Below are 72,089 nucleotides of genomic sequence, written 5' to 3' on the forward strand. Positions count from 1 at the left end.
TTCCTCTTTCCCCAATAATGGTTCCAACATACTAATTCTTGACTTAACAGTTAGTCACAAATAGTTTAATCTAATTTTTTAAACATTCTATATGTATTAGTGTCTACTAATGACAATTAATAGAATTAAATCAATAAAGATAGTTTGAACAGATATTGTTGTAATATCTGTCGATTTTTTTCATCAATGCGTCTTTCCGTTCATCACTTGTATCGTGTTGTGCACAGTTAAACAGAAATGCATATAATGTACAAAAGTGAAAAAAATACTTGATTTGTTGTTTGAATTGCTACGTCCTTACTGAAAATCAATGCGACTTACAACAAAACAAAAGTTACAAGAAGGCAAATGAAAATCACAATACCTGTGAAGATAATCAATCACAAAAAAGGTGACTAAAACGAATTAATTTGATGCTGGTGGAGTAATTAGGGAACTTACTTCTACATGAGGTAGACGTTGTTGATGTTGTCCGAAACGACAATGAATGCTCCTTGGTTAAACCATCTGGATCAAAGCCCCTCAAATGCCCTGGTACGCCCGAGAGTAGGGAGAGTAAGTTCTCTTTCAAAATGCTCTCACACGGCCACGCATATACAACCACTACCGGCGAAATCCTGCTAACTGCCTTCTCGCGGAATTACTGTTGTTTACGAAATTGAGAGGACCAAAAAGCGAATGTCTGGCGCCTTAACTGGGTTGGTGTATATGGGTGATCCACCTAGGGGAGTTGGAAAACCCTTATTCCAAACCAATGATGCACATGGGCTCCAGTGGTGCATGAACCAATTATTGGTCAACGGCTACCATGGGACTGCATCTCCTGACGTTGTTCCGCCACATTTTGGATTAGACCTTTCGGTCAAAGACTCGAGTTATGGCCCCCTAAGAAAACCACCTACTTTGGTTTGGGCACCCGAACAGTATCTCAGTCTTCACACAAATCGAATGGATTCTGTGGCGCATATATATTTGGTGTCCTCTTGTACCAATGTTGATGTATTTAAATAGTAATAATAATACTACTAATGATAATAATAATAAAACTCAATATCACCAAAATGATCCACTTAAACTTCATATATTTTACATTATCTCAGAATAAAATATTTCCATAATAACCCATGGAATATAAAAATAAACTCACATCTTCAGTACTATAATTTGTAAGCTCTGTATTATATCTTAGATGTATATGTCTTTAGATGCATTTTCCTGTAAATGCTCCAACATCAATATTTCAGTCATTTCAGATATATAAACGTTAGAAGTACTCTCCCACAGTCGATAACACATTGATCGAAATCCGATTCAGATTACGTGGTTTAGTGATTAAGAGTTTCAATCCAGTAAACGACAAGCTACTGTTCCATTTATTTAACTGATATTTTACCATTTTCAAAATGTGTATGTGTTTTTCATTCATTAAAACAATATATGTATGATTTTTCTCAATATTATTTATAATACTATAATTTAACTGTATTTTGTTCATTAGGATTTTTCTCTATACGATCGTGTTCTTTTTTTTTCAGAGGAACAGCTTTTAAAGAAGGTGTTATGACTTATCCAGATTTTGTTTGGTTTCTATTGGCTGAAGAAGATAAACATCATCCTCGGAGGTAATCACTTATGTTATACCTAACTATACATCAAGGATTTTTCCAGTTAACGTTTTATAAAACAAATTGCTTTCTTGATATTTGAAATAAAATTTCTAGTTTATGCAGCATATATATATATATATAATGTTAAAATAGTGGGATGTCTCAGAACATTTACCTTGTACTTTTTTAGAAGTGCTGTGTTTTCTGAGCCTACTGGTATAGTCATAAATCTTGAATTGTCTTTCTAGACAATATCATCTGAACATATTTCAAAACGAAGGAAACTACCAAAATGTCCTCGTAATTGGCTAACAAACAATAACTTGTCCTGTTAACATTTCATTTGTCTCTTTTTCAGCATTGAATATTGGTTTCGATGTATGGATCTAGACGGTGATGGTCTGTTGTCAATGTATGAATTAGAATATTTCTATTCGGAACAATTAGCTCGAATGGAAGAAATGGGGATTGAACCTATATCATTTGAAGATTGTTTATGTCAATGTTTGGATATGGTGAAGCCAGCACTTACCGATAAGATTCGACTATCAGATATGAAGCAATGTCGTCTATGTCATATATTTTTTGATACATTCTTTAACTTACCAAAATATTTGCAACACGAACAACGTGATCCATTTGCTAATTTACGTGTAGGTTTTACTAAAATCTTTTGTAATTAGTTTTCTAAATAGTTGTTCTTAAAATTTCATTATTGTAAAATAATGAGTTTAATTCTGATGACAAAATTATTTAGTTACTCAGTCAGTCAGTCAGCTACAACGTAGCACCAGGCACATATATGCATCGGTCCAAGTTGCCATACCTCATTAGCACAATAAGATTGAACACTAAATTCATAAAAGTAGTTAATTCAGTGGTAGTAATATATAAAAAAAGATTGCATATAAGGATATAATACAGGAAGAAACAATTAGCCCGTAGAAACACAGGTGTAAAGTAATTTTAATCTCACGGTTTAAGGGAAGACAAAGAGTGTATACACCTACACCTTTGTGATCGGTTCTGAGTCATGTCACCTAGGGTCTCCAACCATTGGTTACGATAGTCACGCGGACCCCAAACAAGTAGTCTGCATCTACCAACATGGCTCAGGCTAGAAGTTAGTAACTTCAAGCACTGATGTCACGTTTTCGTTTGGCCGCCTCTTAAATCTCTTCCAACCATCTCCAACAATAGTCAGCATAGCGCGTTGTGGTAATCGGTGTTCAGGAATACGTAACACGTGGCCCAACCATCTCAGTCGATGAAAATTCATCACCTCCAACTGATTTACCATCATTCCCCAATACCCTGTGTCTAACCTCACTATTACTTACCCGGTGATCCCAGCAGATGTGAGCAATATTTCTAAGACATCTGTTTTCAAATACTAGTAACTTACGAGTATCTTCTACTCTTAATGGCCATGTTTCGCAGCCGTAAAGTAGAACAGAGAGAACTGCTGCACAGTATACTCGTCCCTTAATTAATAGGCGGATATCTCGCCTTTGCCATAGGTGACGTAAGTTGGCAAAAGCCAAACGAGCTTTCTGAATCCGTGTAGAGATTTTGTCAGACACTAACCCATTAGGGCTAATCAGACTGCTCACTGATTTTAACCCTTTTTATCCATGTGAAAAATGTTTTTTTAGGGTGACCAATTTGTCAAATTATGGCTTATAAGTCTCAATCTAATCTTATATTCTTCCCAGTTTGAAGTTGTACAGTTTTTTGTCTCATTTCAATCTATAGCTTTAAGCTTTGTCTATTCAATCAATATATTATAACATGTGTCTAATGGTTTATTATCTTACACATATGTTTTGCTCCATGTGGTTTATCTACCTAAAACAAACAGTCAAATACGGTAGTTTATTTATCTTGATTGAATGAGCCTTAAATTACATTAATATTAAATACTGACCAGTATACTAGTAGACTAGACAATATTAAATCTATGTATGAATTGGTTGTTGATTTGCATCTTATCCAATAATGTGAACTTTGTTTTAATGATCTATTGTGTAGTTGTTATCAGTAGTTCAACACCTTGTGCGTCATAGTTTGAAATCATTTATTACTTTTTTATGAAGGTGCAGATATATCAATTATTTTGAAACTGTATCCTATGTGTTTGGTTTTGTTTACTATCACTGATTTTATGGTTTCGTAATTGTTTGCCTTTTATCCTAGCATTATTTTTCTCGGTATGCTGTTGATGATGTAAAGTGTGACAAGTGTAACCGATCCACTCCTGTGCCACGTTCAATGTCACTATTGATTGTTAGGTCTATCACCACGTTGAGTCATTTTAGTCTAAGACTAAGAATTTTGTAATGATTTGATTTTAATTTACAAGATTTTCATATAGATTATTCCTTGTAATGATGTCTGTGGTAATCAAAATGTTTGGTGTTATATTACTTAACCACAGATTCGAACTCCTCTCCTCTCCAGTTCAGTTTTAACAAAAGTATAGTATCACTAATACTCATATTAGAGTGTGACTCAAAGCCAATCAAACAAAGCTTTGTACATTGTAAATGAGTTGACTTCATGAAATGAAGAATCATACAGTTCAAAATCAAACGCTTATATGTAATCCATCTCTATAAGGTGAACAACAACAAAGACAAACTTTCTAATATTTATGTTTCTTCAATTTGCTTAATGAATACATCCCAGCTAAATAGTTTCCAATTAGTGATTTAAATCAATTAACTAGTACATCATCACCATAGTAGTAGTATATCATTAGTGATGATAATACTTTCATAAAATATAAGCCAGAATATATTTTTATTTATTTTCAGATGTTCACAATAATAAATGAGAAACAAGTTAGTCTGACTTTTCCACTATGCTATAATCCATAACAGTTATATATATGATAGAATTATTTCAACATTTTGTTGTGATGAAAGAAACAACTGCTAATTATTTTTATAGAAAAAAAAATTAATAAATGTTAATATTTACTGATTTCGACTAAAAAAAATTTTTTTTCTCATCTCATAACAGGATATTGAAGAAGGGCTCAATGAACTATCTGACTGGGATCGTTATGCAGCTGAAACCTATGAAATGTTAGTCAATGTTGAAGGTGGTGGTAATCCAGATGATGGAGTTGATGATGATGAAGACGATGACGAAGAAGAGGATGAAGAAGAAGATCAAGGTGGAACAGTAGATGATGAAGAAACTGTAAGTAATCAATTACAGAAAAATAACGACAGTAACAATGTAACTTCTCCCACCGCAAATGTTATTTCATTAGTAAATAAAAATGACAAAATCAATCGAAAAGATAATGTTGGATCATGTGGATTGGCTAATAAACTTGAATCAATCAATAGTAGTGAATTGATCAAATTGGAATCAACTGTTGGAGCTGGGGAGTGAGTGAGTGAGTCTTATGTTGAATATTTACCTGTTGTTATTATTTTTTTGATTAATAAAATAATTACTTAGGTAGAAAAAACAATTATTTACGACGGTTGTTTTGAAATTCATCAACTTAATTACGTCTTTATGTGAGATTTTTTTAATCCATGTAAGTTAGAACTATTTTAACATTTTGATAAGTCTAACTGAACGCCTAAATCGGTTTCCTTAGCTTCTGTAATAACCATAGGTCAAATTTACATGGCAACCTGAGCACCGGAGAAAAAGCGCGAAGTGTTAAGTGAACGCTTTACTCCAAGGTTAGTATTTATAGTGTTCCAGATGGCCTTGGGCTTCTGGAGCCATACTAAGCATAGCAGCAGGATAGGTAATCATGCAATCAGAAACGCTACACGTGACTCTTTGCTTTCTGGGTGTTTCCAAGACACTTCTATTCAGCGCTAATTAGATAAAATAATTCCCAGCGAAGAATACTTTGTTTTGTTAACATAATTTAAAGGAGAGAATTGTGGATTTGATTTTATGCTGTTTTCCAGGACAATTCACTCTACTCTATGATTTGAATTTATTGAGTTTCATAAGGGAAAGTTATTTATAATCCATTCATGATTTTTTTTCAGTTATGAGGTACCGATTCTAAACTATTATTCTCCTGAAAGTTATCATGTTAGTTCACATAAATCTGGTCCTTAAATTAGTTTATTTTGTATTTCAAAAATATTTAGTGATTCACTTTCCCTATCCCTCAGGCCGTCTACATTTACAAGTTAAAGTTGGGGAATTGAAATTGATAAAAAATACAAGAAAATCAGCATTTGTGTAGGAAGTCGGGATATATCATCACATCAATTGAATTTCCACCAGCAAATAATTTTTTAATAACCGAGTGGCAAGTAAATATTTGTGTACAATTGAAGGTGAGGGGTTGTTCCACTTGTTTTTTTCTCATTTTGTATAAAAAAGCATACACATTCACTTTTTCCATCGTTTAATATGTTTTCCACATTCAGTACTTGATTGTTTCTCTTTTGGTCTTTATTGACTATCATTTTCGGTTGGTTCCATAGCATGCTCAATTTCTTTAAGATATTTTAATCTCTACAGTCCTATACATCTTACTGTAGGTTTTTCTGTCTGTGATAACAATTTCATTTTCAAGGAGAGTTTAATTTCTTTCAACGTTGATTTAAGATATTTAATGGGTATTATATGTCAATCAATTTAAGATTGTCAACAAATTCTTTCAATTCTCTTAATTAAAAACATTTCATTTACATTCGACTTTAGTGATCAGATTGTTGTCTTCGACTTTCTATCGTTTAAGATTTTTAAATTTGTGTGTACTTATTCTTAATGATTGTGTGTATGAACGATTAAGAAATCCAAACTAGAGGTGACGAAAATGTTGTATCACGTTTACGTCTGACGCTGATTCTGTAACAACAACAGCGAACGGGAAAATAACAGGGTTTATCATGCTCATTTTGGTCTTGTATTTAAATCATATGTATTCACCACAATAATCTACCTGAAGATTTCATGATATCATTAACATCGTGAATTGTATAATTATCTAAGTTGAACTATTGTAGATAAAAATGACAGTCGTATTCAGTTCTGCATGTACAATCTACAAATAAACGCACATATACCAATGAATATGTTGTAGTATACAGATATTAAACATCCAACTTTTTTATATTACCTTCTTCAACTGTGTTCGCAACACTTACAATTTCGTCATCGTTATTGCTTGAGTAATTTTGATGACATTTGATCTCTATTCGAAGTAACTAATTGCTATTCGTAAAAAAGTTTAGCCAGAAAGCCCATACACACAGAATCATTTAAAACATAGATGTTTGTGCCTTGAATAGACACTTTGTCTTCCTAATTGTTTTTTCTCCCAAAAAGTGGATTCAAGTCTTCCCTTTCATTTTTTTGCTCGTTACTTGTTTACTGGTCACAAAGCAGACACGTACATAGTAAATAAATCTGAGAAGCTACCTTTTCTGTATTTTGAAGTATGTTAACAGTTATTATTCGTATTTACTATTATTATCATAAGCCCATGACCCAATTTTCCTATCAGACTTCTTCACAAAATTATTAAAATAATTTCTCAGTGCTTTCATCTTTGGGAAAGTAAATATAATGAAAGTTTTGTTTACTTATTTGTTTGTTTTTCTTGACTGGTTGGTTACACTCCTATTATTCATACGGATGGATTATAAATAATATACTAACGATGGAGTTTGGCTGTATAATAGTTAATCATAAACAAAGGGGAAAGCGTACGTAGAATTTTCAAAGATTCCCATTAAGTTCCCAGTGAAGTCACAAGAAATCAGCGAGAAAAAAACGTTGACCGATCGATTTCTAAGGTAATATCTAAGAAAATAACACCTTACTTTTCTTAAACTTGATTGCACGATTGTCAGATTTTAATATTAACTTCAGTGTCCTTCCTCGAATTTTCTCGGACCTCAAGATCACCTGTGACCTCATATGTACCCGACGATGAAATCATAAACATTGATAAAGCTAAGATTGCTACCAAAAATATACACTAGACTGATTCTGGGCATGAAAGTCAAGATGGAATCCAGCATATGGACTTTAAACTATGGCATTAAGAAAAAAAGAATGGGTGTGGTAATAGCCACTAGATAAACATGGAAAGATATAGCTGTGAAACGTAACTACTAAAACACAGCAAGGCAGACTAAGTATGTGGCATGCTGTACATATCCAAAACTGGTTAATACAATTGTAACTGAATATTGAATGACTTGATAGAAAACTGCCATCTAAGTGGCTAGCAAAATAAACAAAAAATAAAAGGAATAATAAATCTCTCATATAAATTCGCCGATATCAATTGAGATAGAATGTTTGCAACTGTAAAAAGGGGAGACACTACATAGATGATCACACTTTAGATCTAAGAGGACAATTCTCAAGAGACTATATAATCCCCCTTGAATTTTTCGTTGGACATATAAAACAGTAAGATAACTTAAAAATCAACCAAAAACGTGTCACACTAAACACGAACGAGACGCTAAGCCAACAGCAACTCCAGAAGCGTGTAAAATTATGACAAAATAACCTGCATAAATACTCGTGCAAGAGGTGCAGAAAGACATTATCTGCTAAAAGCAAGGCATAATGAATCATTACTATGTGGTCTACTGCAACCATGCTGAACGGAAACCCAAAGAAAAATGGGTATTGCGCCCCGTTAGTTGTGTTGTTTCAATGTCTCTCCAGGACAGCCAATCCGACGTGGCTGGAAGGGGCTGAAGTATACATAAGATTACCGATCTACGAGTAAACAGCCGAGTGTTTTGCCCCTTGTGCAACCACTTCAAAACAAATAGTGTATTTAGTACAAGCCAGTGAGTAATTCCTTAATAGTATTACTAACACATAAATAATATGGCTCAAAGCCAAGTGCATAAACCTGCAATGCTTAGAAAACGAATTTCGATACATATTACACAAGAGGTGTATGTCTATACTGATAATATAAACTAGACGATAGATAAGTGGTCATTTCACTGAAACAAGAGGAGTGAAACTTCATATTCTCCTACGATTCCAGAGAAAGATCTAATTATTTACCAAAGAAATAATTGTAGTTGGCCTTAAAACAGATTTACTGATTAATTATATACGATTAGTTAGCTGTGTATTGAATACATTTTCCAATTGAAAATATTTAGTAGCATGAAAAAAACTGTTCATAGTCGAATGAAAATTCATTTGTGAGTGCATAGATGACGAAATTGCAACACTGACAGTTCATTTTTATTATTGTAATGTGATAATGCAAGATCCCGAAGTACAACACTGAGAACATCAATCAAATCACACTTGATGGAGGAACTCTGGAAGAGTTGGACACTTTTTCATACCCGGTCAGCATAATCGATGAACAAGGAAGAGGAAAGGATTGGCAAAGTAAGGAGCAAAGAACACACTTCTCCGAGAATTGAAAGCCGATATCAAAAGGATGAATAGCAACTGGAAAGGATTATCTAGGACAGAGTTAGTTTGAGAATGTTGGTGGGCGGCCTATGCTTTTCCATGAGAGGCAACAGGCATAAGTCAGTAATGTGACAATGAAGTTTCTCAGGCTTATGTAGTTATCAATAACTCATTAAGTTTACTTGACTAATACTACATTTCATATTATAGTAACCACTATGTCAAATTATTGATAACAATGAAGCAAAGTTGTTAGCATTATTTTAATTGATAAGAATGTCAAACCATCACAAGGCAAGTGAAAAAAGGTGGAACTTATTACAGTATAAAAATAAAGAACTAAATATTATTTGTACTTACTGAAAAGACCTACAGATAACCCTGCTTTCCTGATGTTAATAGATATCAGTCCTTTTCTGTAAGGACAACGCTTTTCTGATTCATATTTTTCACAACAACCTATGCTGTCATTTAATTGATTCTATTCAATTCCAGTTTGCTAATTTCATTGCTTCCCAAGGTCATGTATTATTATTACTACTACATATATCGAGTTGTTTTACTTTAAATTTGTCTTCCTGAATATCAAACTTGTTGAGAATCATTGTTGAAGTATAGTGTGTCAAGATATAGTGATCAAGGACTTGACTGGGCAAATCGCAGGTGACATACGAAATTGATTTTTTCCAATCATCCTAAGAAGGTGTAGTTGTTTGACTTAGTAAGTCGTTTGTATCTGTTGCTTATAGAGGATTGAATTTATAATTTTTTCAATATGTGTTCACATGGTATGTCATTGATTAATAAATGTCAACTACTATTTAGTTAGTATACATGCAGTCGATACAGGTCAGTCAACCAGTCTATGGAGTTCGCATTAGAAGAATTTCAATCATTCATTACTAGGAATTACTGTAGACCCTAATAAATTCAAAGTTTAATAGTATCGAGCGTAAGTAGAGTACATATACAATACTATTCAATATTTTGGATTGATTCGACTGAATTGAATTAAATACAGTGGGACTTAATTGTTGTAAACCAACAACCTATCTACATCTCTGAACTATACTTTAAATTAAAGTAACAGAATGAAAAAAGTCTTCACCATTTTTTTAAACAGTTTAGAAAACTGAGTATCTAGAAAATATAAATGAATATATTTCTATATACATTGATGTAATTTAACAAGTAACCATATACATTTTGTTAAAATTTCATAAGTTATCAGTAATTCAATAATTAATCAAATAATCAGATCAACCATAAATTTCTTGCTTGAACTGCTTCAATACGTACATATCGATTGGGATCATCAACTAATTGATCTAACAATGGTAGAATATTTACATCACGATGACGATTAATCAATTGTTCTGGGAATAATTTTATAATGTTGCACAAACTACGTGCGATAATCAAACGTAAACAAGTTGAAATATTGATATTTTGTTCATTTCCTTGATCAAACATTACAGTATCGTTATTCTCCTTGAATAAATAATAAGTAAAGAGGACAACGTCATTAAGTGTTGACAAATAAATGTATCAGAATGAAGTGAAGTGATTGAAAAAAAATTACAATTTATGTTGATTGGTTAGAAACGAGCACTAGTCCCTGCTTAACCTCAGGTTTAGTTCTTTATGGTATGCGCGAATAAAAGTATGTCATATAGAATGCTTGAGAGATGTAAATACTTGTCTAGTATTACAGATAATGTTATTATCAATGAGCGGTTAGTATAGTGTTTTTACGGACTTACCGCTTCCAAGCATTTAGCGTTGAAACGAAATGTATAGGCAAAGTTGTGTCATTTAAACTAGTGATCACCTGGTATATTTGATAGTGTATCAATTAAAAGTTTCCTGTTGACAAGTACACGTTATTGGTCAGGAAATTGTTTCCTTCCCTAAAGATTATATATATATATGTATATATATATATATATCATAGATTATATATCATAAATTAGTATACTAGGATAGTATTCATCTTATTAACTATCATCATTCAATCAAAGAAAAACACACCTTACTAATGTTCAAAATATTGACGATTTATAGCTTCTTCACTTGAAATCGTACAAATAACCTAAAAGTTATATGCTTAGTGATTTTATTAATTCGTACGCTATGGTTTGAAGATATCAATGAACGAATACTTACGGTGTACATATAGTATCAGTTTTTGAAGGTCTACTTTCAAATATACAAGGTAATACAGAATGGACTTTTCCTCTGGGGGCTAGAAGGTAACTGACATTGTCACACACATACTATATGATTGGACTATTACAAAGAAGTTAATTTTTCTAATAAAATCAAACTTGTTTCATTCAAACATCTAAAAATATTCTGTTGAAACTGGTTTCATCTGCAACAAGGTAATAAATGCATAAAGAAATGTGGTAGAGAAAGACAACTAGAACAAACCTGATCACTATTGGAGAAATGGATTAATTTTGGCAATTTCTCCAATAGATCATCAGCTTGGTTTTCTGAGATAATGTTGCATAATTCAAAGTTTTTTGTCAAATTATCACTTAAGATTATTGATATGAACTTCAAACCAGCTAATTGACAGTGGACATTAGATGATGTAGTAGCGAACAAAGCAGATGGTATTGTCTAAATTAGAATGTAAAAGAAGAAATCGATGTGACATTTTAGGAATGAATACACAAAGTTTGTCAGTGATAAACTTATTGATTATATATATGAATAGATCACTGCAGACAATTTTGAGGCAGGTAATCAAGAATATCCTTTCTGAACTCATGGTTAATACATATATATTTTTAATAACCAATTATTCAATCTGCTTTAACGGCATAATTTTCTCAAAAGAGCCTTGAAATCTCTCCGTTCTTACGGAGATGTTGATTTCATAGTGTTTAGTTCACTCTCTAAGCATTCTAAATAAATGTCGTTTAAGGTACTATTGAAAATCAGGGAGCACCTTGGTGGAGCAATTATCATCATTGGGATCGGAAATATCGTCGAGTTATATAACAAATTGTACAACTGAGCGTTGGTCCAGTAGTTTAAATAATTAGGGGTTCGCCGTAAGGCCCGAAAGTTATGGTTTCGATTCCTAGTGGAGTCATGAGTAAATAGAACTGTGAAGTTTTATACTAGGATGAAACAACTGTCCAGTGTTCTCTGGTTTTCGGTCGTACTTTTAATGAGATGAAACTGTGAGGAATAAAAATTACAGCGTAAAAATATCTACAAAACTCTCCTCAAAAGAAATAAATAACTAGAGATACTACTAACTTATTAGTGATAACTAAGAGCCGCGAAATCCTAGACAAATAAAGCCTTAATGTAACTAATTTCTAGTAAACGAGGTAGCTTAGCCAAACATGTCACTAGCATGTTAATTTTAAACTGTCCTAGTATTGTAATGAAAAGTCCAGGTATATGGTTGATTACTCAACATAAATGTGCCATAATTTTATAATGTAGATTAAAGCAGTTTATACACTTGCACGCTTAAATAATAAATATATTCAGTTCAAATATTGCTGATGTGACTGTAAAAAGTTTGGATAAGACGAGTATTTTACTTTACTCTTACTGTCAACTATTACTTATTAAGAGATGAGACAAAGGTTTGAATTATTCTCAGTGAATTAGATATATTCGCAACTCAATAGAACTGAATTGAAAGATTAGTAAAAAAATAGAAATTTAGTTGACTGTCAAAATTAATCAAATGGATATGAAAAAACTACACTGTCACAAGCTGAAAGTGAGACTATTTATCTCATGACATTATTGTTGAGATGATCCTGAAAATTTCTCGCAATAGACATAACAAGCTCAGGAAACATTAAGAAGCATCTTATCCAATCAGCGTTTGATTAGGAGTTTTGCTAGAAATATCGCGAAAATGAAAAGTCACATGTAGAATTTTTGATTGGCTAATTACCACACTGCTACTATGTTTATTAGTATTCTAGAATTTTCAGGAAAACCCAAGGACTTCTAAAATACTATAAAAACCCTATATTTTCTGTACATAAATGAAACTTTGGAGTAAAGTGCTTCTCGTATATTTTGCGCCTTTTCTCTCGTGTTCAAGTCTCTGAGTAGTTCTAGCTTGAGGATTACGAGACTAGCTTAGGATCCGAATATAGCGTTCAATCAATAAGATCTATCAATTATGAATTGGATGACGTTGAAAATCTCAACCATTGTATTTAAATTACGAGTCTGAAATTAACATATTTTCTGTGATATAATTATGCTGTGTACTACTGTCGTATGTGAAATAGTGTACAGAATTAAGAAAGAGTCATGAACAAGCCTCAAACATCTTATCCAGTAATCTTTAATTCTTTAAATGAAATTAATTCATAATAAAATACAATGTTATATGTAGTTTGATCAATTCAAGAAAGAAAAAAAAGATCAACACTGAAAATGAATACACCACCAGAAACATGCTTACTTTATTTACTAACTGTTCAGTGAGATATTCATTAGGCAATCGAACAGTCATGTTCAAATAAAACCTTACTATTGAGTCTAATAACATGTAAAAAGTGGAATGGAATGGAAGAAACAGAAAAATTATTGTTAGTGATATTATTGTTATCATCATTATCGAATTATATTTTTTATTATTTAATGTTATTGGTTATTTTCTGATTATATTTCATGTTTCATAGTTTGCATTACCGACTGATTTTAGTTAAACGACTATTGAAAACCTAGTACTGAACAGCCGTTTCGTTCTAGTATGGAACTCCTCAGCAGAGCACATCCACGAACTTAGGACCTACGGGTCTTACAGAGAGTGCTTAATCGTTGGATGACTGGGCTGGCATCTAATGGTTTACTTGCTTAACCTCAATCATTTCGAGATATTGAGAAACTGACTCTAAGTGCCAACTCTCTTACAATCGGTATGGGTGAGTTCCATCGGTCACAGGTTCTCAGGAATATATATATATATATAATACCTCTTTCTGACATAACTTTAACCATATTTCACACTGTGTGGAATTTCCCACAAAGTTCCATGACATATCTTACTGATCAGTACGAACAATGATGATATATAGAACGAGACAGTATATATAAAGTGAACAAACGTAAAATATGAAAAGCGTACACTGAATACATTATCTGCACATGTTTCATCAGTATTCATTTACATGCTTCATGGTTCTCTCAATTATGTTCTCTTCAATTCAATCTTCTGCTGACAGGCAGGTTTTATAGACTACTTATATCTGTCAGCATAAGTAGCATGCACCACGTATATACCAGTTTTCTTACGAAACAGTTGACATTAAAAAAATAAAATCATAACGTCTGCTTGAAATTTCCAAGTACCTACAGATATAAACGAAATATTACATGAATCACTTACTTCGAAACGATTTGAACAAGTTACTTTTTTCAAAATCTACTGATTGAGATCTAGTTACATTGATCAATAAATTAATTAAATTATAAATAGGTTCATGAATACATTCCAAAACATTTTGAATATACGAATTTGTAATACGACAATTATTGAAACTATTTAGACAGCAATCAGTTGATTTCATCCCTAAGTTTAAAAGTATTTGATCAGCTTGTTTAAAACAATCGATTGAATAGAGAATACGACCATGTGATGATGATAAACTTTTCGCAAAAGTACAAATCCAATTATCATTACCATCATTGTGATAAATTGTGTTGAAATCAAGAAAAACTGATTGTATAAGAGAATGACACCACTTCTTATGATGAGAATAATCATTGTTATTATTTTCGACATTAGCAGCACCATGAATACTAACATTGAATGTAGCCAATAGACCACGAATTGACCATAAAAGCCAAAAACAAATGAATGTATGGAAATCAACAGAATTATTCTGTTCTGTTATCGACCAAAAATAGTTTAAAGTAGCGGACAAATGATTAGTAATATCTGTACAGAGAGGAAAAAACAATTAAGAAAGGATAATCAAAATGACACTAGGAAATGAATGAGGTTTGTATTTGTTAGCTTTCATTCATTACAAGAGCACATCTTATACAATATACAGGTTATTTATTATTTATTTAAACACATAAATATTGGTACAAAAGGGCACCATATACATATGCGCCGCACAAATCTCATTTGATTTGTGTGAGGGCTGTGATACTGCCCAGGTGCTCAAACTGAAGCAGGAATGATTAGCACCTGGTGTATGGAATACTCAATTGAATAATAATAATAGCAGTATATGATAGTGTAACTCATTTATCAAGTACATTTATATATAGCACGGGCTTTGAGATTTCATTGTTTTTCCAAACAACATTATGATATGAGGGGATGAAAAGGCAAAGCAGAGTTTTTAACTCAATGTGATTCTTATTCAACATCACTTCAATTTTTTAGCTTAATATGATGATTTTTCAGTGTACCATTTTATTCAGTATAACATGGATTTACTTTAGTGTGATGTTTATTGAAGATGTGTTCTTGTATTAAATTAACGTAAACTATCCTTAAAATGTAATCCAGCGTGCGATTTTGGTATCATTTCATACATGTGACTTTTTCTCACAAAATGATCAAAATGGGTGTACAAATCAATATATAAGTGAATACATTTTCATCTAGGGTTTTCGTCGTGTTTTGGATGGAATAAATCTTCAGGTTTACCAGTCTTTGTGCTCTTATTTCGCGATGTGGGAATTGTAGTGGTCCTTTGCTTTCAAGTATAAGTAATAAATAGACGAGGAGATTACACATAATCAGGACAAACCTTATACAGAAGTAAGCTATTAGAATTGCTAGGCGTGATTAGCAGTTGGCTTTGCCAACTCTGAAGTTGATGTTGATACCTATTCCGTTATTATCTGTATTTTTATTTTGATCACTTTTATCCTTGGCCTGATTACTGACCTTAATGTTGAAATTGAAAAAGAGTATGAATAACCATAAGGTCAAGAAAGAAGAAAATCAAAACGAATGAGTAGACATTGGCAGGACAAAAGTGAACAGCAATCAATCAAATTTAAGGTCAATAGAACAAGTCACTATTCTTTTGTCAATGAATTCTTACAGCTCACTTCAATCTGAAGTTTGCAGCTCATTAGAGTGGCGAGAACTTACAACTCTGCCTTATATCTTTAAAGGAGTAATAATTGCTTTATGATTTCAAGACTGATCAATTTCTCACAAATGGCGCGATCTTTAAACAAAGCCATTATTGATGGATCATAACGTTTTCACTCTTGAACTAGATGAATTCAGAAGTTTAAGCTTCTTAATAGAAGTTTAAGAAGATCAACATAATTAACATTAGGTTAGCTTTTCGACAGTTTTAAAGTACCTTTATTCACAAACTGATATTTATAGGATAACCATTCAAAATCAAAGAGCACTATAAGATAAGTGTTTCAACATCCACTCTCTTCATTTCTATCATTTTCAATGAAAAATTGAACGATGCTTATTCTGTGTTTGTGGTTATTTTAATTTAAAAGGAAAGAATGTGCGAGTAAGAAGATATACACGAGCACAATATGAAAGTCGTTTTCGTTTTCTTGGTGTTAAATGAGAGGAATATCACAATTAAAAACCCAATTTCATTTAATTCAATACGTATTGATGGTGGACGATATGAAAAGACAACACCAATAAGTGGATAAGATACTTCAATCGACCACGTTCAACTAAGATATATATATATATATATATATATATATATAGAGAGAGAGAGAGAGAGAGAGAGAGAGTTAAATCGATATCCAGACAAGATAGCATTCAGAAAACATTGATAATTAAGTAGACAAATTCAACATATTTAGGTATATCTATAACACCTAGTGACGTACATAATAATCAATTATAACAAAGTAATCTTCAACCGTTTATTACTGTGAATGTTAATGAGAACGCTTAAAATCAATTATTGTCAAATAATAGTTGTATTTTTGGACAATCAGTTGGCTGGTACCAACGAAAGAAGAATTCGAACCCAAGCATGAAATGTGTTTCGATGCTGTCAACATTTCAATAAATGTGAATAGATTGGAGCCAATAGTTCAGAAAGGTATATATATATATAGTCGATTAGCAATGACCATTAATCATTTATGCGCCTATTGTTCTATTTTTTATCTCTAATGACTGAGTCGTAAACAAATTATAATTTCATATATCTGTTTCGTCTGTAATTAGTGCTGCTGAGATTGTAAGTCATAAAACAAGGTTTATTTTCTTGTTATGTTCGACTTTTGAATAGTTATCGAAGGTAAAGGACGCTGTGTTTTGGAGTAGCAGTATTAGGATTTTGTCATTGGTCAGATGATAAGCGTAAAGCAAACTCATCTGTGGGCTCTAAAATTTCATAATTTCATTAGGTGAATACACATAAAAACTGAAGAACGTAACAATCATACTAAATAATCTAGAATATTATACTATTGAATGTGCAACAATGTAGATACTTGTATCAATTGTTGTAAACAGATATTCTCGGGTTAATGGGGACAAGATACAATGTTACAAAATGTATATATAGTTATGCAATTATATAGTAGTCGGTTATGGAATAGTGACCAATTTGTTAAATTGAGATTAATCGAATATTTAAAAAAAGATACAAAATTTGTCTTTACATAAAATAGCATGCAGTGGTTGCCCATCTTTAAATAAATTACCTAGTAATGAGAGTAACTCTATCTAAGACGATATTTATATTCTGAAGTTAGCAACAAATAAACAAGGTAGGTTCATGATTACTCAGGTAACTACCTCCAGTATCCAATGTTTAGAATAAACAATGTTAACGAGTGACTTCTATACTGTTAAATTTTATTTATTTGGCCCAGTTACTTATATTACCTAGCATTCCTTGGAAATTATTTAACTCCAATTGACTGGTCTCCAAATTAAAATACGACATGGATTAGATATAAATTATATTACAAAACCACACAGCAAGCTAACAATAAGATAAATTCTAATTTATTGATAATTTTTACATAGAAAGATTCTAGTCTCTTTCATTAATTCACTAGCGCTTACTGGTTAAAAATGAGTCGATCAGAATTCGCCAACGAAATCTTATCTAAATCCTACTAACAATAAGCACTACTTTTAACTTTCACTCATAAAAAATTGTTCCAGCTGAAAAAGACATGAAAATCACAATGAATTATTTTTCCGTTAAAAACAGATGGAAATATCAAAGAACACCTTACCTAATGCAAAAGCATCATTTGATTTATTCAATACAGAAGCATATGTTTGAGCGATAGATGACAACATAGTTTTTGAATAACAGGATAAAACAGACGATGGCATTGAGGAATTATTGGTTGTGGAGTTGAGGGTGGGGGCAGCAGATGTACATAGAGTCTTTGTAATATTATCCATGATGAAAGTCAACAGTTGAACTGGACTTTCAGAATTTACAAACTAAATAATGCAGATAAAAATGAGTTATAGAGTATATATATATATATATATATTCCTGGTAAGTGCACGTTAAAAGCTTGTATTGATTAGACCCCTTGTAGACAATAACCATGGCTGCTACCGATTAAACGGCTTCGTGAAATCGTTGCAACGCTATCATTGTAGTAACTTAGCTGCTAAACTGTTGTCAAGACGATATAGCTTAATTATTTAGAAGTAGTAAAAATTTTAAAAAAGCTCCCCTAAGTGAACCTTTTTATATACATTTATGCATTCAGAGTCTAAAGATCCCCATAAAGTAGTAAAAAAGAGAAGTGTTTCAACTCACTCATTATCGGGTGTGATATTAATAAATTCATATTTATAGTATTATAATAGTTATAGTGATGCATACAGAAATACGTCCCATGTTAGAAACGATAAACCTTTGGATCCGTAACAGCGTAAATACATTTAAAATGTGTTGTTTAATAATTTGAAAAGGTATTTATGAAAGGGATAAGAAATGATTTACAAAGTGACGAAATAAAATCAACATCGTAAAATAAAATACACAGTAGGGTAATTGTTATATCAAGTTAATTGAGACAATGAAACTAATAATTAAATCATGTGAATATAATATGCACTAAGCGAATTGTTTTCATAGAAATTATGGACAAGAAATATATATGAATTAACGAACAAGTTGAATAGAGTAGAGTGAAAATAGACGTAATAAAAGACTGGAAGAAGAGTCTATACGATCTGGCTTGTGTGTATGGGTTTATACAAACGTTGGCCATGGTGAAACAATGAAGCCTTAGATATACCTTTGTCGGATACATTAATTAAGTCTGCTGCAGTTCATTTCGATAGCTTCAACTACATAAAGGAACTGCTATAACCTAGATTCTTTAGATATAATATAAGACCAGGAAGGCTCCATTCATTTTAGTGAAGTGTTCACTACTCATGTTTGATTATGGACACTGCAATACAATAATTATAAATTTATGACTGATAAGCCTGAGGATGGAGTAATCGAAAACAGTCATTTGTTCGAATAATCCATATTTTGAAGTATATGTATTCAAACATCACTAAGATAACCACGATGATGATATTTCACGATAATGGACAACAAACAAGTTAATATAGAAGGGATGGAACCTGGCTAACAATAGAATCCAGAATATGCATTTGGTTCTATAAGGGACCTGTCAGCTCGATGTACCTGGATCCCAGAGTTGATGTTCATCCCGGCGCTTGAGCCTTGTACCGTTTGGTTCAAACGCTAATGCGTTATTCACTTAGCCACTGAAATCAGATGGCCAATCAATTACGCAATGGCAGACGGGTGCATTCAGCTGGATAGTACCAAACATAATTAAACACGCATCCTGGATTTGACTGCAAGCAAAATTCCATTTAGTCTTTATTAACTTGAATCAAAAATGGCTATATCAAAACAACCCGTTTATGGTGAACATATGCCAACCACGACTGACTAAAATCCAGTCAAAATATCAATAAGTGGATAATCTAGACCCGTTCGAACTAAATTAACAATAAAAACTTACCTCCGGTCTTAATCCACCAATAATTCCGCATAGAGTTGTAAACAATCCAAGAGTTACAGGATGTATCTGAAAAAAATTAGTCAAATAACAACTTATTTAGTTTTAATTTAAAAAAAGCCATGAAATTCTAATTTTGCATGTTTAAGTACAAATGAATTGAATCTCAATAACGATAACCACTGATGGATCCATCAGAGATCAAAGTAAGCTGAATTGATGTATGTGAACTTGATTTTTTTTATTTCCCTAGAAAAACCTGGTAAGTGAAAAGAATGGAAATTTGATAGAGATAAAATAGCTTGATGATATAAATAAAAATCACTTGATCTCCAACTTTGGAAAATAACAAAGAACTATGTTGCTGTTATTATCGTTTCATGCTTGAATGAAGAGAATGTGTTTTACTTCATTTGAAAATTCTGAGCTCGAAACTGGAATGTGAAATGTTCATTGTTTTTTGGACTTATTTTTAGTGGCTTTATAGTTGATGTCAAAGTTTGTGAATAAATTTAGTTAAAAAGTTCAAAACCTTTTCATGAAAAAGTGGTATGTTTTAAAACAGATTTTAGATAACTCATTTACCATGTACAGGATTAAGTACTCGATTGACGATCATCACAAGTATTCCAATGAGTAAGAACAGATCTTTAGAGAGTTAATTGAAGTGGGATCAGAATAAATGTCCCATTTTTTACATAACTTGAATAATGATGTAGAAAGATGATTTTTCAGTGATTATATGTAGAACATTTAAAGGATATATTTCTCTCAATATACGTTCAGTCCTTTTGATAGTACCCTTGAAAATAAAATATCAATGAGTTTATATTACGTCACCGTTATAAATATTTTGTATATTCCCGTAACTTTTAATTGCTTTGACTCTCGATACTGTAGTGAACAGAACACGACTGGGGACAATCGAATGTATTTAAGCAAAGATTACAGACTATCTCAATAAATTCTGATAACCAAACAATGAACAGTCAATTTGCAAATTAACAACCAATTGTTTCAATCTTCACTGTTTCTTCTCTTATTCCATTGCTCATGCATTTTCCAGACGTTTGCGTTTCATTTCAGTTCTTTCCTCATCGGTCTTCTGCCAAAATACATTCTATGTCTGACCCACACCATATACTACTTATATGGATATAAGTAGACCACACCACACTCGTCCCCCCTTTAAAGCATTCGTTCATGCGGTGGTTCTGCTCGCCATGCCACTATCTTCTTTCACTGCAGTCTGTGCCAAACTCTCCGTCAGAATGTCGAGTCTGCGGCGCGCTGACCTTCATAGCTCCGTCGACCTGCCGGGGCACCAACATCCGCATCCACCCGGCACCTGGGACGTTCAACACCCGTACTCCACCGGCCTGCTGAGCCATCTACATCCGATGTCCGCCCAGCAGCCGCACGTCCCACTGCTCCTCTCCGTCGACAGCACCCGCTACAGCCAACGCCGCCCCGCCAGAACACTCCACCCGACGCCAACTCTCCACACCAGACTGCCCCAACTAGCACCTCAACTCCAGACCCGCAGCGGCGTCCGCAGAACAGCACCCTTCCTCCTCCTGGTTGGCAGCGACACCAAATGTAGTGAACAAAACAACGGTTGGGGACAATCGAATGTATTTAAGCAAAGATTACAGACTATCTCAATAAATTCTGATAACCAAACAATGAACAGTCAATTTGCAAATTAACAACCAATTGTTTCAATCTTCACTGTTTCTTCTCTTATTCCATTGCTCATGCATTTTCCAGACGTTTGCGTTTCATTTCAGTTCTTTCCTCATCGGTCTTCTGCCAAAATACATTCTATGTCTGACCCACACCATATACTACTTATATGGATATAAGTAGACCACACCACAATACTACCTTAAACAATATTTTAAAAATTTTCCTTTTTTGTCCTTTCACGTGACGGAAAAATTGAATCAGAAATACAGAGGTTGATTAAGTGTTTCGTGAAACTATTTCAAACTCATAGACTACAGTTAGCTGTCAGTCAGTTACAAAATTGAAAATGTGACATGATGTATGTGAAAGCTTAAGGTATATTCATAAAATCTGTTAACTAACTAACCTTGAGGTGATTACGATCCATTTGATCAAAATAATGTTTATAAATTTGAAAAAGTTTAGTTTGCTCACTAAAAAAGAAATAAAAAAAGCAATAAATTACTAGATAAAAAGATGGTGAAGATTTGTAGCTCAGGTGGATGATTTTGATGGAGTTTTGTTCTCTGAGGTGGATGGTTTGGTCATGGAAAATTCATCGTTATTATGAACAGCATCATCAGCACAGCTGATGGATAAATAAAAAGAAATATATAACTGAGTTTGTCTGCAACGTCTCAATATTCTATAAGAATGTTAGGTTAAGGACTCTCAGCTATTAGCCGTTCATTTACTGGATGAGAGTGTGCAATGAGAAATTGTGAAGTGACATGAAAAGAGAAAACTCTCAGTGATAGACAGAACTACAATTATCGAAATTAAATTTTAAAAAATAAAACAGAGTATACATAGTGCACGAAGGAAACGAAAAAGTCGAAAAATGAGAAGTATGAAATAATATTGATATAATTCAAGATTTCGAGATGGCTTAAGGTAAAATGAAAACAAAAAATGATTTTGAGCCGTTTTAGATACGGTAAAAAAAGTCAGTTATAATCAATGTCGAATCTAGTACATATGTGAATCGGTTAAAGTTGCCAGAACTTGTTAGCGCAGTGAGATTACATTATCAGAACAAATATTAGAGTAGTATGAGTAGTAACCGTATTAGTGGTAGTAAGTAAATTAGGCCTAGATAAACTGATTTGGGAAAGAAGGAATTTGTGGAATAAAAGTATAAAGTGAATTTGAAGTTTGAAATACAAAAAGCTACAAAAAGTGAATATATCTGCCCCAGTGAGTCTGTTTATGAGCAATGGTATTATGATAATCAGAAGTATTTGAATTGTAGTATAAACTAGTAATCCCACGAATAACGCAATCTAATCAAGAAGTACAAGAGGAGCACAAACGAATGTACTGTATTCAAAATTATAACAGTCATCAATACGAAGAAGTCATTGATTTATTTAAACATCACAGGTATCTAACGTCTCCCAACAATTGGTTAAGATAATGCTCATTAGTGACTAGATTTAAGACATAACTCCAGGAGTTCTAGTGAGAAGCCGTGACCAGTAGAGTTTATTCCGTGTCGGGTGTAAGTTTGTTATCCATCGCAGGCAATTGATGAGGAGTTGTGCAATATCATAGATTGGTTGAATTTAGACATTAACACCGTTTAATGACGGCTCAGTGATTTAGAGGTTGAGCGTTCGCGCGAGACCCAAGGTCCTGTGTTCGATTCTAGGGTGCAAGATCGTGGATGTTTTCTGCTAAGGAGCGCAAATCGGGAACGAAACAGTCAGCTCCACAACGCCCTGGTACTGCCGAGGATGTGGAGGATCCGCTCTCCCTCTCGAAATGCTCTCACATGGTCACGCGCATACAACCACTACCAGGGAAGCCGTACTCACTGCCTTCTCGCGGATTTACTGTTGTCTACGAAAGTACGAGGACGTAAAGCGAATGTTCAGCGCTTTAACCGGGTTGGTGGATACGGAGGGTCCACCTAGGGGAGTTGAAAAACCCTGATTCCAAAGCAATGGTGCACATGGGCTCCAGGATCATGAGGACCTATTGTTCGTGACTGTTACCATAAGACTACATTTTCTGACATTGCTCCATTGTCATGTGGAGTAGACCTCTAGGTCAAAGGCACAAGATGTGCGCCCCCTGCTTCGGTTTGGGATCCGAACAGTCTCTCAGCCCTCACATAAATCGAGTGATTTATGCGGCGCATATATATTTGTTGCCTTCTTGGACTAATGTTTATGTGTTTAAATAAACAAATAAATAATTAATACGAAACAGCCGTCCAGTCCGTCCAGGTTTTCGATGGTGGTCTTGTTAAGATTAGTTGATGATTCCAACTGGGAATATATATATATATATATATATATATATATAATACTGTTTAGATATTATACTGTTAAGTATTATTTTTGCTGTCTGGAATTCTAGTTTATAGTCAACGGAAAATTAGATTAAGTTGTATGAATCCCAAGGAGATGACGTTGTGACCAATTCTCATGACTTAATACAACTTTTTATCACGTATCCTTTGAAATAGCAAACAAATTCAAAGTGAGATTGTTCTAAACCTTATGTTGATTAGGACTAGATGACAATTGTTTAGAAACTCAATTTTTAACGGAAATTAAACTAGAGATTATCTATTTCTCGACTAATTCGTTCTTCAAATTCAACAGAATAGAAGAGCATCGAATAAAAGAGATTATCAGTTTATAGTACAATTAATTTAGCAGATATCACCATTTATATTTATTTATTTAAACACATAAATATTGGTACAAAGGGGCACCACATATATATGCGCCACACAAATCTCATTTAACTTGTGTGAGGGCTGTGATACTGCCTGGGTGCCTAAACCGAAGCAGGTAAATTTCTTAGGGGGCCACAACCGGAGCTTTCGACCTAAAGATTTGATCCACAAAACAGTGGAGCATCGTAAGGAGATGCAGTCCCATGGTAGTCGGTGACCAACGATTGATTCATACGCCATTTGTTCCTTCAGGATACTGGAGCCCATGTGCACCATTGGTTTGGAATCAGGGTTTTCCAACTCCCCTAGGTGAACTTTCCGTGTCCATCAACCCGGTGTAAGCGCCGGACATTCACTTTTGGTCCTCTCAATTTCGTGAACAACACCCCCCCCCCACTATAAGGCAATGAGTAGGACTTCCCTGATAGAGGCTATATAAGCGTGGCCATGTAAGAGCATTTCGAGAGGGAGAACGAACTCCCCCACTCTGGCCCGTACCAGGGCATTTGGGGGCAGATATCACCATATCTACGACAACGCCATCTTAACACACAATTAAATCACCTCAAACACCGTAAAATCTAACAGTCGTACAAGAACCGATAATTAATGTAAATAATCTAAAAGTTCTTAAAGTAACTGAGGTATTTTTTAAATGTACCAAAATAAATGTAAAAATCAGTGACTACTTTTAAATTTGACCAATCACATTAAAGATAAATATAAGCATTCCATAATGAGGAATGTTATTTTAGTAAATTTTTTTTCAAATAATGGACACTGATTGGTTAATGACATTTCACAAGGGATATATATATACATAGACTTTTTCCATTAAAAATAAATTTTTATTGACAAACTGATAGAATGAATTCAGGCCAATCGATATGTCAAAATAAAAGAAAGAAAAAATGCAAAAAAAAAACAAAATAATCAGGTCGATAAATAAATGAATCATCACGTATGGATATTTGAAATATGAACAAATAAATTGTACCAAAAACGGATTATATGGATTGGGAGAGAGAGAGAAAGAAGTAGGAATGTAAACACAAATGAACTTACGATAAATTGCATAGACTTGTGATAGTTCGAAAGATGAAATTCAATTTATTGATTTCATCCAGTATAGATTGAGAATGATCATTTGTGATTGGATCGCTACAGTAGTGTTGGATAATATTTACGAAATATTTTACATTTTGACATAACTCAAATAAATACGAATGGATTGAAAGTGGGTTTACTGTTTCAGTATTATCATTAATAGAATTTTCAACCAAATATTCACATACAAAATACAATAATGAAATGAAGCTTTTGGCTGAAAAATAGAAAATGTAAGGTTATAAATGAATGTTAAAAGTGATATTCACTGATTGACAATGTTCATTGTCCAACAAATATTACAAATCAGAGAATATTAGAAAGTACTATTTCATCGTTTTACAGGTCTTCACTTAACCTAATGCATCAACATTCGAACAATATAATGGAGATAGTACACAGTTCTTAATCACTAACAACGTTGTTCATTCGAGCTCAGGACTAACACAGAAAGTATAAATTAAAGTTGAGAATTAGTAAGCTGTACTTGATTAGTGACTAATGTTAAATTCAGGGTTATTTTGTGATCCAAATCAAGTAGCAATATCGTCGAATAAGCCTTTCTTTAACTGAACTTGCTTCCAATCAAAATCAGAGAGAAATATGTGATGACCTTTCGATTAGGGTATACATCAATCAAATTAAACTTTGGAAGTATGGATCAACCCGAACACTCCATGACACTTGTTTAAGACTACTAATATCCAGACTGATATTGTATTATTGTAATTTGTTGGACAAACAATGTATCAGTTAGCGTATTCAGACTTCGAGTTAAACCTATTCCCACTAAGAATCAAGAATATTGTCCAAACAAAAGTAGTTGGTAGAATGGAGTAGGGATTTATGATATGAATGGTTATAAGATCAATGGTTGCACCTAGATTACCGAACTGCAATTGAATTTGTAAACCTAATACTGTGAAAGAATCTATCTTTCAGCTTTAATACCGAATAAACTCCTCATCTAGGCATACTGTGTGTGTGTGGCTGTGCATAAACGAATTTTAAAAAGTTTTAGAATACTATGCAAACTGAATATTGAACAATGAAAGAAACGTTACACAACGACACGACTCCAGCACAAACACGACAGTTCTGTCTGGAGAGTCATTTAAAAGACAAGAAGAAATGGTGAAAATGATTTGCTGCTTTAATGATAAACGAAAAAATAAAATAACTGAATAAGCCTAAACTTCCAACAACAAAATTTTGTTCTACAAAGAAAATAAGATTGTGAGAGACTAACCAGCTTGATGATAATTTTTCAATGACCAAAAAAATCCACTTTTATGGTAGTTGGCTGAAACAACTCTGTTGTATACACCGATATTAAACTAATTGATATACTTAAAAAAACATAAGCCTGATGAAATATCTTAGGTTGTTTACCTCGAGAAAAATCAAAGAAATCAGTACAGCTACGATAGTGAGCACCACTGGCTATAGTAATGAAGAAAAACATCCCTAACAATATTTTTGATAACTTAGGTATAATGATATATGACTTTTCAGTCAGTTTGTCGGTAATGTATACTATGATTAGGACTTTACACATATAAAGCATAAATAGTGGATGCTCTTGTGTAATCAATTAATAATAGACAATGAAAAACAGTTATTTCCGAGAAAGAAGAATAACATCAGCTAATAAGGATGAAAATTTGCAACGATTAACATTGTTATGACTCGTTTTTCATTAAACAAATGAAAACATTAATTTAAATAGCGAGTGCAATATACAACGCGATTAAACTGCCTGCGATAACTGTTGATCAAGCATTCTGACTATTGAAGGGAAAAAAATTTCCAAAATTTTATTGAATTTCTAGCCGATAATGATACAGGACAGAAACGTGGATATTGATACAAATTTTAATGTGTGTCTTGGAGAATAAACCATTCAAATATACAAGTATCTTAGCATCTGATTCGACGAGGCACCCTCAGTTTAAAAGTGTCGAAATGATGATTATATTAAAAGACGTTTTTTGACCGAAACGCGTCGAATTTTAGAGCAACGAACATATTTTCGAATGAACACGTGTTACTTCAACGTGATTACTAACTTCCAGGACGTATTTGATTTTTACAGGATGTAAGGAGTATTTAGATTGGTTAGACTAAAAACCAGGATGAAACTAATCATTTTATACTTTCTTATATCATCAAAATACCTTTTAATCATGCACCAGATTCACTATGTTCATCGACGGTCTAATAAGTCAAGATATGCTCTGTGAATATAACAGCGACTACTGAAAGGAATAAATTTCAAGAAGGATATTATAAAATGGAAATGAGTCTTAGCTGACTGTACAATAAGTGACCTACAAAATCGATTTTCTCCAGTTGCTCGTGACGTCGGGTCATGCTTGTTTTTGTGCTAATATTTTGTATATAAGCATGTTTTTTTACTAAATAAAAACCTATTCTTCTGTCTAGGGTTTTTTTCCGACAGCAGTCCATTTGACATTCTGTCACAGAAACACTCGTTATTCGATTATATCGTATCATTGCATTTCGCCGATCAACCGGCATCATACACATTCATTTTTCAAAGTCTCATTCACTTGTCTAATCGTTCTACATAACAAAATAATACAATGCCCACACAGTATAAAACAAGGATTGTTCAAAGGAAGAAAATTTCATACCTATTTTTAGAAACAATAAATGTACTAACACAATATTTTAATTTGAAAATAAATTCCGCAGAAAAATTATTCCTACCCCAATATCGAAGACTGACAAGGTTAACGTTATCAGAGTCCGGTAACATATCATTATTATTACACTTTTCAAGAATAAATTCAATTGTTTTCTGCAGTAAACTTAAATTTTTACATGAACAATATTTGAGAATGTCCATTGTAAAGTTATTTGAATTATTCAATGTAATCTGTTCCCGTTGACAATCTAATTTTTGAGTGTAAAAAAATGAACACAAAGAAATGGTAAAAACTTGAAGTAACATTAATCTTGTCAATAAATTAACTGATCTAAAATCTGCAGGTGGTATTTGTCACAGATTGAACTCAGTTAGCATACCGTTGAGACTGGAGAGCACTAGACAGCTGTTTTTTCATAATATGGGATTCTAAAAAAGCATGTACCAACGACCTCGTTAGAGATCGAGGCTTCAGGGATTGTCCCATGCTTAATCATCAGACAGCTGTGTCAACACCCGATTCAACTTCATTCATTTTTTCTCAATATAATGCGACAGTTCTCTAGTGTCGTTGGTGATAACTGTTTCAATACTGACAAGGCGGAACTCCATTGGTGATGACATGTAAAGTGCTAAAATTGTTTTTATGAAACAAGACAATACGTAAAGTCAATTTGGATTCTCATTTGATATTACTAAACATCACTTTATTACTGAGTGGTATCATACGATGTGAATATCCTTCGTTTAGGTGGTAAGAGAGGAGATAATTTCATCTCATCACCTCATGTAAAATATATTTGGGACTTATTGATCACTGAGTACTGACCAATGTTATGTCTATATAGTTCTCTGGAGCTGAACGATCAAGTTGCGATTTACCCATTAGTCTAGGAGCCTCAACACTGTATGAATAATACTGAAATGTTATGTTAGTGGCGGCGCTTCAGAATGTGAAGTTGTGCCACGAGGGTTCAAACTGGCTAGGGTAAGTCAGTCCCCATAGTACTGCAACCGGATCTTGTTGATTAATGTCAATTAGAGAATAAAATTAGTCCAGAGTTTCTTACTGACTACCTCCAGCTACCTCAAGGCAAAATATAGGGCAGGTGATGTCCAGTCATTCAGACGAATGAACATACTGCAAATCGATCGACAGAAGTCGTTCAGCTCTCAAGAACTATCGAAACATAACATTGGTCGCTACTCAGTGATCAATTAATAGTTCTGTGCGGATTGCCTCAATATTGCCTGAAGTCACAAACGTTATAAGCACAGTTGATGGTGGCTAGCAGTGGAATCCAGGACGATCGTTTCACCCCATTTGGGACTGGTCAGCTGGATGTACCTGCAACCCAGAGTTGATGTTCACTCTGGGACTCGAAACCAGTACTGTTTACTTCAAACGCCATCGCGATATCTACTTAGCTGCTGAGTCCAGATAGTCATCAGCTTGTGAACATCGACTCTCGAATGCAGGTACATCCGGCTGACTAGTCCCAAATAGGACGAAACGCGTGTCCTGGATCTCACTGCTAGCTACCATCCATTTCGGCTTGGAGTAGATCAAGGTTTAGGCCTACAACTTACGGTTGGTATATTGAATATCACTGACAACAGACAAGACACACATGAAAATTAGACTTACCTTTGAGATAGTCGAAAAGAAATTGGTCTAGTTTGCGAGTAGATAGATCGCACGATTTATAAATAATCGGAATGAATGAAAGTAACTCATCTCTGTACAGAAAATTAGAAAACAACAATAAAGTGAAGAAATGAGGGTGAGGCAACAATAAAATGGCTGACCTAAAATCCAATTGTGGACAAATCCTAGTAGTTCACTACTTTTTGAATTATGTATAATTGACTTTGTCTAGAAAGACAATCGTGAAGCGACTAATAACCTTTGTAAGCTGTATTTACTTAATTGAACATGTAAAGAATTGTATATCGGCTCAGTATTCTAAAGCTGACAAGCTTGCCGCGAGACATGAAGGTGCTGAGATCGACTTCAAGTGGAGTTATGAACACGTACTGACAAGGAGTCCCGCGCTAGGATGAAACGGCTGTCTAATGCTTCGTGGTTTTAATGTTATTTAAACAAGATCACTCAGTAATGTAAAGTATAAAAGTAAAATGTTGAATGACAGTTGAAAAAACTGACTTGTTGAACATACCTTATAGATTTTAAAACTTCAGAATCTACTAGCTGATTACTATTATTTGTTGAAGAAATTTTATCCAACCATCGAAAAGCTGAGCGGATTGTATTGAAAATTGAGTCGACATAACTGGAGTACGATGATGATGTGTTATCAAATAAAATGGTTGAGCTCTCGTTAACAGATGAAGATAAATCTTTTTTACTCGTAATTTTTACTAATGAGTAAAATAAACGACAGAGGCATACTGAAAAATATATGATTTTTTCATCGGACAACATTGAAGCAGGAGAATGTTTCAACAGATTAACTGAATTCACTGAACATTCTTGTAACTTGTTTATGATTGAATATATATTCATTTTTAAATTGTTTAGTGTCCCAAGTGTTTTTTCATCATAATGCAGAGCTAAATTAGGTTGTATAAAGGGGAATATTGAGAAAAAATGATATCAATAGATTGAATGCAATAAGTAAAGAGGCATAACCTTACTCATTTCTCTTACTGGTTTAAATGTTAGTTTCTTAAACATGTTTGATAACTTACTTGCATGCCCTTACATCTTAAACTACATTTGCTAATTCGTCTCTCTTATCGTGTGCTTGTTAGTCGTTTGACTTGAAGTTTGGTTAAAATAAACTGTTGACACAGCTTCGTCTTAACTTTTGAAAATTGTACACTGTTGGGAGATATGCTTATAACGGTTGTTGGGAGGACAAATATAAGAAGTATCAGAAGAGTTCCAAAGATATTCCCCAACAATACCTTCTGAATATAGAAGCTGTGTATATTTTGAGGCTGTATAATGATGTTAATGGCGAAAAAAAGTATTCTTTATGTATGACACAGATAATTAATGAGTAAAGCTGAAGTTTGATATCATTTATTAACCATAAATCATCGATCCATAGACGACAATGAAGTAGTTTGGATATGTATTGAGCAACTCAAGACTAGTCACCGACTACACCGATACAGTGCGGGCTAACATAAACGTAGATCAGAAAAGAAACAGCTAAGGGCAAACAAATGAAGACTTAATACCAGTTCATGAAGTCACTGACTGTTCTTCCGAGCTGTGTCACGAAATGCAAGGTTTCTGGTATGGGTCCACAAAATAATAATAATAATTTTTGTTGGTCTCGAATACACTCATTACTTGCTTTACTTGAATTGTTGAACATGACTATTTTAATACCTTCCATTTATTGTTGAAATTTATCTTTTTTCTCCTGTTTTTACTTACAATATTCGACGAAAATTGATACTCCAACTAAGTTTTTGAGAGTTGTGTTGATGTGACTTACGCTAACTCGAAATAACACACATTTTTGTGATTGTTTAGCCCAAATTTATATTTTATTAAACTTGCAAAGTATGTTTGTAACTATAGTTGATCAAGTGAAAACCGATAACACTGGAAACTGGTGTTATTTTACTTTTTTTCGTCGTCATCATCACGATTCGCGTACGACGATGAAGCAAAGTTTTAGTGTTTCTGTTAGTTTCACGAAACAAACAATGAATTATGATTAACCATATTCACTGTTGTGTTAATTTGATTTCATTTACTCAAATGTGGGTTATAATGAATACATATTTAACACGGAAAATTATTTTCTATTGGGAAGATATGATCAGTGAAGTTCAATCGTGTTGGCTGTGAAGCAGTTACTCACCGAAGACAATGGAAGATGGTCGAGGAATATCGTAGATAATCATTTTTAGGCTAGATGGCCAGACGTTTAAGTACACAACAAACTTGAAGTTTCCAAATTTCATGAAGGATTACTAAACACCTACTTTACTTGTTTCATAAAACCGTTCGTTGATGACAATCTACCTAGACTTACTTAATTTTTCTTTAAAATGGAAACTTAATCCAGTATTCAACAGTATATCTGTCTATTTCTATGGGTTTTAGCTCACAGAAAAAAATTATTTAGTCAAACAACTAATAAAAGTCAGAAAACACTAGGCATTTATTTCATATTAGTATGGAACACATTAGCATCCACAGCACCAATGAGGTTCAGACATAAAAAATTCAGGTTTCATGGGTTCGTCCCCTGATGAAGTCATGGATATGTACTTCAGGAAAATCATATACTAAGACAAAGTATCAATCTAATGCGCCCTGTTCTATAATGATCCCCTAACTAAGTCAGGTTAGTGATGTAAAACCTCAAACTCAACAGTCTCCAGAAGCCTCATCACACTAGCAATAATTATGCTGCTTTTAGGAAACCTATCCGATCTGTGCAAATAGAAAGTCATTTGTACAACTAATCAATGCAACAAAAGTTTAGGCTACAAAAAAAAGGAAATGATGAATTAATCAAAAATTAACCTGTCAAATTACCATTCATTAAATTTTCTTCAGTAATATTCTGGAAAATTTTATCCAATAAAGAAATACACGATTGCCAATTTATTAACTAGATGTGAATACAAAAATATTGGGGAAAAAAGAAAACATGAATAATATTTGAATTTCTAATCATTAGAAATTTAATGTGAGAAGGGGTTTGACGGACGGAAATTATGTATTAGGATAAAAACACATTTTCTGTATTAAAAGTGTTAGAGAAGACGACTTAACTGTTAAAATTGAAGTGGACAAAACAGTGAACTGGAACTTGTGAGTGACTGGTTAAAATTATAGAGATTATGTACGATTCGAAACTGATTTTCCTTACAAACCAGGATTATCGAACAAAAGATTATTAAATATTAGGAAGAAATGAAGAATAATTTCAGTCTGGTAAATTTGGATCGGTAATAGTGAGGGAGTTTGTTTAAGATGAACATATACCAATAAAAACTGAACAATCGTAGTCTTGAACACCGACAACCAGAAAAAGATTAATCCTTACAAACAAATTATTTTATTCTAGTTTAAGACTTTTAAGGAGAGCATACTCAAGGCCATACATGGTAAAGAACTAGGAAAAGTTAACTCTCATGATGAATCAAGAGGTTTTAAGATCATTGGTTGATAATCTTAATTTCAATCAACCTGAGGCAAAGCATGGCCCCCAAACTCTACTCTCAGTCAGTTGGTCATTGTTGCACTTCTGACTCGGTTGATTCAACAGGTCACAGCTTATCAAAAGAACTTGTGAAAAACTAACTTGAAGGTTGTCGTTAGTAGTATAAGGATAATTGTTAGTTAAAAAAACAACCAATTTTCTGTATTCAAAAAAAACAACCAAGATTTCAAATTAAGTGAGTGTTTCGCTCTTAATGACTGGTTTCTCACCTGTTTTCTACATCTATAGTCTACTAGATTCTTGAAAGCACAATTAAAAAGCTGAAGATTTTATTTGAAAATAAGATATATGGGTGAAAATAAACATACAATTACCTGATGCATTAACACTTTAGAATAACAATATATACATCTCAAAACATAATCTATTTTGATTATGAGAATAACATTATGACGAATGTTTACAAAAAACTGATTAGTTAAGAAGTGATATAAGTCCCAGAAATAAAACTTTATACCACATACTTATGGATTAAACTAATTATAATAGTTTTCAACTTTTCACTGGTCTACAGGTTAGATGTTTGCGCGTGAGGCAAAAGGTTTTGGGTCCATTTTCCTGTGACTGAGTCGTAAATGAGCACTAATGAGTAGTCTCATACTAGAACGAAACAGATATTCAGTGTTTCCTGATTCTAAATGATGGTCTACCTATTTCATGAAAACTCTGAAATCTTGACAAAACTCATTACTAATAAAAATGATATCATTTAAGTGCCGGGAATGTGCGATCCTCAAATATAACATATGAAGAAGAAAATTAGAATCAATTTCAAGTGAATGTAAGGTCAGCTTTTAATGCTTTTTGAACTTTCAATGCATTTTTAATTTTATTTGTTTTCGAAGACAATTATTCAGTTCATAAATTATAATCATTGTAACCAATATATAAACAGATAACTTAAATACGATTTCAATTCTATTGGGTTCCTCATGAATAAAGTGCTCACTAGTGACTGGCTCCATGAGGTATTTCCTAGAGTTCTAGTGAGAAGCAGTGACCAGCGGAGTTCAACCAGGTCTGTTGCGAGATATTAACCCACTGAAGACATTGGTGGATGTGTTGCTCAATTTCGTGGATCGGTTGAAGTTAGACATTAACACCGTTGGATGCCGGCCCAGTGATCTAGTGGTTAAGCGCTCGCGCGCGGAATTGATAGGTTCTGGGTTCAAATTTCGCGAGGCGGGATCGTGGACGCGCACTGCCGAGGAGTCCCATAATAGGATGAAACGGCCGTCCGGTGCTTCCAGGTTTCCCATGGTGGTTTAGCTTCAATTGACTCATGATTTCAACTATTAAAATAAAGTTTCTATTAAGAAGGTGAACTTCCCACTCAAGTTAGCAAGGCAGGACCAAAGAGAATAGAAGTGATCTCGTTCATTGCAGTCAGAGTTGTGAAATTATTAGCTTAATGTACAAGGTATTTATGCTACGTAATGGTTGGAGACAATCAAGAATACTCTCTGAATATATATGTCATACTGATTATCACAACATGGATACTATTAGTGTGAATATTTGTGTATTTATTGCATCCCACAGCGAATCATTGACAATACTTTGGTATTTAGATAAGAAAAAAAACATGTTGTTTATTGATTTATTGCCACTGAACTCATATTGACTTTGTCACTGAAAAGCTAAGAGATATACATTTTATTTATTTATTTAAAAACATACATATTGGTACAAAAGGGCACCAGATACATATGCGCCACACAAAATAATGAAAGTAGGAAGAGAAGGGATGAAAAGATAAGGCGGACTGAAATGTACAACCAGAAGACTCTTTCAGTTAAGAAAGTTAGAACCACCCTTTATGAAGAAAGTAAAAGAAGGTTGCAGCAGGATCGCCACTGGCTTCTATTCTGAGCCATATCTGATAATGTCTCTAGCCACTGTGTTGCACCATCTCTCGGACCCCAGCCAGAGAGTCGTGAAGGACCAACAGAAGCTAGCCCTTTGCAGCTTTCTTTCGTGCCACGACACCATGTCATACACTGACCTCCTCTCCGCTTTTTCCAACCAGTCCCAGAGTCGGCAAATAATGCACGACGTGGAAGTCTCTGGGACGACATTCGTAAAACATGTCCAAGCCACCGAAGTCGGTGTTTCAAGATGGTGACACCAATTGAATTATCGTCTCTGCGCCCGAACACACGATGCCGAACCTCTGCATTACTAACATGGTGTTGCCACTGGATGTCAGCAATCCTTCGGAGACAACGATGATCGAACACAGAGAGTCGTCTAACACCCTCAACTCGGAGAGGCCAGGTTTCACAAGCATAGAGCAAAACTGCTCTCACAGACGCGTTGCAGATCCGACCTTTTACAGCCAGACTAATATCACGAAGGCGCCAAAGATGGCTCAGATTGGCATAAGCCGCTCTGGCTTTCCTTATACGTGCATCAATCTCATCACTCACGCCACCACCAGCACTTATGTAGATACCTAGATACACGAACTTCTCAACTACTTCAATCTGCTCACCATCTAGGGTGAGTACACGATGAGAATCCTGCCAGTCTTGTAGGAGTACTTTGCACTTGGACGGTGCAAAGCACATGCTGTACCTGCGGACAATGATTGCCAACTGATTAAGTGCGGATTGCATGCCTTGGACATTATCGCACAGTAAGACAATATCATCCGCATACTCAAGGTCGAGAAGTCGTTCTCCAGGCAGCAGATCCACACCGCCATTACTTACATCCATCAGAGCTGTTTCCAGGATGTCGTCGATGGCATAGTTGAAGAGGAATGGTGAGATTGGGCAACCTTGCCTAACCCCACTGCTCGAATAGAACAAGGGAGAAAGGTGGTTGTATGCCCTCACTCTGCCTGAGGTGTTCGTATACAGGGCCTTTAAGATGTTAATGAACTTCTCAGGCACACCCTTCTTCAATAGACAATCCCAGAGAACAGTCCTGTCCAACGAATCGAAGGCAGCCCTGATATCAAGAAACACTACGATTGTTGGCCTGCGATAAGTATGACGGTGTTCTAACATTTGGCGGAGGGTGAAGATGTAATCAATGCATCCTCGACCAGAACGAAAACCAGCCTGCTTCTCGTGAGTCAATCGTTCTCGGGTTTTAAACAACCTATGAAGAATGACAGAAGCCAATAGTTTGGATGCGATCGGAAGTAGACTTATCCCCCGATAGTTGTTACAGGAACAACGTTAACTGAGCGAAAAACGAAATCAATAGTCGGAAATGTTCGATGGAATGACTCGGAATTATTTACAAAGGTATAGATGGATTCATAATTTATCTGCCTCTAGGTCTTCAGTTGCGATATTCTTGCATACACATACATTTTCATTTCGACTTTTCAAACCATTTTCTTAGTATTTAGTCTTTCTTGTGTTCATTGCTACTACATTATTTCGACTCCCCTACTATTCGTCTTGTAGCGATAATATGGTATGAAGACTTAGCTCAATGCACATTTGTGCCAGGCTCCACGTTGATTATGACTGATTGATTATCCTGTTTGTTCTTAAAACTAGTAATGAATGGCAAAATGTAGTCGTTAAGTCATAGAGTAAGTTTTCTAGTTGGATGATGACCAGCACGGGAATCCAGAACAGGTGTTATGTCCCATCAGATGGATGTACCTCCAGCACAGCGTTGATGTTCACACACATCCCAAAATAGATTGATCAAACGTAGCCCATAACATCAACAGAGAGGTTAAAGTAACTAACACAAATGAAGAAAGTATACTAATGTTGGAATAATAATATGAATAAAATCATTAAAAATCTCTTCATGAATTTTGTTGAACATTTCATATCGTTGTGTTGATGTGATAGTGTGGCAACTCTAACTGATGTGTATATACGTCGATTTCTACGTGGCTCATGACTGATTGAATATCAAAAGAAACATAATATAAATGTATATTTTATATCAAAACGATAACATTTATCGTTCATATAAAAACTTACTTCATCAATATTAAGTTTAGTTTCCTCGGCAATCCCTAGATGATCATTGGAATTTATGTAAGAATTTGACAAAAGTGGAACACACAAATATGGAATCGTGTAGTTGAACAAAATAGATAATAATAAAGCATTAGTCTGAGCTGATTTAAAACTTTCAGTAATATAATCGACAATAACACCAGGAGGAATTATTAATGGTACTTGACGTTGGTTAGGTGAAAATCCGAAACTTCTCAACAAGATTACTGTAAAATCTTCCAATTGAGACTTATCATTGGTCTAAAATAACATTCAAGGAGGAAAAAAAAGAAAACAATAAGTAGTTTGTGAGAATAAATATAACATCATGTACAATTCTGCATAGTCGCAACACTGCCCCTCAAAATCCCGTCCTCTTTCATATCAATAGAGGTGAAATTAACAAGATTCATGAAGTCGGCAAATGCAGTCTGGATACCTACCCCGAATCTTCAAAAAAAGGGGAGGTGTTGAGTCGGCTTCCGGAGAACTCTAACAGAGCCTCCAGAGGCTCATAAAGGGCCCCAACCAATCAGCGATTAATTAGAAGTTGTGTGAAGTTATGTTACTAAAATAACGAGATCCTGATTGGCTGATTAACACACTGTTACTATGTTTAGCAGTATTCTAGAACTTTCGGTAAAACTCAAGGTCTCTTAAATTACTATGAAATCCCTGTATTTTCTGTACATAATTGAACCCTTTTAGTAAAGTGCTTCCCACACACTGTGCCTTTTCTCTGGTCTTCAAGTCGGTGTATAGTTCTAGCTCAGGGGTTACGGAACTAGCTTAGGGAAGCGAATATAGCGTTCAAAATCGGCCAGTTATAACAATAATACTTTAGGTAATAATATTGTTTAAGGTTGTAAAAAAGACAAACGTATAGAATGTGGTTGAAAAGAACGAGTGAACTCACGAAATAAAACACATGAAGTAATATTAAAACTAAAGCTCTAAGGGGTTATAAACAATTAATGCATTCCTGTATCATTAACATGGAGCGTTGAGACATTTAGCTTTAAAACTATAAGGAATGGAGTCATACGGATAACACTTCAAAAAGCTACCGTTTAAACTCCAGGCAAATATCGGGAAAAAATACCTATCTACTGTCATAATGAAAGCAATGATTTGCTGAAATTTCTCGAAGTACTTAAGTTAACTAAATTGATAGTTTACTAACGGAATAAATAACCAAATTTAGAAAGAAGTATATATATATATATACTCAAGATATTAAGATGAGAAAATGGAATTTAGCTGTACCACTGACTAGCCAGTAATAACCGATCGGTATCATTTAGGGGGACCACTGAAAACTAGAGGTATTGGACAGATATTTTTTCTTAATAATGGGAATTCTTAGCGGTGATCACTTGCAAATGAACTGAGAATAGGACGCAACAACTGCTTTTTTGCCGTGAATGCATTATTTTTCGCTAAATCACAGAGCTGGGATTCAAAAGGTTTATTTATCTAGCTTCAAATAAAGTGAGACAGAGTGACAATCATCAAATGAATTAGAGTAATTCTTAAAGTATCTATACAGCTAAAAATATTGTCGAGAAAAGAATGAATGAAAGAACTATGGTGGCATATTTAATAATTTCAAAGAACTGTGATGCTCAAAGTACCGGAACTATAAAGAATTCAACTACTGATTTCGAAATAAGTAATCTAAACAGATATATGATACATTTCATTACTGACCTGTTGAGAATGAGCATGGACAAGACCAGAGATGCAAGATAAAGCAAGAGCGTACAAATCACTGTTATCGCTTCGTTTTCCGTATTTGTCAGCCTAAAATATGAAAAGTTCAACGACAAGAAAATAATGAGAATATTAGGAGTAACACTAAGTTATAAAGAGTTCAAAAGTTGGCAAAGTGGATTATTGAAATATACTAACAACTTGAATGAGGATAATAACCGTTCATTGCAGAAAAAAAGATGAGTTATAAAAAGGACAATGTCAAACACTAGTATTTACGTATTCAATGGTTCAGAAAGGACTGCATAAGTAACAATCAACATGTATATAAACAACCAAGTGGTTGTCTTTTTAACCCTAAAAAGTTTTTTCTACAAGTCAATATTTGGGTAACCTGTAAAACACCCACTGGCTATTAAAATAGACAAAGACAGTGAAGACTAGACAATGTGCATTTAAAAACCAGATGGTGAGTAACAGAAATTGCATGAGTAATGTCAAATAATAGAGAAAGTTAGAAATAGAAGTATAGCTAACGCCTACGCATTTATCGACCTGATTTTCAAACAGTACGTAATTGAAACCATGGCTACGAATGGATTGTGACTAAATAAGATTAACTATGTGTATATCTGTACTTGAGTAATTCACTTGCAGCCTAATGATACTAATGGTTACTGTTAGTTCCATCTATCTAATGTTTAACTAAACCATACATCGCTACAATATTACAGAGGCACTTGTGAGATGACAGGAACTATAGGAGTCAATTAAGCAAGACCTAATGTACTTCGATGTGTCGAATATCCAAATAATATATATATATATATATATATATATATAGTCTATAACAAGTAAGAAGAACTTGTATTCGGACAACCTCATATTGTACTAAATATGTAATATTGAGTAAACCGATTATTTTTTATCATCAACTTGAGGAAGCTTCCTGACCAGGTCTTAACAGTAGAAAAGACAAAAGAAACTACTTGTAATACAATTCCAGCCGATGATGATACGGTGAAAAAATGTGGTGTTTATAGGATTTTTCGATATATTTTGAGAATTAGTCATTGAGAGAGTTTCAGAGTACCATGTTGAGTTGCACAAGCAACCTAAATGTTCAGAATGCAGAGTTTCTAATGTCTGATTGGAGTTAAATTATGGAGAAATAGTAGATTTCTCAGCATGTACTTTGAGTTACAGATTTTACTTGAAAGTTAAGACTTTTAGTATTACTATATGACAAAAATTAGTTTATTGTTGAACTGCTAAGAAATGGAAGTTATAATCATGCATTTTAGTATTTGTTATAGACGAAAGAAGGGTGAAGGAGTATTAACTTCCAGGAAGAATTCATGAACTATTATAAAATACATTCTTATTGTATAATTATTAACCAACTAATATATATATATATATATATATATATATATATATATATATATATAACTGCACAGCAGTTCGTTCCGTCCTACTTCATGGCAGTGAAACACGGCCGATAAGAGTAGAGGATATCCGTAGGCTACTAGTATTCGATCATAGGTGTCTTCGCAGCATTGCTCGCATATCCTGAGACCACCGAGTAAGTAATGCAGTTGTTAGGAAACGGGTACTAGGTAAGGATGGCAAATCGATTGATGAAGTAGTGAAACTTCATCAGTTGAGATGGCTGGGACACGTGTTACGTATGTCCAACCACCGACTGCCCCGACGTGCAATGTTTTATGGTGTAGGAGTAGGTTGGAAAAAAGCTAGGAGCGGCCAGAACGAAACGTGGCACAAATCCATGAAGTCACTGACAAGTGGACTGAGCCATGTTGGTAGGTGTAGACTACCTGGTTGGGATCCGCAAAATGATAGCAATCGATGGTTAGAGACCTGAATGACATGACTCAAAGTCGTTTTCAATGGTGTAGGTGCATCCACTCTTTGTGTTCTACCAAATTCTAATCTTTTGAATTCTTCATGTCTCTTTCTTCGTTCTCTTTCCAAACTTATTTCACTGGATTATACTCCTTCAATAACACCTTCAAACCCTAATCTTTCCGATTACTGCTTATACTCATACTACTTCTACCACTATGGGATTTGAATCGACAACTGGATCTCTGTGCTAATGTGGTATGGCAACTCGAACTGATGTACGTACGTACGAGGTTCTACGTTGTGACTGACTGACTGCTTTTTGTACTCCGGATGGGATACAGTGAATCACAGCAAAAAAGTGAACTTTTTGATGTGGTAGTGGGAGTAAAATGTGAATGGTCATTGACCACGCACAAACAGGCACTTAGCCTACTGATTATTAAATATGTTATTTCCTTTTTTGTTATAATTTTTTAATCCGAACTCACTGAAAGTGACTGCTTACAGCTGTGTTGAGTAAAGCATTGTCTAGTGTCCATCTGGTTCTTTATACTGGGTGGCGAACCATGTAACTGATATAACGTAATCTAGTCTCTTTATTATGTAACTTCCAAGTATCTAATCTAGCACAACATAATATACTGCAGAGAAAGAGAAGAATGTTTTAAGTCATTCGTTATATCACTTCTAGATGATCCTAGATCGAAATTTGATGAATGCGATAAATTAACAGTGATTAACCTACTTGTAAGGTGGGAGGTTAGTTAGAAAGTAAACATTTTGAATGAGTTTTAAAAAATAAATACCAGCACTAACTAGTCAGGATCAAATCAAAGATATTTCATATTTATATGATGAAGATATGATTAATGAGTGAATTATATGGACTTTCGGTATGACTTCATTTAAAAATTTGTAATGGGAAAAGTTAGATGAAATGAGTAATTGCTTTAAGTGACATCGTCCAATCAATCAATTGAAAAGAAGTGTAGATTACTATTTATTGTTAATCGGGAGAACAGCAACTAATTTTTTTTCCGACAATTAAAACAGTGGTATAAAGTCAGTAATAGAGAGATGAACAAACGGAAATAAGGATGGATAATTGACACATTCTTATTATTCTACTTAATACAATTTAAGTAGTTCTTACAACTAATACAAATTTAAAATGCTTAGACTCCGAATGGTTTTGAGGTGGTGGAAAACATTTGTAGCTCAGGTGTAGTTTTGTTCTCTCAGCTGGATGATTTGGTCGTGTGTTTTAATCGTAAAGTCCCTCTCGTTAAGCTGTATGTTGAGGTTCCAGGGAGTGATACAACTGGACGTGGTGAGATGTTTTGTTTGAGTGTTTTCGACTTAACGTAGAATCGAGGGAATGTTGGTCCATTGAATTTCATTCTCCACTGATCTTGCTTTGGTATTTGTTCTTCTTTGACACATTTGTTTCAGGCCCTTGATATTAGGTTGCCTAACCTTTTGATTGGATTTGTGTCCATTGGTTTATATGCGCTTTTATCCTCAAGTAGTTCCACGGCTTGTACTCTTCCTTGTCCATAATTACTGTAGTGTGTCTTTTGTCCACTGGAACTATGACAATATCTGCCCTAGTTTTAAGCTTCTTTAAGACTTTCTGTTTTTCTAAGATCAGCTGATTATCTTCCTTCTTCCGTCAAGTTAGTGCCTTATTACCTGTTGAGTTTCATTTATTCCGGCAGTTTTGAGTGATAACTTTAGTGCGTCAAAGAATCCTAGTTTCGAGTCGTCACTTGTACTGTAGATTAATCCTTTTCAGAGCAGGTGTTCTTCTATGTTCATCGGAGGTTGCTTTGACAAGATGACCATGCAACTGTTTGTGTTTTCTTCTGTGAGTAGTTTTGAAATCTTGGCTAGTTTCTTATTGAGGGTGTTTTTTCTTTGTTTTCTGTGTCGCCTGCTTGATGTCTGGATCGCTCGTGTCTGACGTGAGCATTCTTTCTAGCTTCCTCTTTTATTCATCCACGATATATTGTTATTTTTGGATCTTGTAGTGTTCATCAGTTATGACTAGATGTAACAATTTTTTACGCTTTGTTCAGCTATTCGCCATCCCGTTGGGCAGTTGATAGGAGGTCTGTATCTTACACTTGTTGGTAGAACATGCTGACGAAGACATTGGTGGAGAAAATAGAATTGTTCTTGAGTGGAAGCTTACTTTTTGACAAAATTCTGCCATTTTAGAACAACGAGAAGAGTGCTACGCTCATATGAATTTGAGATCCAGCTCAGAGAACAAAACTTCACCTACTCCGAATGGTGCACATTAATCCAAGTTTACTAACTAATAAACAGAATTTAGTCTTTAACAGAGTAAGTGATGTAGCTGGACTGTAAAGCGTCTGACTGAACCAAATAATTCGAAAGTTATTATCTCCGGAAAGAAATGATTTACCTAGATCTAATGTATAAGATCCAGTGAAGAGAATGTCAACAAAAATGAAACAAATCTGAAACAATTGATACAGAGAACAATCAAATATACCATCACGCATCAAGTTTAACAAATGTAAATAACAAACTCAAAACTACCACTTAATTTGATTAAGTGACTAAATTTGATGTCAAGAGAAAACTAGAGAAGTTACACATTATCACATGGTTTTATGGTACATTAGATGCAAGCATCAGTGAGTTAAAGTGAGCTAACAAGTTATCCACCAAACAAATATCATTATTTGTGTTGAATACAGTCTGAACACCCAGTTCTAATTATGTACTACACAATATCAGCTGATAATGTAAAAACTTGACCTCCTCCTCCGACTAGTTGGATATGTCAATAGTCATGCATTTACTGGTAGATCAATAACAACATAGTTTAAGAAGTTTATGATAGAAGAACTAATTTGAAAAAAATAACCATTTTACAAACAACCACTTACAATTTTAATTAATGTAGGAATAATTACACCAAGATAAGGAGAAATATGACGTATATCGATTGGATTCTTATCTAAGGACAAGACATGACTGATATTATCATCACCATCTGAACGTTGAAGTTGTCCATGTAAACAATCATTGAATAAGCATAAAGCATCCAACTGACCATTAGGCCATTGTGATTCAATTTTCTCGCAAATAAGTGGCATAAGATTATGACCAGTTATATTTCGCATAGCAAATAAACATTGGTGCAAGCTAGACGCTAGTAAATCACGCGTAACTCCAGAGATACCACCACCTGGAGGCTACATAGACAAGAATATATACTTATTGAACTTGAGTTTAAATGGCAATTAATACAAACGGATAAAAAATGGAAATCAATTGAGAAAAATGAGGTCTTGTTACCTAGAGTTGAGACACCTTTTCTCGAAAGGATCTAGACTTGCGACAATAGCAAAAGTAATCATATAAAATACATTTTAAAAAAGTGTAGTTTATTAAAGTTAGATAGAGCGCAACCATGGAATTCATGACATGAGTTTCACTCCATATGGGTCTAATCAGGACATGTCTGCAATTTCATTTTGATGTGCAAACTAATGGTCAAACCCAGTACCTATTACTTTAAAAGCCAATGCTTTATCCATTGAGCAGCTGATTCCATATAATCACTAGCTTATGCAAAGCGTATGGATATTACTTGTAGAGATTTAAAACCAACTAATTATTTGAATTATAGATACGGTGAACACAGAAAACTTTTCGAAAAGTTTATTGAACAGAATTAAATGAATAACTATGATGTACAAATATGGTCACGGTATTCTCGAAAGAATGACAAAAATCATTCAGCAATTTTGACCGAGTAACAAATCATTAAGAATAAAACGTTCTTAACAGAGATAGATGAGATGAATTTATTCCATACAGATTCAGTGGATGAAGAAAAAAATTACATTGATAAAAAGAAAAATACCAGAATGCTTAATCGTATGGACTAATTATCATGAGGGAGAGCAGTGTGCTACCACAAAAAGATGGATGCTTGTGTTCGAAAAATTAGTAACAGGATTTTCACTTGAGACTTGAATACGATTGACTGAGGCCAGGAAATAAGATCATCTTCACTTTGATAAAAACAAAACTATCATGTTGCAATAGAGCTGATACAAGTTAACTCAAAAACATTTATATACGAGACAAGACCACTGAAATTTTTTAGAAATAAAGATTTAGCTGGAAAAAAAACTAAACTATGAACTAAATTACTTTAAATACAAAATTGTATTGCAGTTTAAGAGGTAATGAACGTCTTAAGACTTTCCTTTTAATATATATAAAAAGTTTTTTTCTGTTAAATTCATATAGAATGAAATAATTTCATTAATTTAGCCTTAGTTTTCTGTTAAAAAAAAGAAATGACATGCTTGTTCGGTGTATGAGTTCAAGTGATGAAAGACATACTGTATTTACACTGCAATTATAAACTTTAGTCAAGAAAAGACTAATGCTGAATATACACTTTGACTACATATTAATTAACATATTTATTATGCATACATATTGTACTTTTTGTGTTATCTCGATTCAAAAGAAGGGAGAAATGATGGGGAACATTAAACGATTATCTCGATACATTGATTCGATTAAGATTAATGTTTAATGAATAACTTGAAGTGCTCTTGATTTAATCATCATTTTCCATAGGATGTTCTATTTGTTTTGCTTATTAGTTCATTTGATTTGTAAATAAATTAATACCACGTTTTAAGCGGGTTACGTAATCGCGAGCATCATAATTGTAAGTTATTCATTTATTATTCTAATTGTAATATCTATAATATTGAATTTTTAGTAACTTGTCTTATTTATCAACATTAACTTTCTACACATTGATTAAGTCATTGAGTAGTGACTAATGCATTATCTTTTTATTCCTTAATACTTATTTAATCTTATTGATCAGTTCCACTAATATTACAGGTACGCATCCTTGACTAGTGCACACTAGTATGAGAAGTAGATTAAGGGGTAAATAACGATAACCTTCAACCATCTGAAAACAAGCTCATTGCAACTGTCTCCGTAATACCTATACACACTTCACTAGGTCAACAGATAAAGCTGAATATATATTCACCAAAATAATTAATGATTCTGAACAGCTAATATGTCATAAGGAGATAAGTGAGAAAAAACTAACCATTTAGACATCGTCGAAAAAAAATTTCAATTCATATCATTGATACACAATATACTAATTTATTACTTATTATATTATGGTACAGAAATAAAACGTACCGGTGAAAAGTCGATAGGAAAATAAACTGATATTGTTTCAAATAGTTCATCCTTAAACTCGACTACTGATAGAAATATATAAAAGAAACATGATTAAAGACGATAACAATTATATATATGTATGTTTATTTTATGTTAAATATTTTGCATATACGTCTACTATTTGTATGACCAGTAATAATTGCCTTGAAGCTAGATTCCACTAAGTGTGAGGGCAAGTAATAGTATCCAATTTTCTGAACTATAGTACGTGGAGCAAGATTTAAACCTGTGACCTAGTGGCTGAAAGTCATCAGTGATTCGATCTTTTAGGTCTTATATCAATCAATTTGATTTATGTGAGCAATTATCAATTGATCAGACTAGTCATATGTATTGAAGTGACCAGTCACAAATTTACAAAATTAAACAAATGTTTCTCCGTCATAACGAAATTCTATTTCATTATACCATATTTTTTGCCAACAAAAAGTGACTTCATTTTTCTCACGGAATATACCTCAACAATATATCAACATTAACAAACTATATACTTTATGGATCGAGCAGTAATCAGAACTATAACAAGTTCTTCATTACAACTATTTGTAAGAAACGACAGGAAATTATATTATAATACTCATAAAAGAATTAGTTTGATTTCATAAATGAATCATGAGATATTACCATTTACAACTATCAATCTAACTCTCAATTAGTGCAGAAGAACGGTAAATTCGCAAAAATCAGACAGAGTCCCAATCCAACCATGGATGAAGTTGGTTTATTTATTTAAAAACATACAAATTAGTACAAGAAAGCACCAAATATACGTGCACCACACAAATCAAATGATTTTTGTGGAGGCTGAAATACTGTCTGAGTGCCCAAACTGAAGCAGGTGGTTTTATTAGGGAACCACATCCCGTTAGACTTACTCAAATGAAGAAGAAAAAAAGAATGACTATAACCTCGAAAAATAAATTGCCGTTTAATAAAACGAACTGATTGTTTACCTGAAGGAAACTCTTTAAGAACGATTACATTCATACGAAAAATCAGATGTAAAATTTGTGGATCTTTCTCTTCATCAATAGCTACTAAATAATTCTGGATAAAATTAGATTCCATTGACTGAATACCTAGACGTACAGAGAGAGAGAGAGAGAACGTAAACGAACATAAAGGTGATGTTTCGAGTAAACACAAGTGATAGAAATTACAAGTTAATGAATTTATGAATTTGATTACGTACAATGTAATGTTTGCGTTACTGAAATGACAGGAATAAGTGAAATAGTACTGGTTACTTAATAAATTTCACCTTCAGTATTGATTTTAAGCACAAGTTCTCTATCTGATAAGCGTTACTAATTTGGTTGAATATTAGGGCATATTCATAATAATTTTAGTGGTATAATATACATTCAGTAAGTTGACTGATAGTGTTGTCTTCTGTCACTTTGTAGTTACAGTCTTTTGAAACAAACCTAAACCCTTCTAAAACTTGGGCGTTAAAAAGTGTTGGACCTCTTGTCTGGACTGAACTTGCATATCTATTCTAAGTAACACTATGATGATTATCCAAAAATTTAGGATCAAGAGATAATATTTCACATTAAGATCAACACTTAAAGATTTATGGACATATTGACTTGGATTTGATGGGGATTTTTGTTTCTAGGGTCCAGTGTTTTAGAATTTGGACCAAATGAACGAGTATTTTACTAGAATTGTGTGTTAAAATATTTGCTGTTTCAAATGTTTAGGAAGTTCTTCTGCAACGTAGGATCTCTAGGTAAAATTGTTCATCGACTCATTAATTCAGGATTTGATCAGAACTCTCTAGTTCAAAACATATCATCTTAATGTATTTCCATTCAGTCGAACTCTAGCATGCTATGATGCTTTCTACTACGTCTTCAAGTAGTGATTCATTTCCATACATTAATTCATAAAGTCTATGATTATCTTCGCTTTATTGGACTTTGCGACACGTATCGGACACTCATTATAAACCTTTAATATATATCTACCGGGAGTTTTAAGCTACACTAGGTGCAAGAGTTCCAGTTGCTATCCGACTAGGCCCAGAATAAAGTAGGTGAAGTGAAAATTTAGTCGGCAACTTAATGAACAAACATTGAATGATTTAAAAAGCCTATTAGTTTATTTGACGGACGTTTAATGGTTTAAACTGTTCCCAGGTTTATTTTGATGCTAGGCAGTATGAAAATAGAGACTCTGTCGTTAATTATAATAATGCTTCCATAACGTTGATCACTTAAAAATCGAAATTCTATAATCCGGCCAAGGTTTATTAGATTGTCAGCGTACATTGAAATGTTAGTTCCAGAGTAAATGATTCAAAAGTGACGTTTCTAATCAAAATACAAAATAAAAATGCAATTATATAGCATATAAGTAATAGTTCGTTTAAAATAGAACCTACCACTTAGCTGAGATCCAGTTAAAAAGTAATGTAGTAGCTGAAAAACTTTTAGCCTTCCAGATTTCATTAAATTCTGTATTGTTAAATGACCACATATTCCATCCTGAACAATCTGTTTAGCTTGTTCTGGATTGATCAAGCTACAACCATTAGACCATGTACATTTTGTCAACCATATAAATCCATCAAGAATTAAATTTGTAATATTTGGATCAGCAAGTGCTAAACGATCCGATAGAAAATCAGTAAGGTGATCGACTAAATTACATAGCGAAAAGAAGTAGACGAGAATGATTACACTACACCAACAATAAAAACAACATGTGTAATGAGCGAAACAATTATTCCCTCAATAAATCTTGAGACAAATATATGAATTTTATGTTATGAGAAAGGTACTGGTTAAGGTAGATACGAATAGTATAGGGTCAATTTTAGAAAATAAGATAACCGGGAAGTCGAGCTGTCCATCTATAAGATAATTTGAGACAGTTTTTTAGATTATATCATAATTGGAATGTATTCTATTAGTCATGAAATCTGAGGGTAATGAGTTCGATTCCTGGCAGAGTCTTAAGTTGGAGCAATGGAGGAGTTGGAAAACTAAGACAAAGGAGTTGCTGAATCCATCTTAGTTTTCAGTGATTCTCTAAAAGATACCACGCTGTGATGAAAGCTAACTTTATGTTTGGGATAAGCTGATCAGGTAGGGCAAAATTGCTTGAAATCTATCGGCCTAATATTCTTAAAATCTGGCCATCTTATAAAATAGAAACAACTATTTATATCTTTGGTTGACTGTCATTTGTCTAAACAGTATATCAATTTCAGCTAACATAACATAAAAGTGTACAAACTTATATTTAGGGTAGTAAAAACAGGTAGCAAATAGTTAACGTTAAGGCCAGGCAATGAGATGACCAGTATGATATGACCAAAACAAATAAAAATTACATCAAACTGTAAAAACTTGTGGTTGGCTTCTAAAAATCTATAAAATGAGAACAATGATGGTGTACGGTAAAGCAACAGTTACTCAAAAATAATGCTTAAATTACATAAATATTTAACAATGTAAAGTTATGGTTGGTTGTTGCCTAATTATTCCTTTATTCAAAACACATTTATAAATGTTTGAAACAGATAATTACACTTACTCTCTTTGGATGTGATATTCGAAAGCGGAATACTTTTTATACCCGTAATGAGAGTTTCTATGGAATCTTTTTGTGATGTAATTTTTGTATCCGTTAATCCTGACCTATATTAATAAAGTAAGAGTGAGAAATCCATTTGTAATGTGAACTAATAAAGTAAATACAGGGGAAGTACTCCAGGAAGCTATAAAATTGCCCTGTAAATGCTGGGAGAATTTCTTTATTATCACTCACTTTCAGTGGAGAATTCGTGAAATAGTCAACAGTTTCATGTGCATGGAAGGGGGGAAATTCGAGCTAGTGTAAGTACAGTGGACTAGATAATTTTCACAGTGAGAAACGCGTTAAAACCATCGAACAGCTTAGGCTGTAAGCTTTTTTTACTATATAACTATCGGATATCATACCCGACAGTTTAAAACTAGGTTATGTGAAGTTCGAAGTTGAGACCTACTAGATGAAAACCGCAGACCAGTGGGTCGAACGATTTTACATAGCTAAGCTATTTTCTTTGCTTTGCTAAAGCTATGTATGGTAGGTTTATTTTTTCTCCTGTAATGTAACAAGATTACGCTTTAGATATAACGAGTAACTGTACTAGGTCTTCATTTATTACATACAGAACTATTAAATAATACTTGGGATGACTGATGAAACTGAAGAGATCGAGAAAGATACTAGACTATGAGGAATATAACCAATGGACACCAAAACAGTAAATGAGAACTGTAGATTCAGATTTAAGTGATGAGGATAGGGATGAAAATAATTACTAAATCAGGTATTTTATACATTGTTTTTCTATGCTGTATATGTCCACAAATTCAGATATGTTAACACAGGGCTTTGTTACCGGATGTAACGTTGCCTAAAACTTTATCCATGACTTCCGAGAAACCAGTTTAACAGAAGGATACAATATGAGCTGAAATAATCGGTTCCAGTCAGTCATATGTGACGTAAAAGTTGGTATAAATTTGTGTCAGTTTAATTTGCTATATTACATCAGCACAGAGAGATGCCAGATCAGTAAAAGTGGTAACAGTATTGGTGGTAGTAGAAAAGATTGGGCATAGTTGTAATTCGAGAAAATATGAATTTGTGTAATAAAACATTTTCGAAATATTTGCTAAGCCTATTATTTAAGGGAAGGCAAAGTGTGAATGTGTCTGTGTCATTGTGAATGATTCAGAGTAATGCTACCCAAAGTCTCTAACCGCTAGTTACGATAATCGCGTTAACTTCAACCAGTAGTCTGCCCCTACTAAAATGCCTCAGTTCAACAGTCTATATTTTCATGGACTGATGCTATGCTTTATATTACATTTATTTAAACACAAACATTGGCACCAGTGGGCACCTGTCCAATTAATAATTTCGCTGAAAAATAACAATTAGTTCATCATTCTTCCATTTCCAATATTATTCAATCAACTTGATGGTTGCGTGAGATATTTTGTAACTCTTAGTTGTTTTTGAAGTATCGTAGAATAAGATTATGAGATAATATTTAGTTTAGGGTTTAAAATAATTCACTCAATGACGCTTAAAAGTGAATATTCGTGAGGTCTTTCATGGTTAGATATTGGCCACCTGACAAAAAACAGAACGCCAGTTGATTTATCTGTAAGTGTTGAGTGCAACATCGAAGTCATATGTTTTCAGACAAAATTACAAACACATTTTTACAATAGTAAACCTTTTAACTATCAGTTGTCCGTCATCTGGTTTGCCGACAAATCTACAAGCCTGATAACTATTGGTAAGTGGTGATACATGCGCAATCTGCTTGGTTTTCCTAATATACCGCTATTAACAATCCTTAAACTGGCTTATGATACCTGTATATTGAATTAGCTTGGATGTTTTAATATAGTCAAAAAATGTGCAAGTGAACGAACTATTAAGGTTCCAAATTTTTTTGGTAGCTTAATAACTGAAGACATGTTTATTTTTTTGGCTGTAAATCACACCTCAAAAATGAAGAACGGTGATACCACCTGGTTTTTTCAAAGTTGGGCATACTTTGCGTTAGATATATAGGTCGAAGGTGAGCCGTTTTAGCCATCAGACCGCTGGATGAAGTGTGTTGGAATATGACAAGTATTTGAGCTGTTGTTTTTTCAATGAGCGACTGGATCAACCAACAATAATAATTGTTAGAAAATATGTCGAAAATGAGATGAATACAGTTAAAAGTGAAGTATTGATGAGGGAGGTAACCACCTTCTAGAAACAAGTGCCACCAGCAAAGGCTATGAAAAGGTTATAGAAAAGAATCAATGCTGAAGATAATATTTTGGAGCTATACATTCATTCAGAAACCAAACGACTCACTCAAGAGATTGAATTAAATCAAGTAAAGACTCCATCTGAAAGGTTACAGTTAAAAACAAAACAATTACCATTAGCTAAATGTTTAAACAGATGCGAGATATTTGATAAATGAAGAATCCCCAGTTGGTGTGCGAGAAGATTTTGAGCATATTGTATTATTTGTTTGCCTGTTTAATAAAGTTCTCTGAGTGGTACATTCTGTTATTATCATCATTTCAGTGATAAAGTTTATTAAGGCTGAATTCTTAAAATAAACTAGTTACTACAGGTTCTTTATGGGCGGTATAAAGGTCTAAACTGAGTATTTTAAACGTAAACATTTTTCCGGTAGCTATTATCATTAAAACTAGTAATAATAACACAACCAAATGACTATTGCTTACAGTTTGTACTCCTAAGTCCGCATAATAAATCACGTATTTGTACTCCTACTGGTTTGTCGAGAGTTAGGATTTCAAGTTTATCCGGGTAAATAATAGTTTTACTGAATGAACAACTTAGTTCTTTGCAAACTCATATCTAGGACTGTTGAGAGTCTTTCTTAGGATATCCAGTCAGTCCAAAATGGGATTTAAAAACCGTGAGGTTGAAAAGTCAGTAAAATGTTACCGAGCCCCAGCTAAGTTACTCGCAGGCTGGACCATTTCTACGTTAGACAACAAATCAAAGAACAAAGAAGTCTGTTGAAACATCGTCAAGGTCGAGGATAACGAACGTATATTATTCGACTACACGCAATGGACTGCGGAATGCGGTAGAGGTTCCAATCTTCTTCTCCGGCAAAAGAAGGAACGCATATATATATATATATATATATATATATATATATATAACAATGAGGAAGAATCTCATTTCATCGTTTGCATTACCAGGACACGTCGAGGCCTGCCAACTAAGATATCACCGATATTCATAGCTTGTCGACCCCACTGTCCGAAATATTTTATACGATGATCCAAAAGCCGATCGGACTAGAAGTGGAGAATGCAGGGATGTGGAAACATATGAATACTGTCCGGTATGTCAAAACATACGTCCCTCATCTTGCACAACGAACCTGGATCCAAACTGTGACATGAATCATCCTAGGAACACTATGTGTTTTCACTGCATCCCAAGAGAGAGAGCAGTGAGCTTTAGTGGTAAATAGACCCCATAAATAAGTAGTTTTGTAAGTCTTCGACCTTAGCGACGATCTCACCAGTTTCACTGGGCACACTCCTGAGGGAGTCGAATCAAGCATCCTCACCAGATTGCATTTGGATGCACCGTGCACGGCATCTTATATGACAACTAGTCATATTAGAAAGCGTAATTGTATATTCTACACTTAGAATTCATGAACTTTAGTCGGTACGGACTGTACAATATCCACATTTATTTTGTTTTCCAACAGACAACAATCTTTACAATATATGAGGTAACCCCAACCTTCAGTTTAAGATCAAAATCACGGATAAACACGAGCTTATGCCACAACCTTACCGTAGCGATATCGCACAAGTAGCCGCTTCAGTTGGCTCAAGGTCATGTAAAAAATGACGACGGGATTTGTCATTTTTAGTAGTTTAAATCTCAAACACTGGTTATGAACAACTTTTTTCAATTACTTTTCGCAAAAACCTGGCATTTTATTTTCCTAAAGCAGGTTCTAGTCCACTGTAGCTGATATGTAGAAGATGAATTATGGGGTACTAACTTCTATAGTGCCTAATATCACTTATATCAAGTTTATTATACATTCTTTTACGATGATGTTCATTCACGAACTTGATAATCTATTCGGAAAAGTTCTCTATTTAGTACAAGGAAGTATGTTAGTAGGAGTAATTTGGTAGAAGGGGAGTGCCCGTGCATGGTAAACTTACAAGAACAAAAGTCTAGAGATGTTCATAATAAGTCAGATTCATTAGCAACAAAAAAGCGAACTGTTATACATAACCGACACATTCATACGGAGCTATTATTACATCGCTTTTGACTTGATGGCTGTACATCGGGCATTTTATTTTCGTGAGTAACTCACAACTGTGATTTGCTTCGGACGACTGTCAAAATTTGGAATCACGGACGCAAAACCTACCTGGGTAGTTACGAGGTTGCGATTATTTGCCTGACTATTTTGAAAATAGATGTTGCTTTTGACTAACTGTGTTCTGGAGGATGGCAAAGATGCTTAACTGATTACTTTCGTAGAAGAGGTTGTGCAAGATATTAAAAATGTTTATGAGTTGCTAACGAGTTTGACTTAAGCGGTAAAATTATAAACTGAGCACCTAATCGTCACTTATTTGGAAACATTAATCGGTTGGAAATCGGGATGAAGTGGTTTATCACCCCAAATACTCTGGCGCTTAAGTTACAAAATTCTAATCCTTGTCTGCTTCACTTTCACTGAACAGTCAAGTAACCATACATCTTTAGCACGATCCAAACGACAAATACATTATCACTATCATATTAGCTAGATAATTCAATTAGGTAGTAGCATTATTGACTTGATGACAGCCTGGTCTCGTTTGCCCAGAGCATCTGTAAGGCTAACTAAACGTCACTGACCGTTAGATAAATCACCTCTCAGGCCTAATCACTTCTACGTTGGACGATCTATCAGTGATCGTCATACTGTCTATCAAACATCGTCAAGATCGAGGACAACCAACTCGAATTCATCAATTTCACATGAGAGAATGGGTCACTGAGCTGATCAGTGTGGACCGTCACTATGCGTGATGATCGTGGTTTTCTCGAGTTGAACGGTTATGGTGTGATATAGCTTACATCATAGACAAATCCCATAGTTAATACTTATGGTGTGTTATAATTTCGTTGTATATAGGTTTACATTTGACGTAGGAGTGGTTTAGCCTGATATATGGTTTTTCTAAGGCTAACAGCTTTTTGCTGGCTCCACTTACATATCAGTCCAACTCAGAACATAGAAGACATATATTCATACAAGCCTTTCAGAATTTTCCAATGAAATAGTACGATATTTTAAGTGAGACATATGCTATGACCAAAAAAATTATGTGGCGATTGAATATGAAAACTTCATCTTATTGATTATTCTGTGTTCGTTTACGTAAACAACTCTAAATGCATAGCCAAGTGCGTTTTTCGTAAAGTCATGATATATATTTTTCGTCGATTTTACTAGATCAAATTTGTGAATGAAACAAACTCGCACGACAGTCAATACAACGATTGGCTGATACATCAGTCGATGCATTACACAATATGACCAACACAAAATACAACTCAACACCCACTGCTTTCATATTTTGTCTTATCACAACCGATCAACTAGCGTATTGTTTTTGAAATACATTTATTTTTGGACATTTATCACATATTTTGACACCGATCGTCAAGTGTGTTAAATCACCAATGTAGATGGTCTGTGTCGAATGATCAGAGGACAGCTCGAGTACGACGGGAATAGTGTGACCAACCAGTTAACGTCGAGGTCACACCTCATGGTAAATAGCCAACGTAGATTACTCTTTCGTCGTTTCCAGGTATTATGGCTGCTTTGGTGGCCGTGCAACACGAGCGATGTTACTACAGAAATATTTTAGTAAGAGTAGGTACAAGGAACAGAGTGCGGTCACCACCTCATTGGTTACTCCATAATGTGCAATCAACTAATGCGAGTTGGTTGTCCTTGACTTTGACGAAGATCGGTGAGCTATTCGACATTCAGTCACCCGATTAACGGACGGTTTGACTAGAGCCTAGTGGTATTTCATTGGCCCTACAGATTATAAGGCTGTTAGCTTTTGAAGTATAAAAACTATCCAGGATCTAAAATTGTTGATGTCGGATTCAGTTTACAAGGTTGCCAGTCTTTTACGAGGCGTATTTTCCGAATGAAGCCAACAGACTATTTTATTTATCATAAAGGGTTGTGAAGACTGTTGAGTTTCGGTTGAGATCATTAGTTGATCAATGTTGAACGATCTCTAAAAAACTGGAAGCATTGGACGGCCGTTTCGTCTTAGCATGTGGCTCTCCAGCAGTGCGCATCCAGCACTTCCCGGTCTCCAATAGTGATCTAACAATGATCGATTGATGATTTCAACTGGAATAAGATTAACAAACGAACAAGCCGTCACACCGACATGGAAATAGTATATACATAACTGTTCATAATCAGCCATGTAAGTACGGAATATTTAAGAGGAACGAAACGGTCGTCCAGTGCTTTCAGGTTTCTTATGGTGGTCTAACATTGATTGACTAAAGATTTCAATCAAAATATTACATATATATACATATGTATGCTGCAATAAACCTTCATGTTTTAGATGTGATTTAACGGAATAACTAAAAATTCAAACTACATATAGAGGTGAATAAATGCTCAAAATAAATACTTCTGCAAGCTCTCAACATTACTGCTGACTTCGTTAGTTTTACTGGAAACACTTTAACTGAAGGCACTCGGCCCCGCATCCGCGCCAGATCACGAGTGGGTACACTGTGCTAGCATCCCTTGCAACTACTAACCAGCTTACATCAAACGCTTCTCATCATATCGACAACTTCCCAAATACATCTCCAAACTTATCTTTGGCTTCTGAGTTGACTGGATTAGCATCTTTCGATCATAAAAATGTTAGGGAAAACAGTAGCGTCCAATCCTGCATATTTGCGGAATATATATATATATATATACTTACGTGGCGTAATGAATTGGTTTCAATATATTATGACATTAAACACTAAAACGTGAAGGCAGAAACATCGAACCTATCGGATTGAGGCTTATGATTTTTATGAATGAGCCTATTGATTCTGATAGTTTAATAGTTACACTCTAATATATTTAAATATTGACGATGTGAATCTAAAAAACAAAACTTTATCAGAAGGGGTTTTGTGGAGATTTATTATTTTCATAGTTGAAAGCGTGAGTCAATTGAAGTTAGACCACCATGAAAAACCTGGAAACACTGGACGGCCGTTTCATCCTGTTGTGGGACTCCTTAGCAGTGCGCATCCACGACCTCACCTCGCAGGATTCGAACCCAGGACCTACCAGTCTCGCGCCAGAGCCGTTAACCGATAAACCACTGAGCCGGCATCCGATGGTGTTAATGTTTAACTTTAACTGATCCACGAAGTTGAGCAACCGTTCACCAATTGTCTTCAATGAGTTCCTATCTCACAACAGACGTGGTTTGAACTCCACTAGTCACTGCTTCGCACTAGAACTCCTGGATGTACTTCTCGAAGTCAGTCACTAGTGAGCATATGATTATATCAATTATCAGAAGGGGTTTTGTGGAGGTTTAGTATTTTCTTTGTTGAAAGCTTCCAGGTTTTCCATGGTGGTCTAGCTTCAATTGACTCACGCTTTCAACTATGAAAACAAAACTTTATCCAGCAAACTTTCAAAAATGTACTAGTTTTGTTTATTTTTCCGACTGTGTTGTCACATTTAGTCTATGGATTATACAAATTCACACAACAGTTCATATTATGACCGATTGATACGTCATCTCACACAATGCAACACACAACATAACAGAAACATCCGGGATTCATACGTTTATTCTGCTGGTACAGTGTGTTTTATGTGCAATATTCCCCAACGTCTTGTACCTCATCTTTGCCTTGATATCAGTGAAAACTTTCTAAGCATTGATGTTCCAACCACTTAATGATATGAAGTTGTACGAGGATGTTCCATATCGGAGTTAAACCATCATAAAATTGGTCAAAAGTCAGCACTAAGTTATTTGCGAGTCTCTGAAATAAAAAAAAACTGCACACTGTCGGTTTGCGGTCTTTCCATAAAAGCTGTGCAGGTTTAGGCTTTGTACTTAAAGTTTCTACCGACTATTAAGAAATCCCCAAGATTTCCACACAACTACTAGAAATTACAACACATTCCGGATTATGGAGTTTAATTTATCATTAAAAATTACGAGCCATAATCACTCGCACATAATAAGAAACGTCAATTTAAATATAGTTTTATGTCAACGAGAAAGACAAACACTAGCGTTTTTACATCTGATCAATAGGCTTTCTACTATCTTCAATTTCATTCTTGACCCACATATAGCAACCAGTCAACAGAACCTGACACGGCTAGATTGTTCTAAAATGATTATATGTTATTAATGGTGGTTTAGCCTAGATCTACACGCGAATTCAACTATTAAAATCACTACAATCTCTGAGAATGTATTAGTGACAGAAATAAGGATTTTGGTGCAAACAAGCAAAATCAATAGTACCAACGTTGCAAAGTTTTTGACAGTCTGCAGCCTTTTAATAGTCATTTTTAGGATCTTGATGTCAATATAGTAGATAATTATTTCTGAAAAACACACCTGTTTCAATTTAAGCCGCTTCAAACCATATCTGTTCAGTATGTAGTGGACCAAATATATCAGTTCTAAAATAATAATAAACTTATCACAAAAAGGTTAGTTTGCTAATGTGCTGAAATACAAATTATACACAAAGAAAAATATGGAACGTTACTTAAATTGTCAGAAGGAGGAGTGTTCGAGTTCTCTTCTTGGTTTCTTATTCCTTAATTATAAGCAGTCAGTGATTCCAAATATGATTAATATGATCTAAGATGTGTATCCAGAATAACCACGTAATGAGGACATCATTATGATCCCTGAATATAGATAGCAAATATATTAGAGTTCTATTATCGTGACAGATGATAAACGTGAACGAAAAACATGTGTATGCAGCAGTGTTTGTGTGAGCGGGTAATCTATGTGTTATGCGTTGAGCGTACAACATACGGACAGAAGATCAAGGTTTAATTTTTAACAACAATTTAACGGTCAGTAATAGTAACTCACTACAAAGTAAGTTCGTGTTAACTATTTCCACAAATCGTTATTCTAGATTTTGTTCATTTGGTATGTCTAACACTATGGATGGTTTTAACTTGAAGCCCAAACACTGGTATAATAATTAAATCCTAAAATACATGATTACTTATAAAATGAAACAGCTATGTTGGTGCTGAGAAAAAGTGGATAAAATACAACGCTAAGTAAAATATGGAAGATGTTTTCAATAAATAAATTCTCAATGTAGATCATATAAAAGGAATGAGAGAAAAGTGCCTTTACGATTATAGAGATTATTGCAAACACTTTGGAATGTCAAAACATTACAATAAATAGACTTCATTTGGTATAAGTTCCAAGGTGTTAGATTTGAAGTTGTATATTACACAAACATGGAGAGACAGGGAGCATAAAAGTTTAAATGTGAGTAATACATTTAACACAGACATGCCGTTTTTGATCTGTAAATACTTATCTCCACTCTCCCTTTTCTACTCTTTTCTTACTTCTTAGTTTTCTGATTTCCAGTTTTCGTCTCCACACAGTATTAAAAATAAGATTAATTCTGCATTTTATGCAACACTAATCAATCAACTTTTGTTATCAGTAGTGACATTTAAGGGATCTTCAACAGTCTGTTCACAGTTTTATTACTCCTAAGAACTTATGGTACAATAAGATATGTATTAGTTAAATATTTTAAATAATAAAAACAAATATGTGATACTGATGAGAAAGGTAATTCTGCCAGTTCTTTTTTAACATATTACTTATAATCAGGACACAATCAAGAAACTAAGCAACGTTGCCCATTCTCACAATGATCAATGTAAGTTAACTAGATTACTCAAGTAACTTAACAAAATAGGTTTACTGCTCTTTCAGACATCAATCATAGAGATCGCATAACCTTGGGAACATGTGACATTCGAGAGAACACCATAAAATTGTCAACAATATATACATTAAGACTGTAAACTTTGAATAGTCATCGTCTAAAGTGGAAATTTCAACATTATATTGGATATTTCATTCTTTTACACAAAATTTTGAGATTTATGTGCATACTGTGCGTATCGCCTCGATATATCTTAAATTCACAAGCACAATTAGAGACTGACCAGTTGCAGTCCGAAAAAACATCAATGGGAAGATTCAAACAAACAATACTAAGTGAATATAAACTTCACTCCATTGCACAAGCAAGCGGCTATCAGGACTCAGTAGCCGAGTGATTAACGCGATGGCGTTTGAAGCGAAAGGTACTAGGTTCGAGTCCCAGAGTGAACATCAACTCTGAGATGCAGGTACATCCAGCTGATAAGTCCCAAATAGAACAAAACGCGCGTCCTGGATTCCACTGCTATCCACTGTCCATCTTCGCTGATTATTATTATTATTACTACTATTATTAATAATTCAAATGTGAATGGTAAGATTACATATAGTGAAATTATTTTATGATAAACTATTCACTATCTATAAACGATTAAGTTGCCTATTACAACTGAGTGAGGTAAATCAGTTTAAAGGTTATCATTTATGCATCCATTATATCTTTCCTTATTTTGAGTAATCTGAATGACCTTCACTCAGTATTTAAAACCATCTGTTTTCTTTTTCGAAAAAGAAATAATTTTTTTAAGTCAACAGTTAGCAACTCCTGATAAGGCAACCATATGTTTTGTTATTATAATTATTGGTTTTAGGTCATTTGTTTATATTTGTTTATATGGTAAAATTCTCTGAAACAGCGGAGCCATTGACTTATATTATTTCCAACGGAGAATACATTCATCCACAGATAATTAATTAATGAAGTATTCAACTGGAGATACAATTTGTATCAAAGATATATTTTGATACTGACAGGAATTTAACTATGTTCAAGGTCATTATGGTATGTCTTTTTTTGATTTCGCATAATTTTTGTATTGCTTTCTTTAGAAATGCACAGTTATGGTAGAGAGAAGTGTAGCAACAAAAATTTATTCGCTAAATTCCCAGGTTAAAAGTAAGTATTACAACCTAGAAATGATTTTGATATGAGTTAGTGAAGGAGTGTTGTGCCAAATCAATACTCGAAAAAAATAAAGAAATTAATAATTCATGGATAATGCATAACAGTCAGTTTCTAAAGGAATAACTTTTCTGGGAAAGATTTGTATTTAAATACTAAACAGATGTATGTATTTTTGGAATGTTAGAAATTCTCATTGAGTATATTAAACATGTAATGTAAGTTTGCATGATTCCCATTTATAATTATATTAAGTTTCAGTCTAATAAACAACCACGTCTGTTGTGAGATAGGAACTCACTGAAGACAATTGGTGAACGGTTGCTCAACTTCGTGGATTGGTTGGAGTTAGACATTAACACCATCAAATGCCAGCTACCTCAGTGGTCTATCAATTAAGTGCTCTGGCTCGAGACTGGTAGGTCTCACATTAGGACGAAACGGTCGTCCAGTGTTTCCAGGTTTTCCTTGGTGGTCTAGCTTCAATTGACTCATACTTTCAACTATGAAAATACTGAAATCTCCACCCCTCCTGATAATAATAAACAAATATTTTTATGTGGATGTTTGTAAAATTATGTTTTTACATTATTAATAGGATTTTAGTAACTTACTAAGTAACATACATAATTTTTAATCCAGATCAAAGAATAAATTTATGGTGTTAACAATAAGTTTTTCAAGTTTTAATGAAATATTTCATAGTTTCTAATTGTGTTATTTAGTATTGATTATTCAGGTATGCCGACAACCTAGTCAGTATTCATGACACTACAATGATTTGAATCTAAGAGTATTGATTTAATAGGAAAATGAGTAGATATTTTGATTCCTTAGTTACGATTTTGAAAAATAATGATAACGTTAGTATACTTTTCCATAATATTAAATTACATAGCATCAGCTATCAAATGGAGTAAGTTCCCTGAAGGTAAGACAATAATAAGTTTAGAGAAATAATAACGAAAACAATTCCTTAGATTCTATAATATGTATCGATGCAGCTTTATTTTCATGTTGAATTTTACAAATAAGTGGTCTTTGAAAATAAGGAGAATTCAGCAAAGAAAATTTTATTTTCGACGAAATCATTCACTTAAGCTGTACATTCGTATTTATAGTTATATGAAAATTAAATTGGTTCCAGAATCTTATTATCAAATGAGGTTACGTAATAATCAAGGGGAAAGGAAAGAATATAGGGCTGGAAATAATTTACGGGTCAGATAATACCCCATTGACAGATATGAAGAAAAATGACAAACATAAAAGTCGTAATAATAAAAACTGAATAATAACCAAGAAAACTTGTATAAGGTAATAATAATAACTGATTAGAGTTTAGAACTAGTAGCGAGCATCCACGACCTCGCCTCGCGAGCGAGATTCGAACCCAGGACCTATCAGTCTCGCGCCAGAGCACTTAACCTCTAGACCACTGAGCCGGCCGGCATCCAACAGTGATAATGTCTAACTTCAACTAATCCAAAAAATTGAGCAACCAGTCAACAATGTCTTCAGTGAGTTGATATCTCACAACAGACCTAGTTGAACTCCACTGGTTACTGCTTCTCACTAGAACCACAGGAAATACCTCATGGAGCCAGTCACTAGTGAGCATATGATCAATATCAGAAGGGGGTCTTGTGAAGATTCTAGTAATTTTATAACAATAAGTATAATAATTAGAGTTGTAATAATAATTTTATAATAATTCTAAAAAAATCAATAATAATCAAATAAAAGAGAAGGAGGAAAGGGAAAATAAACCAAAACATATCACTAAGAGGAACTAGGGCCAAGAAAGGATGAGAGGTTGAACCATTTGCAGGCAAAGTTCGGGCTCGATTTCTTGGATTTCCAATGCTTTAGTAGTGCATAAAATATTGATTCGACTTCCCTTTGATTCAATTCCTTCGATTGTGTAGATTACTTTAAAAGAAGACTCCTTTGGAGCGAAGTATCCACAGTTGATTAAATACTCTCATATTAAACTAGAATTTGTTTTACATTCTCGTTTTAAAAGCCATAACGGTAGTGTTGTGAGATGCGTTTGGAAAGTGATCGCTTTGTGTGGCCAATGTAACCTGCCCCACATGAGCAAGTAAATTTATAGATAAACACTGATGTGGCTCAAAGTGAAAGTTTGTCGTTAATACATCCAAGAATGGTAGGCCGGCTTGATTTATAAGAACATATTTGCATTCAGATAGGAAATATCATCATATGTGAATAAATAGCAATGTACAAAATATTCTAAATATATAAAGTATTTTTTATATATAGTTGAAATCATGAGTCAATTGAAGCTAGACCGCCGTGTAAAACCTGGAAACACCGGACGGCTGTTTCGTCCTGTTGTGGGACTCCTTAGCAGTGCGCATCCACGACTTTGCCTCGCGAGATCCTAACCCAGGACCTACCAGTCTCGCGTCAGAGCACTTAACCTATAGACCACTGAGCCGGCATCCGATGGTGTTAGTGTTTAACTTCAACCAAGTATTGTTAAATACTGTTAAACTTACTAAAAAGCATCTTACCTAGATCTTATATACACTTCATTTGATTAATCTATGAATTACTATTCTCTGTGTTGTACAGGCCTACTGTTTTGTAGAATATTCATCAAACAAATGGAGATGAATTCGATTTTATGTTTGTTGATCAGGTCAACATTTTACATAAACATACAATCAAACTGTTATTTGACAGATTGACATTAAATTTTCAAAAAGCACCCAATTTATTAATTATTGATAAGATTTTATTTACTTTTATTGTTTTCATTATTCTCCTTCCTGGTTTTTTTCATTTTGTCCTTTTAATTTGTGTACACAGAAAAAATACAAACAAAAGTTGACACATAGAACAACTAACCAATTCATATTTATACATAAAATATTTCGCAATATTTATTTGTTTTAAATTCTTTCCTGTTCCAACATTATGATACTATGGTGTGCGCTACCGACGTCGACAGATATAAGTAGTATGTATCATCCATAGAAAGTGCAGAGCCTGGCGGTAGAACGTTAAGAAGATCGAAGAAAAGAGAACGAGAACATAGAATAATTGGTTTGGAAATAAAGGAACAATAAAGTGTGAAACGATTGATTGACATTTTGCAAATGAAGTGTTTACTGTATGGGTCTCAGATTTTACTAAGAGATTCGATTGTCCCCACTTGTGTTCTCGTTCACTGCAATTACTTACTTACTTACTTACGCCTGTTACCCCTCGTCGAGGAGCATAGGCCGCTCACCAGCATTCTCCATCCAACTCTGTCCTGAGCCTTCCTTTCCAGTTCTTTCCAGTTACTATTCATCCTTTTCATATCTGCTTCTATTTCCCGACGTAGTGTGTTCTTTGGCCTTCCTCTTTTCTGCTTCCCTTCACCATTCCAAGTTAGGGATTGAGTCGTGATGCACATTGGTGATTTCCTTAATGTATGTCCGATCCACTTCCAACGTCTTTTCCTAATTTCCTCTTCAGTTGGAAGCTGGTTTGTCCTCTCTCATAAAACGCTGTTGCTGATAGTATCCGGCCAATGGATGTTGAGAATTTTGCGTAGACAACTGTTTATAAATACTTGTACCTTCCTGATGATGGTCGTAGTAGTTCTCCACGTTTCAGCTCCATACAGTAGGACTGTCTTGACGTTCGTATTAAAGATTCTGACCTTGAAATTAGTTGAGAGTTGTTTTGAGTTCCATATGTTCTTCAACTGTAGAAATGTTGCCCTTGCTTTTTCAATCCTCGCCTTTACATCTGCATCCGATCCTCCTTGTTTATCAACGATGCTCCCCAGGTTCACTGCAATACAATCAAAATATTTAGTTTCATATTGGCTTCCATAGAAAAATTTGTGAAAAAAATATTAAAATTTTATCAATCTATTAATCAGATTTATGATGATTTGTATGATAATGAAAACAAATTTTACTAAGTAATATAAACAGTTGAATTCACGAGTCGATCTTAGCTAGACCATCATTGAAAACCTGAAAGAATTGGACGGCTATTTAGTCCTAATATGGGACTCCTTCTAGTATCGGTTACATGTTAAGCCCATATAACTTATTCTAGGTTGTGGATAGGCCAATTTATTCATTATCTAGAGTCACGTTTTGAACTTGTTAATTATTCACTTATCAACCCTGACTGTTTTTATATGAGCGTATATGTGTATACTTCTTATCCTATTCATCACATGCCTGCAACCTATTTTTATCTGGCTATAAATATTGATTAATGCATGATTAAATGTGGTTGGCTTATATACCTTCTCCACTGCGAGTCATTTCGTTCCGCTATCTTCTCTTCGCTTCATTCCTCTGATTGTCTGTCCAGTTCAGTCAGTGTACAAAATATATCTATTCAAAAATCTATTCTCATTTTAAACTTATTTAATTCCGTTATTCACTAACGCGGATTAAGTCGATCATGATATACGAGGATAACTGAAATATGTATTTCAATAGCATTCATACGATCCAATTGGAGTCAGATACAGGGCCACTAACTCCTCACTAGTGCGACCTACAAATCCCCATACTGGTATTAAATCAAAAAATCTATTATAAACTATAAGATCCTATATCATTATTATTATTTAGTTCATAAATGAAATGATCCCATGATCCCATAACATAAATTACTAAATTCTGATAACCATACAACGAAAAGTTAATTTGCAAAATAACCATCAATTGTCTCAATCTTCACTGTGCCTTCTGTAAATATCAATCCATCTTCTCTAATTTCATTTTTCATGCATTTTTCTACCAATTGCGCGTCATTCTTGTTCTTTCCTTATCGATCTTCTGCCAAAATACATTCTGTCTGACCATCACCATACACTACTTATATAGATATAAGTAGACCACACTACACATGTAGATTGTTTTATGATAGTTTAGTTGATAAAACAATTAGATAAATATATTATATACATTTTTTTCTTTGATTGTGGATAAAACACAAATCACCTTTACACTAAAATAGATTATAAGTAGTATACACAAAATACTTATAGTTTTGAATTAATTCATAAATTGACATAAAGTAGACTACACAATAGTTCACACCACTTTTCAAAAAAGTGTACATATGTCAGAATAGTTCATTTCATTACTGAGAAAATGGTTAGATTGTGATGTTTAACAAAGAGGTATAAATTTTTGTTAACTATTCCACAGTTCATTCACTGAATTGTATGTAAGTTCAGAATAATAATAGTAACAGTGATAACAATCACTATTATTATAATCATCATGATGAGATTTTAACTGTTTGGATGAGAAAATGATCTCACAATTAAAATGAATCGATTTTCAGAATATTCTAGTTCAGTTTTTGGCTAGTTATTATTACCTAAGTAATTAAATACACTTGGAATAGTGAAAGAGACCAACTTTTGTGATATTTCGTCAGTGATCTTGATTTAATATGAGCCATAGTGTTGTGAACATAAAATCAGGAGGGTACAATCGAATGTATTTAAGCACAAATTACAGACGATCTCACTAAAATCTGATAACCATACAATGAACACTTAATTTGCAAAATAACGACCAATTGTCTCAATTTTCACTGTTCCTTCTGTAAATATCAGTTCATGTTCTCTAATTTCATTGTTCATGCATTTTCGTACAGATCGCGCTTCGTTTCGGTTCACTCTTTATCGATCTTCTGCCAAAATACACTCTATATCTGACCCTCACCATATGCTACTTATATGGATATAAGTAGACCACACCACAATAGTACTGCAAAATCTCTCGAAATAACGGAAATCCTAATATAAAAATGTTTCTCCACCTAGTTCAACAAGCCCAGTATTAGTATATTTATAATGGGTTCTAGTAGAACAAGTTATTAATAGATGAAATTTATCTAAACTTCAATTCTTGATAATATTTTCACAGTATGTAAACTTAATTATTACATCGTAATGAACAGGAATTTGACAGACTTAATTATATCTTCACCTAGTTCTAACGATGAACAGTACGGAAAAATGTAATGGTGAGTTTAACCTGGCCCTTAATCTAAATATTTTCACATGACCAGTTAAACTAATGGATACTTATTTATATGGGAAGGTTTGATAGCCTGATTTTGAAGGGTATTAGCATCATACCATGGCTAAAAAATGACAATTTTTGCAGCAAAGAAGCGTCCCACTCATTTTGCCAGTAATTCAACCACTGGATTTATTCTGGATACCGATAGTTTCTTGTATTGATGCATGATACACTGTTTCGTGGATCTAAATCCATTGTAACAAACTTTATTAAGGTTTCCTCATAACCTTAAGCATGAACTGTTATTTCTTCCTGAGATGAATACCATTCATAAAAATACCTCTGGTTCATAATATTAAGTTCGAATTTTTATAATTGTAAAGTCTGATTTGAAATGTTTTTCATAAATTTCACATTAATACTTTACAGTTGGCCTGGATGATATTTTCCCTATTGAAGAATAGAAAGGGATTATATTATAACGTGATCCGAGATTTCAAGAATCAAGAGAATTTTGAGTTGTGATCGAAAGGTTGGATAGTAATAAGAGGATGAAAATAATTTTCGGATGATAAGTATAAGAAACAACAGTTCACTTAACAGACTTACTTGTCAGGATAATTATTACATGACTTAATATTGAACATCTTGATAACTGGTTATTTAAACTGATTAGTACATACAAACACATATGAACAGACCAAAATAATGACAATGAATAACATCACTTTTCATCCTTTATTTAACAATAATGAATACATTATGAGCAAAGATGGATAATAGCTAGCAGTGGAATCCAAGACGCTTGTTTCTTTCTACTTGGGACTATTCAGCTGGATATACCTGCATCTCACAGTTGATGTTCACTCCAGAACTCGAACCCAGTTCCGTTCACTTCAAACACCATCCAGCTGACGAGTCTCAAATAGGACTAAACAAGTGTTCTGGATTCCACTGCTAGCCACTATCCATCTTCACTTATAATGCTTATGAATTAAGGCAATATTGAGGCAATCCTCACAGTGTGAATATATGCCAATAAGAGACTGATCAACTGTAGTCCTAAATAACAATGGAAATATTTAAGTAAACAATACCAAGTGAATTTAATAATGAATACAGACTAAGTTTTTATTGAGTAAAATATTCATTTTTCTATAGTGTATAACTATAGATATGATTATTTCTTTATTATCTTCACAACTATTTGAGGTGTATAGTGATAAACAGGGGGAGAATTGTTAAGGACATTGTTCTACCCCTGTTTTTCTCTTCTTTTTCTTCACACTCTATTTCTTTGTTATAATGCTGAGATTTTTTCTAGGTATAATAAACATAATTTCTAATCATATAAATTATTTTCGTTTGAATTACATAATCTTCTATGAGAGATTGAGTGTGATAGACAGAGTACTGAAGATACATAGACGATCATAATACTGAATGTACCATTGAAAATTCTCTTTATACGTTTAAATATAAATGAGATTGTTAATTATAATCTTGTCTTGTTTTTCCACATCTTATAGCTTAATTGACAGTGTTTTCTTCTTTTAAATAGGAAATTATATTTGTTTATATTTGTGTAATATATAGATGCTCTATTGAGTAGATGAAATAAACAATGTTGATGAGATGAGTTTGTAGAATATTCTGTATAATTTAAAAGTCGTTTTATATTAATATGGTATGTTGAGTCTGTTTGAATATTTGGGCCACCTGTTCCTGACATCTAGATATTTTAACAAGTTATCTCTTTCTTTTGTTTGTTCTAACACACCATTATGCCTTTTAATCGCGCGTTTATGAAAAGTTTACGACCTTTCACTGTGCAAATTACAAAAACGTGCAATCAGCGACTTCATGATGGTTGGAAATGTGCATTGAAAAGAATCAATATTATTCAGATGTCGATTTTCGAACTGCTAATATCTAACTGACGACCACTCAATATTAATCGTCAGGATCGATTAAAAAATAAGAAAAGGAAACTTGTTAAAATACTTTGTGCTGAGAATTCTATATCGTGGATCCTGAGGAGTCCCACAATAGAACGAAACGGCCGTCCAGTGCTTCCAGGTTTTCCATGGTGGTCCAGCTTCAATTGATTCATGATTTCAACTATATATAAAAACTTCTATATTGTACCAAAAACATAATATCGAACAAAGCCAATAATAATAATAATGTTTCAACTTGATCTAATTATCGCTTAAGATTTGTTTAAAATTAAGAATTTGGTAAGTTATTAAAAACAGAAAGATATCGAATAAAGTATTCAGAAATCTAGTAATTTGGATCATTGGTACTTATTTGTCTAAATAATTCAGTTGTGTAATTATTCCATTCACGACCCTGTCAATATTCTATACTTGATTAAAGCAGAATACAGTAAACAACTACGGCACTCAAATGTATAGAACCCCACAGTCAAAAAATCAGAAGAAAGAAGAAAGCTGGAGAAGTGTTTATTGGGTAAGAATCAAAATGTACAGAAAATCAAGGGTATTTACAGATATTAGCGTTTGTTATAACATCATTATAATTCAGCTAATCCGCGAAGAGACAAGTTATGCTACTGTCCAATCGTAGCATGCCATGCTGATATTCCAGAAGGCTCCATCACGTTCTGATTGGATGGAAACTCTTTGGCTCCTTTACAGCCTCTGGAGGCTCCATCGTAATTTTCAAAAGCCGTCCCAATAGACATCCTAAAGAATAGACATAGTTGTTTTTACCCTTTATTTTTTACCGTTTCATGTAAACAGTCTTCTAAATTCAAAGCTTAGAAGTTGGATGAAATTCTGAAACTAGTTTGTAACATTTTCTTATCATTTGTATTTTCACTATTTTATATAAGTTAGCTTACTAGATGTAAGTTGTTTCCATGAATCGCTTTCACAATAGGAACAGTAGGTTAACTTGTATTACTATACTTCTATAATGACTAAAATGCTTTAACAAAAAATATGCTTCATTTCCTAAAATGTAATTATACTCTAGATGTAACTATATGACATTTAGACTAGAAGAGTATGACTTTCAAGAAAAATCTACATTCGTGGAGGTAGGGGTCTAGCTTCAATTGACTCATGATTTCAACTGTAAAATTACTAAAATCTCCACAAACCCCCTTCTGATATTTAAAAAGACTTATATCCTGTCATTGTCTTTAATTTAGCCTTAAACTATTTTCTTATTATTTTTGCTTCATTGATTTCGAAAATATCCTTCTATCCTTAGTTATTTTTTCATATCCTCATTATTCTATTCATAGTTATATTTAATATCATTTCATTTCATTTAACCCTTCTAATACTGTCACCAAAATATTTCATCTAATCTTACTCAACTTATATTGTTATCTACTGTTAGCTTGGGAGGCGAAATCCGACTCATACATCCTCATCGTGCCTCCTGGATCATGGCAACCATCCCATGTACTAACGTGAGCGATAATGTGGGTGGTGGAGATCGGCTTAATCAACCACTCTACCTATACCCGAAAACGATTGCGAATGCTACAAAAAGTCATTGCATAAATATTGGAGATTCAAAAGGATGGTAAGAAAATGAGTCTGACCAAAAACAAAATAAAAATACCGAATGAGAGTGTTATGTACTGGTTCTGCGTAAGCAGTGCAAAAACAGCTATCCCGCCCCAGTAGTCATGCCGTGTTTCGATGTAGCACTCTTCTCCAGAAGAGCCTACTAGGGTTCACCATGTTCTTATGTCCCCCTTACCGTTAGCTTATTAATTTTAAAAGGATTTCTATTTGAACATAACACAATCTTTGATTATAAATACATAATATATTTGTAATATCTCAATGAGCAGAAAAATTAGATTTTCTGACGTTTCGCAACTTAGTGTAAGCTACTTCCTCAGAAAATAAACAATCTTTGATTATTGCTATTCACACTATATAGTCTAGTACCATAATTTTTCGATTACATCATATTTATTCATTGTTTGTATTTCATTGAGGAATTAATGTTTCCGATTTCATGTATACGTATACGATTGTATGATTCAATGATAAATTTGTTGAGAAAATATCCCAGAACTCAAATCTAGTTCCGTTCTCTCCAAACACCATCACGTTACCCACTTAACTACTGAGTTCTGATAGCCACTTGTTTGTACAACGTGGTGAAGTTTAGATTCCCTTGGGTTTGAGTTCTGGAGTGAACATCAATCCTGAGATGCAGGTATATCCAGTTGACAAGTCCCAAATAGGATGGAACAAGCGTCCTGGATTCCACTGCTAGCCACTATCCGTATTTGCTTATAATGCTTGTGAATTAAGGCAATATCGAGGCAATCCCCACAGTGTGAATATATACCAATCAGAGACTGATCAACCGTAGTCCTAAACATCAATGGGAATATTTAATTAAACAATACCAAGTGAATTAAAACTGATTTCATTGAAAAATCTTTAGTATTCAAATGTTCTACCTAAAGTTTGTGTTGATGATGTCGTTCAGAAGAACAATAAAAGCTCCAAGACCAAATCATCCAGCTCAAAGAACAAAACTCTATCAAAATCATCCACCTGAGCTATAAATCTTCTCCACCATCTCAAATCTATTGATTCTCCTTATCTTATTCATCTAATCTATATTCCATCAATTATGATTGAATAATTGTTGTTTTTTTACCAAACTATAATGATCATTAACATAAATGGATGATTTCTGAATTCATATTATTTCCACTGCTATCATTGTGCAATTTATTTGATTATTATCCTGGTTTTATGAAATTATAACAATGTAAATATTTAGAATAATTAACATAATGTATGATGAAAAATCATTGAGAAACTATAACTTATTTGCCTACCAACTATCTTTTCTAATTAACAAAATAGGGATGTATACGGAAATGATTTCCTTTTTGGTTGAGAATTCGATTAATATCAATAACAGTTAACTGTTCATATAAGAACTTTCGTCTAAATTAGAGTGAATAGTTTCACAGTATTTGGGCGCCGAGTTGATGTAAGACATTAGATAGGAATAATAATATTTGTAAAATCTCAGCTAATGAATTTGAAGTAAATCCAACGTTTTGCCTGGCAAT

At 33.8% G+C, this 72,089-nt stretch overlaps 2 protein-coding genes across 2 annotated transcripts in view; one reads left to right on the top strand and one right to left on the bottom strand.

Moving 5' to 3' along the window:
* The window catches only part of Smp_089930 (phosphatase 2a regulatory subunit-related), a gene marked incomplete at both ends in the record, with an annotated part of 22,016 nt that extends 17,039 nt beyond the window's left edge, over positions 1-4,977 (top strand). The window contains 3 exons of the mRNA XM_018796121.1: positions 1,536-1,622; positions 1,966-2,260; positions 4,942-4,977. Of these exons, the coding sequence (XP_018650365.1) occupies positions 1,536-1,622; positions 1,966-2,260; positions 4,942-4,977 (418 nt within the window). The remainder of the gene's footprint in view (positions 1-1,535; positions 1,623-1,965; positions 2,261-4,941) is intronic.
* Positions 4,978-10,262: 5,285 nt separating this feature from the next.
* Positions 10,263-47,308, bottom strand: Smp_171230 (putative dna repair/transcription protein met18/mms19; the record flags this gene model as incomplete). The annotated part of the gene is made up of 17 exons (XM_018796122.1): positions 10,263-10,499; positions 11,442-11,636; positions 13,465-13,541; positions 14,392-14,943; positions 18,219-18,435; positions 19,998-20,063; positions 22,090-22,156; positions 25,477-25,735; positions 28,252-28,437; positions 29,838-29,929; positions 30,370-30,763; positions 32,718-32,793; positions 37,368-37,646; positions 39,096-39,188; positions 43,889-44,197; positions 46,197-46,261; positions 47,192-47,308. Coding segments are annotated over 17 exons (3,281 nt in total), but the record flags the coding sequence as incomplete, so codon positions are not given.
* Positions 47,309-72,089: the final 24,781 nt, after the last annotated feature.

Source organism: Schistosoma mansoni, chromosome 2 (assembly GCF_000237925.1).
Source record: "Schistosoma mansoni strain Puerto Rico chromosome 2, complete genome".
Classification (NCBI taxonomy): domain Eukaryota; kingdom Metazoa; phylum Platyhelminthes; class Trematoda; order Strigeidida; family Schistosomatidae; genus Schistosoma; species Schistosoma mansoni.